The sequence below is a fragment of the Chelmon rostratus genome, chromosome 20, assembly GCF_017976325.1.
Source record: "Chelmon rostratus isolate fCheRos1 chromosome 20, fCheRos1.pri, whole genome shotgun sequence".
Classification (NCBI taxonomy): domain Eukaryota; kingdom Metazoa; phylum Chordata; class Actinopteri; order Chaetodontiformes; family Chaetodontidae; genus Chelmon; species Chelmon rostratus.
The window spans coordinates 4,023,304-4,095,392 of record NC_055677.1 but is presented as its reverse complement, the minus strand read 5'-3'; the positions used below and the strand labels follow the sequence as shown (position 1 = coordinate 4,095,392).

General features: G+C 40.2%; 1 protein-coding gene across 1 annotated transcript; it reads right to left on the bottom strand.

Annotated features, from left to right (window-relative positions):
- Positions 1 to 12,901: 12,901 nt before the first annotated feature.
- LOC121623723 (cadherin-12-like) lies at positions 12,902 to 69,852 on the bottom strand. The gene is made up of 11 exons (XM_041961138.1): positions 69,607 to 69,852; positions 52,645 to 52,939; positions 48,654 to 48,773; positions 46,690 to 46,857; positions 43,786 to 43,973; positions 31,347 to 31,600; positions 26,320 to 26,456; positions 22,756 to 22,877; positions 18,089 to 18,206; positions 16,127 to 16,378; positions 12,902 to 13,413 (listed from the first exon to the last, which is right to left on the bottom strand). Exons 1-11 carry the CDS (start codon positions 69,850 to 69,852, stop codon positions 12,902 to 12,904), a joined length of 2,412 nt encoding a protein of 803 aa, XP_041817072.1.
- Between the last annotated feature and the right edge of the window lie 2,237 nt (positions 69,853 to 72,089).

Below are 72,089 nucleotides of genomic sequence, written 5' to 3'. Positions count from 1 at the left end.
AGCAAACCTTTGAAAGCCACAATGAAGTGAGATTTGGGGTGGAATATCACCTTAAGGATTTTTTGGACTTGACGACAGCTCTGCAATGAAACCAAAATCATTGCATCAACATTTGCTTTTTCAGTCTAGTGTCAGGCCCAGGTAGTTTGTCGAGGACATGCTGTTTGCTGGGTTTGATTACTGTCTTGGTTAGGCATCAAGAATTAGCTTCATCCTTTTTGCTGGAACGATAATGAGAGTTCCATCATGCAGGACAGAACACTGTAAACGTATGCACTTACACCTGAATGAAGTGGCCAATTTCGGGGTTACTATATTCTTGCTTCTATTCCCTCTTCCCCCCCTGGCAGTTTATGATTTAGAGTAGTGCGCCTCTCATCAGTGAACAAAACTGACATGGGTAATGAGTTTCCTCATTTTCTCTTGGTGAGTTTCTATTTCAGCAATGTAGGTGCTTTTGGCAAAGTCATTAGAGTTGAACTTGCGCCACTGTCTGCCAGTATTTTCTGCACCAGCTTGAGAAAAGTCTCTAAGCAATACACCCAGACAAATTTTCTTCCTTCCCAACTAAAACACAATTACAGAATACTTATTTTATTTCATTCCTAGCAGGAACAATCAATGTGAAAGCATTTTCTCATATGCAGCGTCACCCTGCTTCAAAATGTTGCCCCTTTAATTTCTAACTCTATAATCAGCCCTAATCTTTAAAAAAAAAAAACACTCCTGAAACACTCAAGGTTTCTGCAAGAAGCTAATTATTAAGTGTTAGTGGAGCAGTGCTGCCAGTGACACGGAAAGCAGTTATCTCTCCTGGCAGGGGTGGTGAACGGCCTTTTCATTAATAGATGGCGGCAAGGATTTCCACTGGAGGAGTCTCAAATCTCAGGAGTTGCAGGGGTCAGAAGTGTGATGACGCCCAAGTGGGTATTTATGGAAGATAATAAATTGGATACAAGGAGTTGAAAATAAAAACTGAGATTAAACTGAGATCATAAACAGGTAACAAAACAACAAAATTATGCTAAATAGGAAACAAACAAGGATTAAACTAAATGACAACAGAATAAAACATCGTAGAAACTACAACAGATGCTTAAAGAAAGATTAAATGAATTAATACACTTGGCTGCAGTAGCTTCCCTTGAAGATATTCCTCTTTGATGCACGGGATTAAGAGAACTGCAGGGTTGAATCTTATTACACTGAACACAGACTGAGGCAACAAGAATCTCAAAGCACAAATCTTAAGACTCCGTGGCGTCCAACTTTGACCATCAAGGTCAAATGGATCTTGCAACCACGCAGTATTAAGATGGAATCATGCAGATGAAAAGCTGCGGCGTTCTCACCTCGGGACTGGCTCATCCCTGGGATAACAGACAGATGTGGATAAATGTTTATGGTGTTGTGCTTTTCAGATCAATGCATGGTGACTCCAGCATTTCACACGAAGAGTAAAACCTACAATACTGTCCTTTCATCTTTTCCCAGCAGAATATATCCACAGTTTGCCTCATGTGACAACTGGCAACTGGCGTTCACACCTGGCTCCTGGTGACTCCAACGACTGGATGACTGGAGCCAAGGAGTGACCCAGGTGGTGTCAATGACTGTGATAGCGACCTCACAGAGGTTAAATACCTGGGACTCCCCACCAGCCAGCTAGGACTGAAGAAGCCTCTTGGATGAGAGAGGAGACATTTTCAAGTTTCTACAATCGAGAAGATGCTGAAATCAGGCAGCATGCATAAAAATCTGTTGCAATGTCTGTGAAGGTCATTTAATCAGAAAGAACCAAATGAAGGAAAAATACAAGCTAAATAAAAAGTTTTACTTTAAAATAAACATGTATCATTAAATTTTAGATTCAAAATCAGCGTCAGATTCCTACTTTTTTGCTCTTATTTAATGGAGTACATCAAAAATATTTACTGAATGCTAGAGTACTGAACTCTCTAAGTGTGGAAAATCATCTGTTCATCACACATGCAGTACATGCAGTTTGAACGATGAAGACATAATTACTGTTATCAAGCTGTCTGAACAACATGAACATCATATGTCACTTCTCCACCAACGAGTAAAGCAGCTGGTGCATAAAAGGGAACCTGTCATGTCTTTGTGCAGATACTGAAAAAGTCAGCCATTAGTGACATAATGTAGCAGGCTGAACTGGCACCTCGTAGTTTCTTTTCTTTTCATTTTTCTTTTCATTGTATATGTAAGTATTGTAAAAGAAACACAGATGTGTGTTTGGATGATACTAGCCAATATCATATATAGCAGAAGACTCAAAGAGAGACGAAGAGATTTAAACATGGGACTTTTTTTGTATATGCACCAAATGTATCATCTCTCAGTTTAGCACTATGATATGAAATGATGCATTTTTTGAGTAGTGAAATTAATACATACAGTATAGGGCAGTTGCTGTGTGTGTAATTTACTGCGTACTCTGTGTACTGTGTAATCCTTTTACTCCAGTAAACAAAAAAAAACAATTAATCCAAATTAAACTTTAGTACAAAAGTGCAAAAATATTTCAAGCAAGAGAGAGAAGTGAATGAAGTAAAGTGTTTATTATGACAGATGATATGTGATAAAAAAGCCTTTGGCGCTTTAACTCCAGGGGAAGATTTGGTAATCGAGGGGCATCGCCCTGAGCAGCAGCAAGATAAATCCCCCCATGGAGTCCAGACTCTGGTGTGGTGGTGGCTGATGACTCTGTTGGCTGATGAGGATGATGAAACGATGAAGCTGAAGATCTGTGAGGACGGGGCGGTGATGGGGAGGCGGAGGGGTGAGTAGAACGGCAGCATGAAAGAACTGAGGCAGAGAGGACCATATTCAAAAAGACAGCAGCAAGATGATAAGCTAGCGGTGAAGCTGTGTCCCTGTGCTATTGATGAGATGTGATCAGCTGATGAAAACAGCTGATATCTTAATCGACAGCTGCAGACAATCACACAAAGACATTATGAATGAGCATGCATGAGGAGTGAATGTGGGGTGTAAGAGGAATAAGCTACAGGCTTGAGCAAACCTTCCTGAATGAACTTCCTCTAGAGCTTCATTATTAACAATATGTAGTGAAGTATAAGCCTCTTTCACAATCTTTTAACTACACACTGTATGTTATATTATTGGATTCTAATCAATGATGCTGGTATTTGTAAGCAGCATTTAAGTGCAGCTGGCTGAGTTGGAGGAATGGCGTATGTAATAATTAAAGCTCTTAAATCGATGTAGTCGAGTACAGAGGATCATGCTTAGCTCATTGTGGAGTGGAGGTATGAAGTAGCATAAAACGTAATAATTAATAATTAAGTAAATTACGTTTAATTATTTCATTTAAGTTTAATTATTTCATTTAAGTTCAAGGAAAGTAAAAGTACCTCAAAATTGTTGCTAGTAAATGCACATTGTGCTGCCATCACCGGTGAGCAGCCAGACACATTAAATACACTTTTTTCATTTTAAATTTACATTGTGAAAAAAATAGAGTCGAGGTATTGTGCAGCACATGAGAGTTACAACAAAAAATAAATGAAGGTATAGTATTCTAATCTATTCTGAAATATCCTTGCCGTAGGTATAAAAAGGAATTAAAAAATAAGCATGTTGTGTAAAACAGTCGCACCTAAATCAATACAAGCTCTGACCAAATTTTTTAATTGCCCTGTCAATAAAAGTGTGTCAAGTTTCAGCCTACTGTTTAAATTATTCCAGACAAAGTGAGCACAGTCTCTGAATATATGTTAAAATCTTACTTTAAATCCTCCTGTTTTCCATCTGCCAGAGACTCGTCTTGAATATTAACTCGAAATCCGATTCCTGTTTGTTTGTGGCAGGTGATGATGTAAAAACTGCCAGACAGCATGAAAGCTTATCAGCATGGAGAGACCTGCCAGAAGTTTAAGACAGCATGTTTGTTCAATAAAGAACAGTGGAACATTTTAACACATTAGAACATGTTATTATCATTACATGATCAGGACATTACAGATTGAGTGATGGGAGGACTAGTCTTTGTGAAATAGAAGTAATATTAGATAAATGTTACCCCCTTAACGAAGTCATTATAGCTGCTTTTTCTGTAGGTTTTTGCCTTGTACCCTTGTGTTTGTATCCTCTTTGCCATTGTTACACCCTGTCCAGGGGTGATGGAGACACAACATGAATAACACTCATCTTCCCAAGCAGCCAGAGAGACAGATTGCTGTGATTTAGCAATTCAAGTGTTTATTTACGACGTGCTTTAGCATCGAGGGGGGCGTGAATGGACTTCAGGATGAGGAAAGGCCAAAATAACAAGCAAACCAAACTAACTAGGCAGGTATAACAAATAAGATAAACAGGACAAAACAAGGTCAACTGATTCGGCAGCCCTCTCCATTAAACTCCTTGAGGACAACAGCTAGCAGTCTGCCAGAGATGCAAACTCATGCACAGCTTTGCACAGAAACAAGTGTGGCTCATTGGAAGGGGAGGGAGATCAGGTCTAACAATCACCTCCTCGTCCAGGCACATACCCACTTGCTCCTGCCTGACACACATCATGCATACATTTACATAGAAACACACCAAAATACAACGGTAACAGCCATAAACTGCCATCATCAGCAACCACAAAATACATTGGCTGGAGTTGCCCTGCAGAATAGCACAGAGAAGTTTTTTTACTCTGTTGCAAAACAGAACTGAAAAGGATGTCTGCTCCACCGCTGTGGTCAAGGTTTAGTTAGTTTAGGAGGTGGCCTGGTTAGGGAAAGAGAATAACCATGGTTACTGTCAGTAGGAAACAGGAAGTGAACAGTGGTGTCACATGGCAGTAAGTCATGTCATCCATAAACAAATCCCAGTATTCCCCAACAGTTTTATTTAAATAACACATTTTTGTGCAGGCGAGGCATAGCTTTCTATTGTTAATCAGTAATTTGTTCAATTTCACAGATCCGTGGTCAGATCTCTTCAAGGAATCAGGGTCTTCCGCGCTGAATCATTTACTGTACTAGTCGTGCACAGAACAAACCTTCAGGCAGGGATGCTCTGCAAAAGCCAATACACTCGAATCCCTCACTCTCAGCGGACTCAGATCTAAATTGGGTGCCACAGTAACAAGGTGAACTCACACATGAAACCCCGACACAGATAATAAAACAAATTGGTGTTCAGAGCAGTTTACGCTGTGGTTTGCCCTTTTCCAAGCATGAGCAGTGCTGGGTACATTCCTTTTTAAAATGTAGCATATTACACATTACTTGTTACTATAATTTCATAGTAATACGTTAATTTAGAAGAGCTGTGTTAAGGATTACAATCCTTTAGCGTGGCTTTCACCAAAATAATGGTTAATGATGACGCTAGCCAACGCTGCCTCATTCATGTTATGTTGTATTTATATTGTAATAATAGTACCATAGTCTTAGCAACTTGGCAACACATTATATCACTTCATTACAGAGAAAAGGTAACATAATATCAGCCAACTCCCCAGATCAAACAGTTTGATTAAGTGTACAAATAGAATTAAAGTATAGAAAAGTCATTACAAGCACACTTTTTGTGCTTAAAATATGTTTAACACATACTTTTGAAAAGTGTACTTTCAAATCAATGTCATTTAGTTCTACTTAAATGTATTAAAGATGAATATGCTCATTCTGCAGCACTGAAAGTGATATTTCAAAATACTTACAAAAAGTGTAAACTACAAATACTTTAAATGGTAATAAATTGTACTTATTTCAAGTCCTTTGTACTATACTATTGGCATGTTCAGTTAGTTTCATTTAATTTCATTTTAAGTGTATTTAAGTATATTTCCAACACATTGGTGATACAGTACAACTGCAGTGCGAGTGTGTTTTCAATGCTGATGAATCCTTCATTAATTTTTAATGGTGGATTTCAGTACAGTTTGGAAAAAGTTTTGCCAATTAAGCAACTGTTTTACATTTTAGGCATACTCAGGTATTACTCAAGTGCTACTCAAGGACTACTTGAGCACACTTAAGCATACTTGAAGGTGACAAAAATAGGACAGTTTACTGTAGTTTCTTCAAAAAGTATAATTAAGTATGTTGTTGATATGGGTGGATATCAACGTCAGCCCGTTTATAGCCATGAAACCTTTAATTTAGGGTTTGTTTGCTGTATTCTGTTCAAATGATTTGTACTTTAATAAAAAACAGTGCCGTTGGAGGAGACTATAGAACTGCATTCATGCTCGTGTTTTTTGGTTGGTTGGTGTAAAACAGACAAATTGGGATAAACTGCTTCAAGCTTGCACAAATGTGCACATCCTTAGTTTAATCCTATACTTTATCGAGACGTTTCAGGGTATTACAGAGGCAACCAGCTATACACCCTCCCTCTAGCAAAAGAAAAAGTACAAATGTATTCATAAATTCCTAGATACACTGAAAGAAGCCTCAGAAGAGGATGACTGCAGACAGAGCATCCCTGACCAATATTCCTTCAGATAAGACCAATCACTCTGTTACAGCAGGAGAAGCTGGCTTTGTGCTGTAACAGCGTGTATGCTCGTATCTCACCAGGCAGCTCAACCTGTTTTGTGCTGCCTTTAAAGTAACACACACACACACACACACACGCAGTCCCATGGGACAGTCAGGAAAAGTCTGTGTCTGTTGATGTTAGTAAAGCAGCTGATGAGTATGAGTAAGAGGAATGAGTTCAAGCCATGTCTACCCTACATGTTAAGTCTAAACATAGCACAGAGCGTGTGCTCCTTAGCTCATTCAGCAGTGAGCAGAGCGGCTGTTTCTCCTCACTTCATGAAAGACGAAGGTGTCTGAAGGACGGCTGTTTGGGGATTTCATCAATACCTGAGAGAAAGTCGTAATCAAAATTAAGTTTGTGAAAGTATGGTGAAATCCATTCTCTGCATTTAACCCATCCTAAGAATTAGGGGCTGTGGGCAGCCACGGTGCAGCATCCTTGGTCGATGGCACTGACACTGATTGGCCTAACATACATGCTTTTAATGGCAGGGGAAGGTGGAGCTCCTGGAGGAAACCCGTACAAACTCCTCACGGGGAGGCTCTGCCCCAGCTGGGCATGAATCCCAGGACCTTCTTACTGTGGAGCAACAGTGCCTACCAGTGAGCCACTGCAATAAAGTGTCATCAACATTGTTTCTGACCATTTAAATATGCAAATTCACAGATTGGTTGTATTCTTTTATCCCTCCACCACAGACAAAACTGCAACAACAGTATATTTCACCTTTGGAGCAACACCACAGGAACTTAAATGAATAACGAACAAACTGGCATCAATTTCAACCAGTCATTCGTCATCAATTAGTCATTTGTAAGGATGAATGGATCTGTAATCAAATTGTCGAACTGTTAAGGCTGTCAGAGTCTTGACAGCTGTCGGTAAGGTCATTCATTGTTGCTTTTGAACGAGGGCTTAAGTAAACCGCCGCTGCTCTCCGATTCTGAGCAAAGCAGGAGTGAAAAGGTGAGGAGAGATTCAACATTCTTCGACTGGCGCGTGCCGCATTAACCCGCGGTAGAAAAGGTGCAGTCATTTTGTTTTTATTTCACGTCGTGTGTCACTGCCGTACTAAAAGCGTGAGCGAATGAGTGAGGGCTGCAGTGTGGTACAAGTTGCTGAGTTATTGTGCCATTCGGTGTTTAATGCATCTGTTTCCGCTCCTGCCGTTTATCGTCTGCAGCAGTAATATCCAGAGCCTTCTAAGCCACAGCGGAGTCATTGAGGATTGATGTGAAGATAACTAAAGTTAACTTTTTATTTATTGCATTTTGTTTTCATATGGAAGAGTGCTGTTTTTTATTAATTCTGTTTTGTTTTATTCTCCTCTTCACCATGTTTAAATCTCTGTTCTTGTTCCTGATAGAAAGCACTTTGTCTTGCTCCTCTATTTAAAAGGTCCAATACAAATAAACATTGTCCTCAGTGTCAGAGTAAACCTTTTTGTGTTTTTGCATTATTAAAGCCATATGCCATATGTTGTGCTGAGTAAGCAGTAAGTGCTATAAGGGGAGGAACACGATTTTGGGGCTAAAACTAACTAAAACTTTGCAATCTAGCTGGATTATTTGACATTCCAGTCAAGTGTTCGGTTGCTCAGTTTTGAAGTTTGAATGTCAGTGCTGATTTGTTCCATGGCAGCTCTGCAATTCCTGCTGAGGAGAAAAAAAAAATAATGCAATACAGTGATTATTTTAAGGATCACAGCACTACTGGAGGACGGTGACATGTTGGAAAATAAAGACGCTGAGTAGGAGAAGAATTTAGAATTTCTCACACATGCTTTTGAAAATTGTGGAAGGATTTAAAAAGTTACTTTGCAGCTTTATTTTCGTGTAATACCTTCAAAGGAAGAACACAATGCTTTTTATTCACTGGCTGACTTTTTCCACCCTGTTCTTTTCAACCCTGTCTCCAGTGTAATACCGGAGATAGGGTTGTGTCTGGTAGCTGAGGCTTCTGAAGTGATTTTGAATAAATGAGCAGTACATGGATCTGGACTTTACCGTGTCATTGGAGGTGCACAATCGGTTATGAATCACAATGACATTAAGGGTGTAATTTGACTTAAATGGGGTATGACACCAATACAATGCAATACAATTAAACACCAACTCCTGCCTTCAAACTGGCCTCTTCAATAAACACTTCTCAGATGCAGTGTCAACAAAAGGTCAGCATCTTAAGTGTCACAAAGGCATTTCTGTTTTAATTGCATTAGATGTAGACTAGGTCTAACCAATAAACTGGCAACACTGCGTATTAGCCTATGCAAGCGACTGCTGTTCTCCACAAGTTAATATGTTAATCATTACTCAGTAAACATGTTCTTACAATGTGCTTACTTACATTCCGCTGTCACAAGGTTAGTCGCTGCTGCTGCCGCTGCATAATTAAAGAGGTTAACAAAGGTTGGTGGCCACAAATGTGTGCACACTAAAAATCAGCAAGTTCCTGTAAAGCAAACGTGTCAGCTTAGAGAACACTCGGCAGCAGCGGTGACAGGTTTATTTCCATATGCATTAACGCTCTCAGCGAATATCCTAAGATGCAGAATAATACAAAGTGGTATTAATTAAAGCACCCATATGTATCAGCACTATAATCCCTAACAGCAGCAGTGTGCCATACAGGGTTTCATTAGAAACTGAGGCATGTTTCCATGGCAAACTGAAAAGTAATAAGAGAGAGTGGTCTCAGTGATGTTGTGTATTCATTTATTTCAGCCTAAGCAAATTGTTCTGTGCCAACAACAATAGAAGAGTTTATTCAAAAGGCGCTGTGACAACTCGTCTTTGTTGAATCATGACAGCTACGTAGGCTTGCACAGACTCAAGTGCCTCAGAAATTGGAATGCTGTAAACACCTTGGTGCACAACCGAACAATGTTCCCATAATTTCAAAGCCCTGTAAATTGTGATGTTTCCCAACATTGCAAAGTCAAATGTTTACCACATCTTTGCTGTGGCAAATAACGCTTGTTACTGTGACGAAATTATTGATAAATGACTCGCAAGGAAGAGGATTTTTGATTTTACAGAGTTACTCTACTCATGCTGGAGCGCCGGCAGTAAAAGGCTGTAGAGGAGGCTGAACAATGAGCCTGGACAGTGCTGTTCACTAGGGCACAGAGGATTGAACCCGATCCAGCATAAACAGTATCAGTGCCATCACTTCTTTTTGCTTTGGCTTGTGGTAATGGTTGCCGTCCCCTGAGCTATTGCGTAGATTGTGCCAGTTCTCTCATGTTTATGCATAAGACGGCGGCCCCCTCATTCCCACACCCACCACTCCTCCCTCTCAGTGTTGATGTCTGTGTTTGGTCTGTCTACACTGCCTAGTGCCACCAGACGGGGTGAGTCAGAAGTGGCATGGAAATGGTGTGTTTTAGGAAAGGCCGCGCAACAGCATTAGAGATGTAAAGTTAGTGATCAGATCTTCTGCTGTATCAATACAAATATCACATTAACAAAACAGACCACTCACATAATTATTATTATATTTTAAATCAAATGCTTTGTTGATAACAAATAGTACAAAATTAATGCTCACAAGTCCAGAGGCCAGTGAGTTGTCTTACTTGCTTTGTCTGCACAACAGCTTGTACAATATGAAGAATCCACAGCCAAAGAGCACTGTGAGGCTGTACTTAGGCACAGTGGTGCTTTGAGCTAAATGCTAACATCGGTATGCTAATATGCTCCCAGTGAAGCACAAGCACGTCTAGTTCTTTTCCATAGTTTAGCATGTTAGCATGCAAAAACACAAAGCACAGAGCTGATGCTGATGGGAATGTCATTAGTTTTGCAGGTATTTGGTCTGAAACCAAAATTGAAATTTCAACATGATGAGGGCATGAAAAGTCAGGGAAACACTAAAGTGATTACAATTCATCCTGAGGAGAGCATGAGTGTGCGCACCAAATGTCATGGCAATCCATCTGAGAGATGTCGAGCCATTTCACTCGAACCACAAATGTCAACCTCATGGTGGCGCTAGAGGAAAAGTCAGTTGGATTTATCATCTGGAAACCATAAGCATCAAATCTGGACCAAAATGACCACACTAAAGGCCTATATGATAAGACTGAATGTCTGGTTCAAGTAGATTTGGAGGAAAGCAGATCCTCGACTAAATGCCTTTATTATGGAGACACAAAAAGCCAAAGACAAAGCAGAAAATGATTATAAGGGTGTAGAAGTTAACTTGTGTCACTGTTGTCGCAATTCCTGCTGCCTGCAAGGGTCATAGATTGCTTAACATCCCCTCAAACACATCACCGCACATTTACTGAAGCTCGGCCTTGAGGTGTACCTGTTGGATGTGATAGAGAGAGACAGGAAGGGGAATCGCTTCACATCCACTGGTGAAGGCGCCACATTGTGTGTCACTGACTGCTTTGGCTTTCATCCAGACCCTCCATTATGTCGTCACCAGACCATGGCAAGAAAAGGTCTGAGCCACTCCATTCGGTGATTTGGGAAAAAGGGCCATTTCGATACCACACTGAAGCCTCTGTGTGATTTGTAATTCTAACGTCCTGATTGCCTTTCCTCAGCATGGGAATGTTTAGCCGAATCCGGAAACACTCTCTTTAAGGGCATTTATTTGTTGATTTGTCTGAGGAAACCCAATCAAGTGTGAAGTCATTCCTCTCTTCCAGGAAGGTTGTGCTGTCTTGTTGATGGGCTATGGGACGGAAGTCCACATGTGCAATTTAAACATCATGTGATTTGATGGAGAATAAAGGTAGGGCCTGAAGAGAGGGTTTGCTGTTCTTGGTTTCTGCAGGATTTCACTGAACAGGAGCTAGATGCTAACACTAAAAACAGGGTATCCAAAAATTTCATCCAAAACTGCTGTTGAAATTTAGATTATAACCCTTATATTTAGATTTACCCTGGTGACCACCAAAGTTGTACAGGTGCATTTTGTGGGATCCTTGAATGTTTGTACCAAATTTTGTGCCAGTCATGTGGTAGATGTTGACGTATTTAACTGAATAATTAACCACTTTGACCTGCTGATGGTGCTGCATGAGAAGTCAGGGGATCACCAAAGTCATTAGGATTCATCCTCTGGGCACCGTTGACATATATACCTGATGGCAATCTATCCATTTCAAAGAAAACCGGACATAATAACCTGCTGGTGGCACAAGAGGAGAAGTCACCGGATCACCAAAGTCAGTACGTTTCATCCTCCTGGGACCATGAATGACAGAAGATTTCATAGCAATCTATATTTCTTGAGATATTTAATTGACCAATGAACATCGCCATTCCTACCCGACCACTCGCTTGGCCAAGAATAGCAGAACTAGAAAGAATAGATGACTTAAAGTTGTCTTTATTGAGACTATATGTAGCCCTGAACCCAAAGGTTCCTGCGTCAAGAAGACACATCACTGCAACAGCTCTGTCCAGACATATGGGTTCACGTTTCTTTAGCTCTATTTCATGATTACCTCTAGAGTGCTATGGTCTGTTCATACTACTCACAGACAGCCTCGTCAATATTTTCTTTGACAAGTTTTAAATATTAACAGATAAGACACACAATGTATTGATGTCAGCCTAATAAGTAAACACAGAAAGGGATTTTGTCCAAGTGTGGTTTATTTAAGAAAACTGTGTTTATTACATGACTGAACTGCAGTATGTAGCCCTAATTTATTTTTTTACAACTCTAGTACAAGTCTATTCACAGGACCCAGCTAACAGAAACATACATTTTCAAGTGGGCCTTGATTAATTACAAAATTCCTCGAGTGTCTCCAAAAATAAAAAATACGGATTGATGACTGAGAGATAAATAGATAAATACACAAAAATCTAATCAAACTCAATCAGCCAATAAATAAATAGAACAATAAATAACATTCAAAACATCTTTGGCCAAACTCGGGCCACTTCGTTGTCCCCACAGCATTGACATTGTTGTTGGTAGATGCCTCAGCCAGTCAGAGCACAGTATGCTGACTGAATTAGCTTAACCTATGTGGCATGAAATAGCAAGTGAAAGAACAATTATATTGAGGCACTTTTAAGGATGTTCTAGGAAATGACAACATTTCCATGTGTATGCGTATTCCCCAAGAGGAAACAAAATGTAAGACAAGAAACAACATTCAATTGAAAGGTAATTGAATGGCTGCTTTGCTCATCTAATCATGTTACCATATCTTCCCTTGCTTTTTTTTTTTTTTTTTTTTACAATTTTGGGACCGAGCACGGTAAAAAGTACCACGTGAATTAGAAAACGGTGAGCTGGAAAAAGAAGATAACATGGAAAGAAAACAATGGTTAAACATTGTGTGTTGCCAACCAAAAGAACGTTGTTACATAAGTGCTTTATGAGTCTGTGAATAACATCAATGTGTGTTCTCCGTGGTGGTTGAGTCCGACTGAGTTTCTGACTGCTCCCCAAATATCCCTGCCAGTGTCTTAAAGCGGGGCCCCCACTCATTGAGGTAATCATAGTCCTCCTCAAGGTCTATGGCGAGCGAGTCGATGGAGCTGAGCGACTCGGCCACGGAGCCGTTGCCCTCGTAAGCGTACGTCGCCAGGGAGTCGTAGGGCGGCGCTGAGTTGTCCACGTCGTGCTCTTTCAGACGCTGGTTGATGAAATCTCTGATGTCGGCGCTGTCCTGAGAGACAGCCGGCCTGGGACCTCTCTTCATCTCAGGTTTGACGTCCCTGCGGTACAGGTTCTCTTTGACAACCTTGGGATTGCGAAGCGTCCCCATGTCAAATGCGTGCGTGTCCTCCTCCCCGCCTCCTTCATCATCATAGTGGATCACATTATCCCGGATGTCCTCTTTTGATGACATGAGGGTTTCCTTTTTCTTCTGCCGTCTCAAGCCCACATAGAGAACCACTATAACTGGGGGAACAGAACAAGAGAACTGCATGTTAGACACCTGCTGGCACACTCATATCACTGAGGCTTAAACACATTGCCTGTTAGAATATATCACAATACCCTAGCAACCGGGTTTTTATGTCAAAAGATGTTGAGGTATTTAGGGTTAAATCCGGGCTGCATTTGGTTCTCTTTTAGATTTTACATGTCAAGTTAGCTTTAACTGTAATAACTTTGGTGACCCCCCCCCCCCGACCTTTCACTTAACACCTCTAGCAGATCAAAAAACACTTTGGTTTATGGGCCTATATCTGCAAAACTAATGACATTCCCTGCAGCATCTGTACTAATTTAGAGCTAATTAGCAAACATTAGCATGCTTAAACTGATAAGATGGCACTAACTACAACTAAGATAGCAAAAAAAAAAAAAAGAATTGCATGTTAACGTTGTAGTTGTCAGCATGTTTGCATGCTAATGTTGACATTAGCTCAAAGCACCACTGTGGCTAAGTACAGCCTCACAGAGCCACTAGCATGCATCTGATTTATATGTAATGTAAGCTTCAGCAGCATTTAAATGATGCAGTTCAAACCTCCTTTACACTGAGATGCAATAAATAAAATCCCATTGAAACTGTGGTTAGGAGTTAACCTGCTCATTTAAAAGACAGTTTTCATCCAAATATGGCCCACTTTCAACCTAAGTGTCTGGTCATATTATGCAAATAAATGCCTGCTGGGAATTGCTCTTGTGCCTCAAAGCAAATCATATGTGCATAGCATACTTATAAAGCTGTATAGCACTCTAAGGTCAAATTGTCATGCTTAGAATGTACCAAAAGCAGCGGTTTAGTGTTCTGGCAAGCAACCCTTCAGAGGTTGCTTGAGGTTCTGCACCTCATAGACTACTCGTAGTACTGCGGTGTGATTTTCAACACATAATGTTCCAATAAATTTCCCTCTCTTCCTTTCTCCTGTCAGTGCAGTGTGTCCCTCTCTCCGCCTCCCCAGTGAAAAATGCAGTAAAATGTTTTCTTCCTCTGGGTTTTCAAAATACGGTTGCATATATAGGAGGAAGGGCAGCGGCCGGGGTAAAACTGAACTCATTCACATGAAAGAGTCCAGTAAATACATTCTGACTGAAAAAAGTAGGTCTCTTCCTTTCATCCTTGTTATATCTCACTTCCTCTTTGCCTCCCCTCACTCCCAAGCGATTTTTATCTGCCTGTGTGTAGTGTGCCAGCTCCCCCCAGTGGCACCTACGCAGAATTCAACAACAGTCTGCTATTATAGGATGCACCGGTTGAACACAGCCTGTCACCGAGCGCAGCCAATCCACATCGGTTTATAAGAAACAGCAATGCAGATGAAAGTCTCTGTGCCGGCCTGTTTAATTTACTCCATCATTCGTCCTCACGGGACAACTGGGTCATCCTGACAAATCCAGCACAGGAACTAAGTGGCTCTATGGAAATGTTCTCAGTGTGAGTTCTGATTCTCTCTGCAGCTTTCCTTCTCAGGGACAGCAATGATAGTTTGGCGTCAGCCTCAGCCTTGGGGGGGGAAGCCGACTTGGAGCTTTGAAGACATTCTTCTCAGAGGATGTGAACACAGCTCTACAGCACACACCACGACAATCGACTGTGCTTTTATGAAACAATGAAGCCCAAGCTGATATTTCACATGAATACATTCAGGAAGGTAATGAAAAAGGATTTATGATGAGGCATAGCAGGAATTTAACAGCGGATTCCTCGTTGGATCACATATTAAACAGATATAGAGGAATGTAAATACAGCTAATTCAAAAGGTCATGGCTACCTTGACTTACACTGCATGATAGGAACTTCTTTAACAACCGACCATCCCATATTCATAATTCAGAAAATGATGCCATAAACCTACATTTACTTCCTCCCTGATATGTAGATGAGTTTGGACATTAATAGCAGAGAATTAAGGAGGAGTTTTACAGCAATGACCTTGTGTGAAATGTAAAAGCTGTAGCCTGGGAAGCAGCCACAGGGCAGCAAGATTGGATTTAGTTTATAGAGCTAAGCGTCCCTCCCTCCAATCTTAAACGTCTCATTGAATGGCCAAATTCATATGGGCTCTATAATTAACTGCGGATGCTCCTGGAGCGACGCCAGACTAGGTCTGATGGTCAGCCCAGCAAGTTTGGAGTCAGGCGCTGTCTGGCCGTTCAGATGCACATTTGTGTTTTAGGTGTCAAGCTCAGTGTCTTACAATAATCTCTGACATTGACATCAGAAGCCAGTGGTATTTAAAACTGCACCAGGGAAGATTTTAAAGGTAAACTACACCTGAGCTGTCAATCTGAATCTTAATGACTCACTGCAGATTTGCTGGTTTGGACAAAGTAAAGTTGGGATTAAGGTACAGACACCTCAGACGGTCACTGAAGCAAATATTCTCTCAGACGTGAAAGAAAGCACAAATTACTTACAATGGTTTAAACAATTGTATCCTCCACAGATAGCGACAACACACTTGAATCAATTTAGGTCAGCAGAGCACACACCTTACTGAGATAAATAATGATAATAACTATCTTTCTTACACAGTGGGAGCTGCCAAAGTGTGAGCTTTCCTCTGTGCTGAGAGATCGGGGCACTACGGCAATACATACAGCAATCCATTTCCCCCTGATTATCGATGACACCGTGCTGAAATGAAGACTGTTTACAAGCCAGATGACAACGGGTCTCACCTAACAGGATGACGATACAAAGAAGGATGGCGATCAGAGCTCCTGTGCTGAGACCCACAGGGAGAAAGATGGCTTCTGCACTGCAAGTTAGCAGGGAGCCATCTGATTCGCAACCGCATACACGGATGGTCAGGGTGCCGGTGCTGCTCTTGGGTGGGTAGCCATTATCTTCAATCACCACAGGAAGGAAGTAAATCTCCTGCAGACGCCGTCTGAAGCCACTCCGCTTTGTCACAATTCCAGCTGTGTTGTCTAGAAGAAAGGGGGAAGGAGAAATTTTGCAATCAGCCACCAAAAAGAAATCTTCAAAACAGTCGATTTTGTTGAAAGAGTACGTGGGCTTAGATTAAAAGAAGCTTCCAAATATGTATGGAAAGGCCTGAAGTAGTGCAGCAAGTGCCTTTTCCTTGATCTGTACAGGCTCGACAGTGTTCTGACCAAAGCAAAAGAAAATATTCCACCTAGCATAACCTCACATCAATCAGACAGTCCGCCGAGCTCCATTACAAGTCCGGAGGTCCGAGTATGAGAAGAAAGATGAAACTTTTCAGTGTCTGATAACTCTTTATGCTTGATATGAAATCCTTTCTGAATGTGATGAGAAACCGCAATGTATCAAAGAGTTGTCTTATCAAAGCTCTCACCATTTTACACCACTTACTTTAGAAGCTGATACCCAGTACATCGTTCCCTGAAACACTGCGAAGCGTTTTCCATCTACCTGCACTGCCAGAACTATTGGGATCTGTTGTTATTTCGTTATCTCGTTGTGCAGGCGGCGTCACTTCAGAGAAACAGCAGATTAGCAATGAGAGATAATGGATGAAAAACAAATGAAAACACGCAAAGGGAACAACTTGGGAAGACAGCCGGAGGTGTGAGAGTGGCGAGTGGAATAGAGGTCGACAATGTATAGGAGGGAGAGGGAATGTGTCAGGTTGGACCTGCCTGGTTCTGTCTGCTACAGCTGGACTGTCTGACCCCTGTCAAACCGGGTTTGTTCCACTGACGAAGCCTGGCACTTTTTCTTGACAGGAGGTCAGGCATTTTAGCACACCTTGCATGTTGTGCACAACTGTGATTTTGTTTTCGCTCCCCCCCTCTCTCTCTCTTGCTGAACCTGTCCGCGGTGCCCGTGGTGTTTGTATTTTCTGTCCCTGCCTATCAGATCTCACTCTGTATCTGGAGAGTGTGCTCGCGGGGCCTCTGGCAGCCAGGAAACTGCAAGACAGTGTGTCCAAAAGGTAAAACTGGATCAGAGGTTCAGACCTGGGCTTGTCAAGGATGGAGAATGCATTCGTTTCCCTGGACTCATCCTGCCATGTCCCACTTTTCGTTACCCGTCTTTCTGGTTAGACTTCAAAGGGCTCGGCTGCAGTGTCATATATGCCCTTATCATAAGACAACGTCTGACTGCATGTGCTTAAGCTATTTTTAGCATTGAGACGCACCACTCTTATAAGCTTTGAGCAAGAAACTTTTCAACTACTGTAGCTAATAATTGAAATTGAGAGGTGGTAGAGATTGGTATCTATTAAGACTTAATTCATAATGATCCAATTTCTTGAATTATTTGCACCCAATTTCAAGTGTTCTCATTCTTATACTACATCACTATCAAGGCCACCTTCAATACCATGTACAAACATTTTAATGTGTGTGTAATCTCACAAACTAGTTATTTTCTGTCATAAAAAGTGATCAATTAACAAACAGCTTTCTTTCTATGAAACTGGAATTGATTGAAGGCGCCATTTCTTTCTTATATTCTTGTACTGTAGTCAATTGTCAGGTGTAAAGAACCACTTTTCAATGTGGTTTCCGCAGTTTAGAAGATGATGATGCATAAACTGTGACAGCGTGACTAGTGTGCCTCCTCCTCAGGGCACTTTGTCAGAAATAAATCAGCCGTGTCTGACTGTTGTGGTTTCAGAGGTGTTGCTGAAATACAAGAACACTTACTTCCAAAGTCCCGGATGGTGAAATTCTTGTTTTTCACGTCTTCCTTTGGTGATTTGAAGGAGAACTGTTGTCCAGCAGCTGGTAGATCCTGGTCTCTTGCACTGAATGTTTGAATCACCTGTTGAGAGTGAAAATAAAAAAGGAAGGCACTCTTAGTGCACACAGGTTTCAACTGGCATTTACTTGGTTCATGTTAAACTTTATGTTTTCATTCAAGTTTTACTTTTCTAGTGCTGCTGTTCCTGTATGGGGTACATACACTGGTTGCAGACTTTCATCTACATACTGGCCGTGTGGATTTGCACAGATGGAAGGGTTTTTTTGTGTGTGTTTTTTTTCAATGTCAAATCCTTCTCTTTATTGGGAAATGAAACTCCTACAGGTCAAACTGTTCTGGCAGAAAATGTGGAATTATTCAACGCTGAACAGAGTCCTGCGCTGACTGCATGTCAGATCTGTCAGTGCTGCAACAAGGCAGTGAATTGTTCTCTCTGTAGTTTTGGATACAGTCACTGAGCACTTGATTGATAACTTGTTGAAATTTCCAGATCACCTCAACACACAGTGTGATGGATTAAGTTCATTCAAAGCTGCTGGAGCTTGTTCAAGGGTCATGAAGAGAAAACTGTTGTTTCATATTGTACTTATATTACAGTACATCGTCAAGGAACGCGGGGCCAACTCCAATTATATTCCCAAAACAACAAACAGCAAGAAAAAGACACAGTTTGATCAGTCCAACACCCACTGCAGCACTTCAACTTTCTGCAAGACTGTATATGTGAAATGTGTTTACTGAACAACACCTCGCCAGCCGCTAACTTTTCTGTGTTTCCTCCCTGCTTAACACAGACTGCTGATTCAGCCGCCTCTGTACCAGACTGCTGACGGCTTTATACTTTCTTCTTTTCCCCAGACGTCGCAGAGCTTTTTGTCTGAAACCGGCTGTCCTGCCAGCCCAGCTGTACTACCAGTCTGCTCTTCCCCGCCCACTGGGCTTGACCTGCTGCAGACCTGATACCTCAGGCCTGAATCCCCCAGATGCAGGAACCACTAATCAACCCTGCTGCCCTGTTACATCACCCCGACTATGTTGCTCTCACAGAGTGGGGAGCTCATTCCTGTCTCGGTATTTGAATAAAATTCCCTCCAGGGAAGTAAACCTGACACCAGGTGCGATGAGAGCTCTGTTGTGTTCCCCACAGCAGCTGCACACCCCACACTATTGATTTCCAGTGAACAAATTAGCTAAGTGATGAATAAATTTGAAGCTTCAACTTACAATGACTTTTAATTGCGTTTAATCCATCGATCTTTTTCTTTTTTTCAGTAAACCAGCGATAGCAGAAATGATGGCTTCGGTCCGTCAAAGCTTTCCATGTCTTAAAATTTTATGTTTGTCCCAGTGGAAGAGCAGTGAAATCACATACCATAAAGCTGCGGTGTCATGTTTCCTTCCTGCAGCTACAGAAAATCTCTCTATAAAACGTGCACAATATAATAAAGTTTTGTTTGCGTATTTATTGTCAATTTCTAAAAGCATCTTAGTGATGCTTCTATGTAGCATGATCTCTCTAATGATTCTTTAAATGTTGTTTTTAGAGACAGGAAGCAATACCACATCACAGAAATACCGACTGTATACATATTGTTTTATTTTCTAAATACAGAATTGAAATGAAAGGTCCTATAAAAAATAAAATGTTATTATATTATTATGATTATTATTATCATGCATTATAATTTATCATATCAAAAATTGGTATATTTTTGCACTCAAGAGTGCCTCCCACCACTTCTTAGTCATAAGTGGATCTGTGGCAGCTGTAACTGTTTATTACTGGGCACTATAGTATATGTTAAATGGGTTTAAGTGTGTTCTGTTCTTACAATCAGCTGCATTGTGAGATAAGCAGATAAGAGTGGCAGCTAAATGCTGTAAATGTAATTGCTCCAGCATAACACACTGAGACTGTAGGATACCATTATAAAAAGAAAAGGAAATACATTAAAGAGCAAAGAACACATTATAGCACTGGCTGCCCTAAGTATATCTATACAACTCCACAGTAAATATGCTTGTTTTATGATTCCTTTGTGGTTGCTTTTTCTCATTTCACACTTCACCAGTTCACCAGTCAGGACTCTGATTACAGTAAATAATAAAATGAGGAAATATTCTACTATATTACTTTGCCACAGTCCTGACCATTTTTATTTGCAAATCTCAGTTTAAGGTCTTAGGCCGCTCTCCTCCTGCTCTTCCCACACATTTACATGAAAATAGCCAGTTGCTTCTCTTGCTTGGCTACATCCTGGTTACAGATTATTCTCAATGGGATGCTGTGCCACAGCATGAGACACTCCAAAACAAGCAGTGTGCATGTTTTGCAGCAGTGTGAGTGCATAATCATCAGGAGAGAGAAGTGTGATGGATTTTACAAGAGAGGATCTGTGATTCTTTATCATCCACCAGCTGTGTGCAACACCTGGTGGAATCATGCTTGGGAAAAACTGGAGGAAAGTGTATATTCTGCTCTGGAGGGGAGGAGTGAGGAGAAGAAGAGGAGGGGGAGGAGGAGATGAAACAGCCCAGTCTCAGGCCAAAGTGTGTGAATAACATGCCAATCCGCAAGAGGATAGCATGTTAGTGTCACATTTTACCTCACCCTACCAGCAGGGGGCGATAATGATGGGAGCAAAGGGCAAACATAGTATAAGGAGCAACAAAGTCTGCTTATGGGTGGAGGTCGGGGTAGTGTGTCACACAGGACCTTTATCCTGTGTGAAACTGCCAGTCAGTGATGAGTCAATGATCTTTTCCTTAACCTAACCAAACAGCAGCCATCACCAAAAATGTTTCTCACTGAGCGTAAAACTGGAAGTCTTACTAGACATTTCATATTTATTATTGCTAAGTTGACCTCGTAATGAGAATGTGTTCTTTTCACACCTAGGGGAGGCACAGCGTGACACTGACACAGTGAACTGGCAGGTCTATTACACGCTTTGGTGTAGTTGGATTAAAAGCAGGAGATTAAAGTATGGAACTGAGGAAGAGGATAAACTGAGAGATGATAAAAACAAGGCACACATTGCATGATGATTGCAGCTGATCTGAATATGAGGATTTAGTTTACCTTTTTTGACTTTGACTTTTCCTGGTCTACTTTTTTGTACTTTTCTAAGAACTTTATAATATGCATTTATCTGTACCTGGTCCAAAACGTTTGATTTTATCCCAAGAACCAACTGCTGTTTGATTTCTAGGTAGAGCAAGATTTGGACCTCGGTGGTTTCATTTGTCACAGTCTTGTCAAAGTACTGAAAAGCTGAATGGTGATGGTTACTGGGCAGAAGTTGTGCAAGTGAGTGCAAAGATAGTGACAGTGATACGATTGGCAGTTGTAGTTCAGTAGAAAGAAAATAGTTCTTTTGGATGCATCTCTACAGCTGATATCTCCAGAACTCAGCAACTCACACAAAAATGAGAGTAAAACTCAAAAAAAGAGAGAAAAAAATCAGCTACTCTGCTCATCAGTACTGTGTGGATGTGGTTTGAGCAGATTTGATTGACAGTGCCCTTGTGGCATAAGCACAAAACACACAACTTTGATCAAATTTTGGCGAAATCCTGATTGGTAGGATTTACGTACATGACATCAAACAGCCCTTCAGAGCACAGACAGAAAAAAGTGAGATTTCACAAGTGAAACAATTTAGTCTTTGGCAGAAAATTGTGCATTCATGCAGGATCCCACCAAAGTAAGCAGATGATTGAAAGAAAAGGTTGTCAGGGCCACTTTTCTGAGTGTCTCAACTCGATCTTGAAGGCTGAAAACATGGCAAAAATCACAGCCAACTTCATGTTCGGAAGACAGTGATGCCTTGAAATGCAGGGCACAGCCGTTGTTTTGATTGCAACAGGCCTGAGGACCGGCAAACCATCCTCAATGTGATGAGGAGTCTACAGCAATTTGATAGACTGCCAAAGAAGCTGTTCCCTCAGAACGCTAACTGCATATAGATGCTAGTTAATGGGCTAATTTACAGGCACAGGTGGTTTACAATGCGCACAGGCAAATTCTCCACTGCATCTCTAATATATCAGCTGAAATGTACTCTGGGTTGCTGATATGCAAAGCACTGCTGTGCTTTATGATTGCTTCTCCTGCTGAATCGAACTCTATGACACAATCAGTTCAAGATTTAGATTCATATACTGTGCTGAAGGGTTCTCTGCAAACTCTCTTAAAATAAGAGGTTTTATTCAAGCGACCTTGAGTAAGATACTGGAAACGAACCCTCTGTGAGGCATCAATGTGAGAACTAAGTGTGTGAATTTACCACAGCAACATGGAGCTCCAAAAAGCAGAAATATCACTAAATTGTATCTCCACATGGCACAAAATCACTGTTTATTCATGCTGAAGTATAAAGAGTGACTCTTTGCAGGCACTTATAGAAATCCACACCTTTCAGATTCAACTGAACACCTTTTGGTAGTTTTCAATAACAACCTTGATGCCATGTCAGCTTCAATCAACAGCTGTCAACTCTCTGTAAGGTCAACACGTCTTAACACTAGAAAATGTGATGCCTTCATTGCTTTGAGTGAATGACATGTGCACAGAAAAAGGCAGGGCACAGAGCAAATGTGAACGTACCTGTCCCACTTTGGCATTTTCACACACAAAGGTCTCATAAGGACTGGCGAGCTCAGGTGGGAACTCGTTAATGTCCAACACGTGGACAGTGACGGCCACCCGACTGGTCAGAACTGGACTATCTGGAGAAGGAAACACAACACAGAATACGTAAAGCACAAATGTGCACTCAGGACTGGATAGTGTTACATGAATACAGAAAAAACAACATGGGTTTTTTATGTTTTCACAGCACTGACATCATGTGGCTATCCTCAGTATTGCCATCACACGATGAGCTGAAGCATAAAGGTTTATCACTGCTGCTGTAGGACGGCCAAGTGGTTATAGAGGCTGTCCAGTCAGAGCGTCCTTGAGCAGATGCTAAACCGCCTATCTGCTCGCCCACTGTCGGTCACTCTGGTTAAATGAGTCTGCTAGAAAACCATTCATGTGTCTGGAACATGTTGAGGCATGAATTGAATCCGTCCGCTGCTTTTTATGACGATTTTGATTGATGATCAAAAGGAGAATTAAATAAAAACACACAGTAAAAGCTTCCCATGCAAATAAAGCATGTCTCATGCTCTATAGAATATGGCCCTATAGAGAGAATATTTTCTTTGCAGGCTTGTTTTTCCTCGGGTTCTGTTATGGGTTTTAGCCATAAGATGTGCGGCCCATATTAATTATGGTTTGAAAGCCCCCTTGGGACTAACTTGAATACAGGCTTGTTTGTTACAATGTTTCCTCACTGCAGGGCCACAACGGGGAAATGTTCTTTTTGTGTGAAAGCCCAAGTAAGGTAAACTTTATGGATTTGATGTGGGAATAGGCTTTGCTCTGCAGTGGGGGGCTTAGTGTGTGCTTGTTTGTGTGAGTGCCAGTGCAGGGGCGCGTAGGTGCGTAGGTTTGTGTGTAGGTGGGTGGTTCAGAAGAATGCAGGGGGGATCTGTAGAGTCGTCTCAAGGGGATTGGAGACGCAGCCACAGCTCAGTTAGTAACCTGTCTCCGACCTTGACGGAAAAAGCAATCTTCCCACTGAGGTAAAAATGACACCAAGAATGGGATTTGCTGCTTTGCACTGACTGAACTACTAACATTGATGCGCACCCAGCAAAAATACTGATCTTTTCGGTCATCGAGGTCCTCAATTCTTTGGCCTCCAAAAAGTTTGCACAACTTCAAATCTTCCAGATCAATGAAAATTTGTCTTTGAAGTCCCAGGCTTCTGGATGCAAGAGTTTATCATTCACAGTGCGCCTCATCTCATCTCAAAAACTAATCTAAATAACTGTTGACTGACTCTCAGCATGTCATCAGTGATATATCTTATAGCCCACTAGATGGAGCAATGGTATAGTGCTTATTTTCAAATCTGACTAGTGTCAGCATTTCAGCCCAATAACAAATGCTCTATTTATTTTATTGAAACAGAATCCTGTCGTGCTACAGAATGCTTGGTTGGTCAGCCATAAAGCTGCCTGCTTTATACTGCTTTTCTGCTGGATATTACTTTTTTAATTAAGCTCATTTTAATAAAAAAAAAACTCTATCTTTGCAAGCAATCAACCACAAATCTATAAAATGTGCCACAAAACGGATAGAAACACTCCATGTGGCGAGTCATCTGTTAAAAGTGTAACTGCGGAAAGGAAAAGTGAGAAAAACCCACAACTGAAAACTCCATGTTGGTGTGGAACTACACTGAATTGCTGTAAATAGATAGAAAGTGTGCTTCCTCATTGCCTCTTGCCAAGGTTATTATTGCATTTAATACATCTCCCCCTCTCTTTGACTCCCTAAAATTGCCACTGGGCTTAAATGCCAAATAGCAAACTGCTAATCTAGCCCCGGCTCTTATTTAGCACGCCTTCTGCTGTGTGCTGTGTCTCAGGAGAGCAGCAGACACTGCTCTCATTTTGCTGCATGACTGCGGTGTCTAGCAATGACCGGACAAATCTCCAAGGCTTTGTGAAGTGAAAAGTCTCCATCTCAGGTGTTGTGCTAATCATTACAGAGTAAAGGTACCTTTATTCAAGGAAAATGTCATCCAACGACTCATATAGTTGGAGTCTTTGTAATGGGGAATAAAAGGTGTACGTGGAAAGAAGTTTGAAAGCGTCAGCAGCAAGGACACACAGCAATGCAAAAAATGGGTCAAATACAGAACCCTGCAAAAAGATCACTGTTTATTGAAAGCTGCTTGGCAGTGTCAACTGAGACTATAGAAAAGTCAGGACATCTTCCTGTGTGCACGACCTCGACTCATTCAGCGCATCATTTCTACTTGCACTGGAGGTATCGCGCTTCAGTATTTATCGCTGTTCTTCATGGTTTAAAACCCGAATAACAGACAGACAACATCCCAATGAAGATAATAGAATGCATCACGGAGGAGCCATAACAGCCATTCAATACCCAGAACACAAAGTTCTGCCAAATCTCACTCAAGGTCAAAAACACATTTGAACTCACAAGTTGGGACACAAACTCTGGGGTGCTGGGTTTATCCCTATCCCTGCTGCACCAGTGCAACCAGTATTATTTTAACATTGGCTGTGGATGTGGGTTTTTTTTTTTTTGTCTTTTTTCTCGTGGTGAAAATAGACGCCAGAGGAACATCGGTGCTCTGACAGGGGAACCAGAGAGGACAGAGGGCTGGATCAGAAGCTGATAAGAAAGGAGTGGAAGGCAGATGGGCGAGGGCAAGATGTGCAGAAGTACAGCTTGATTCCTGCGTCTCGTAGACCGAACATGTAACGCCCTTGTTAAACTCCCATCTTCCTCCTACTCCCTCCTCCCACCACCCGATATCCTTTCAGCCTACCTCAGCCTCCAGTTCCATGACACTTACGCACAAAAGCCACACAAAGAAACACGCACTCACACATTGAAAAGAGAATTAGCATGTCACTGCCATGACCTTGAGGGGATGTGAGTAATATCAGTTTCCAAGGCGACAATGACTCAAGTTTTAACAGCCCATATTTCACAGTCTGTCCTAATGAATATACAGCGTGGGTAATTTTGATTGAGCACCAGCCTGCCTCTGGGATAATGACTTTGACGGTTCTTAGCAGATTTGATGACTTGATGACGATGGATTTGCTTATTTATCCGGAAATTTGCTCCACTTCCTTCATAAAAACATAATTAGCTTGATGACATTTCTTAAAGCCACAGCTCCACATTACTTTACTTTCTTTAGCTCACAACATGTTGTGATGCGGCTGCATCTGCCTGCTGTTAAACTCTAGAAGGTTCACATTTTACTGTGGCGTAAGTAAAAGTTGACTCTGGCAAGAAAAGCTCCCTTCCAATGCCAATGTCATCAAACGTGTTAAAAAAAGACCGTTAAAAATGAAAACAGAGTTGAAGTGAGTATGCTAGAGGAGACAATGTCCTGAAGATACATCCCGCTGGGAGAGCCATCATGCTTTATAGTCACCTATAAACCTTTCCAGCAAAATGGGATTGAGTATTGACTTGAGTAAAAGCGCGTTAAATCCTTCACACAGATTATGGCGGGGGAAGGACAACGCCACCTGCATGAATCACAATCGATCTTGTTGTCATACTTACTAAGTTTGGTCGCCACGATGGAGATATTGTGCTGCGCGATGCTCTCTCTGTCAAGGAGTTCGTTCGTGGAAATCGTTCCCTCCACCGGATCAATGTCAAAGTAGCTGTCCAAGTCACTCTTCCAGTCAATGGAATACCTGAAAGAAAATGTTTGTTTAATGGCATCCATTTCCAACATAAAGCAGAGAATTAAACCCCAGTGATTTTCCCTCTGGGCTCATGTATATGAGTTAGGTGTAATATAATGTTGGCGTAGCCTTCATTACTCATTCTGAATGGTCATTTCCAGAAAATGTGCTGAGGGTCGCATATACTTTCCAATCTAGTAATGGGGCACATGTACTCTGGCCATGCTGAGCAAACGGTTTTCTTGGGGGCATAAATGAATTTTAGGCACTGTTGAAACCGTATCAATCTCTCACGGCCGATGGACTACAAAGGCATAAAATGTTGGTTTGGTGTCTGAGAACAGAGGGTACGGCGTCCTCTCTGAGAAATACATCTCTGGTCTTGCCCAAGTCGCTCTGAATGCAAACTACGAAATACAAAAGAGATCTGAAACCAAACCACATGCCACTGACAGCGCCATTCATCATGCCATGCTATTTGATCTTAAAAGGCTATTTTTTCATTAATAATTTGGAGATCGTCAGTGGAGTTCCCACAGGAGAAAACATGTTGCTGTCTTCTGTTCCCCTTCACAAGGAGGTCAGAGGTTGTTGGTTCAGTGCCTTGCTCACAGGCACTTACACAGGACAGATGGTGAATTTCTCATGGGCTTGAGCTTGAACCCTCCATATGAATGAGCCTCTCCAGGCCACCATTCTGGCATTTTTTTCTTTCTCGTAGCAAGCTATTTGATCTTAAAAGGGTATTTCTCATTAATATTTATCATGCTTGTTTTTTTTTACACTGTACAGCCTCAAACTGGACTTGACTCACTCATTAAGAGAAAGAGGCCTGGCGTGAATTCAAACCCCCAAAGTCTTTTACTGTAATGAGAATGATAACAAAACCACTTCGGCAGATTTTTTTTTAATACAAGCTTCCATCAGATTTTCTGTTTCAATTTTGATTTGCCCACGTCCTTTCTCTAACTCTATGTTGCGCGAAGCCTTGAAGTGAACATGATCGTGTCAAAATAGTTTAGTGTGAGTCTCTTTGATAAATATTACAGCCAAACTCCCATCAAGAGTTCAAAAGATCAACGCTTTGCAATTTTTCCTCAGGGCAAAAAGTGTTTTTTTTTGGGGGGGGTATCATTTGAGTCAAGCTGCTGCTGCAGCATGTGTTGCACTGTGAGTGTGGCCCAGTGCTTACAGAGACTGCCTCATCCCAAGTATTCCAAACAAAATGCATTGAAATTCCCTGGACCAACACAACAAACCCCGACAAGCACAATCTGACAAGATAAATGCAAAAATGTCTCAGAAATTACAAATTATTTTTGCATTTATTGGAGACAGAAAACATCAAACATGTTTTACTTGTAATTGGTTCAATCTCTGAGCTATCATTCAGGAGAATAGAGCTCATCAACAGATGTGAGAAAGAAATCACACATCTAAAGAGTCTACTCGGTGCTGAGAACTGTGGATCTAAAAATTAATTACAGCGTTATCTCTGACTTTGAACTGCAGTAATGTTAACTCAGTCCAGGGGACATTACACACAATGCGTGAGGAAATTTTAAAAAGCGAAGGCACATTTGTGTTTATTTTCCGCACCCATTGATTTTTACAGTTTATGGTTTTGCTGCAGTAAACACTTTCTAAGTTCTCAGTCAGTATCTTGTGATCTGTCGTATTGTCATTTTCGACAGAGGCCAAAAGTTCATCCTTTTAAACTCATTCTGACTTTCAGAAGCTCTTTAGAATCAAACAACAATGCAGTATTCATGATGCCCTTTTGTTTCTCCAGCTACAGATAACTCAGCACTACACTGCTAAACAGCAGAATCAGTTGAGTTTAAAGTCTAAAAGCATGATTCCCTATGCATGATGGGTCATTGGGTCTATTGTTTTGAAGTGAAGAATGCAGGGCTGCACCATGAAGGTACACAAATGAACAATGTCAGCTGTGGTATTGATGAATATTTAAAGTGCTGGAGACAAAGTGGAGATCCACAGAATAGAGGACATAAGCTTTTTGTTGCACACATCTCAGCATCGTCCGTTTTTTTTTGTTTTTTTTTTTGTTGTTGTCTCTGGAATAAAATATTCATAACAAAACAACTGTGCATGCAACAGGTATTTTTGCCGTTTGTGTTATGCTCCAGCGATACATCTCAGAAGAACCATTACTACAAAGCAACGTGCCTGAGCAAAAGTAGCTACAGCAATAGATTTTAACAAAGTGGTTCTCATACATTTTTAAGAAGGCACTTCTTTTGTCTTTGCCAATGTCAGTCTATTGTTATCTACCACTCAAGTGCTATGATAGAATGAGTGTGTGTGTATTTGTGTGGTAGCAGGTGCATAGTAAGACAGAGAGACTGAGAAAGAGAAGGAATGACTCGCCTTGAGTAGAAACCAGAGTTATGTCAAGCATATGAGAACTGTAAAACGGAGCGCTGATGTCTGAATGTCCCACCTGATAATAACCGAGGAGAGACCTGCAGTCTGCAGTAAGCTACCTTAAAAAATTATTTCAGACTTTAGGATTTTGTCATGCTATGAATGTTTGTTTGATGACGATTGATTCTTGAGTTCAATGCAAGAAACAGACAGAGTGAAGTCAAAGCATTACAGAAATGAGTACAGAAACATTGCATTAATATGCATCCTTTGCTTCTGCAGGGCTACACTGATACACTGTACTACTGTCTGCTTTTTATCAGCTGTCAGGGTCAATTTAGATTGTGCTTATTGTTTCTAACAGTGTTTTCAGTGTTTTATGTGCAAACTCTTGTTGTCTGGTCCGAACAGCAGCTCTTTTTTATAATCTAGCCCCAAAATGTTGCATAGTGCAAAACTAGTTACTCTGAACTTCAACTAATTACTGCAGTACAGCTAATTCCAGACGTGGATAAAAATAAAAGCATGAGGACAGCTTCCTCTGTGTAATGTGATCCATTTTAATTACAGCCATGAAAGCTGTATAAAAGAAGTCTGGCAAAATATCATCCACTTCATTTTCCTCTCAAAGACGTCACTAGTCTGCCAGGCAACACTAACAGGCACTGTGCACATTGTTATGTACATCCATACTTACACACTAAAAAAGGACAGCTATACAATACACAGTACAGTTTTATAGTATGTTTAGTTTAGTTTTTCTTTATTTCTTCAAATTAAAGTTGACGTATTGGTGTTTTTGATCAGGTTAATTATTTAAATGCGCCTGCTGAGAGACTAGTTGTCCTGTTTTGTTTTATTTGTAGTCTAGTTGGTAATGTTTGTTTTTGTTATCCCCTTCGTCTCACAAATGGGCTGATCAGGAAGCATTTATAATCCCCTTTGTGTGCAGCTCGTTAGGTCTTTCCTTGTGTTCGTTAGGTTACTTTGGTCTGTTTTGTTCCATTCAGACCTCTTTTATGGGCCCAGAACTTCATGTGTTGACTTTTTTTCTTGTAAATAAATATTTTTTTGGTGGAAATCCACCTGTGACTCCATAGACCTGCCTGTGTGGTCCCTCACACAGTCAAAAGTGATAACCTTTATATGCATGTTCCTTTAAGATGGTTTAAAGAAGGTGCCACACACACTGAATCCCATAAAAACAGGTGCTCTGAAACTGTGCATCCAAAAGGTGTGATGCAATAAGAAATAATAATTGCATGACCAGTCAAGATTTGACAAAATAATTCCCTCTGGAACTAGCATTAATTAACTTTTAGCCTAAAGAGCTGTAGTTTTAGGGACTTCAGCTGAAATTAGATCTTTTTTTAAAAGCTGATTCCTCTGTCAGCAAAAGAGTGTGCGAGTTGTTCCTCTTAACCATAAATTACAGGGCAAAATATTATTTTTATTCATGACATCGTACTGTAGATTTAATATGATAGAAAAAGAACATAAATTACAAACCAGTAGTCAAATTAATTTCAAATGTAAATAATCTTAATGAATAATTTATCAAACTAAAGTCAGATAATATCAGCACATTAAAATTAGCGCTCAGATATCATTCTCATTTTAACAGTGCAGATATCAAGTTCAGACATGGGTCCACTAATAAAGTTCTAATGTTTTCTCTGTCACGTCACCAGGACTTTACATGACAATGTCAAATGTCCTACATCGATTGATTAGTCCTCAAACTGATGAGTGAGACGGACAATACTCTGAAGATTAAAGCCACAATGACGTTGATGAATGGAGCCTGGAGACATTGATGAATGGATTAGACTTCTAAAACCTTCAATTACTGGCAGCGGTATCACAGTACTTCTCCCTTTAGCTCTTTTATCCTCGTGGGAGTTACGAAGGATATTTGGTTCAACAGTAAAGCCTCTCAAGATGAAGATGTGCGTTCGGATCCAGGGTTACTTCATTCCCCGTAACCACTCATTCTGGAGCAAGATTTAGTCTTTCTGAATAATATAAAAATGATTTAGATAACACTTGTTTCAATGGACAGAACTGAAACTGTGGCTTCTTTCTGTTTCTCTTTATCCTGACCACGATCAAGTATTATTATTTGAGCAGCAAAGTTTCATTTTAAGTTAGACCTTAATGTGTCTTTCCATCAGAATACTTACAAGCACATCTGGAAGTACGGTTCATTCATGGTCAGTAACCTTAAATTTTTATAGAAAATCCGAGAAAGTTCATAGTAAAAGTACTCTGATGCCACTTTAAGTCAGTTTTAGTTCCATTAAGATTGGGAATTTGGACTGTTTGCTGAAGACAAATGAAAATAAACAGATTCACCACGAAACATAATCAACATATGTAATGAGTAACATTGAACACCACCATTTTCAGCCACTTAGATCATTTTGAAAAACTCATTTTGACAAAAAAAAAAAAGTACAACACAACACTCTGAAACTTGTGTAAAGTATATAATGGCGAGTTCAATTTTACCTGACTGGACTGCCGCTGGCATCTAAATCCTGTGCCGTCACCGCTCCAATGATGGTGCCCGCGGGTGTATCCTCATACACATCCATCACATAGGAGGGCTTATTGAACACCGGGGGCTCGTCCACATCCAAAACGTTAATCTTCACTGTTGCTGTGTCTTTGAAGGCCCCAAAGCTTTGAAACCGTGGATCCAGATGAGCATTGGAGGCATCAACCTTAAAGGTGTATGCTTTCTTGGTCTCAAAGTCCAGCGGCTATAAAAAAAACAGAAAAGAGTACAGTTCAACTTACTTTGCAACTACAGTTTATCTTCACATAATTGTGTCATGATCTAAAGTCTGTCATCGCTCCTGCTTTAATTTACTTTCTCTCGAGTGTTCATCTGTATGCGCTAAGAGCACTTGAAGAAGTGCAGTTACTGAACATGAGCATCAGTGTCGACAGCAAGCTTGCCCTCACTTCATTTTTGTTATTGTAACATTTTCAAGGATGAGTAACTGCTATCAGATGTCAACATCAGCCTCTTTTTATCCGGCAAATTTCAGTATTCAGGTGATTTGAATGTTCACGTTGTCATTCAAAACACACTCAAATAGAATTGTTCTCAGCTGCCTCAAAAGGAGAAAAGGCACTTGTGAAAACACCCTCAGATATGATATCACAGGTGATGATCACACATATTTTTCTTGTTTAAATGGCAGTCAACAGCACAATGGTACCTATTCCATCAGAGACACACAGCGGGTCCTGCCCAGGGTAATGTCTTGCCCCCTCAGTGTGAATAAGTCAAGCTACAGGTACTGGGTTCAGCAGGACTACATCCCTTCTACAAGAGTTCTCCAAACAACAGCTCAGGGGTTCATGTTCTACCTCCTCAAGCCTCTGACATATCAGCCCAGAGTCAATTAGTCAAAAGCGAGGAGAGAAATCTGCATCCACGGTGTGTCTGCTGCTGAGGTGTAAACATCCGACAGCGGTGACACCCGTGTTCGTACTTCTGCCTGTCTCCTGCCCTCTCATGTGTGACCAACCACACTTGGCGAGCTTGCAGCTGTTCACGCTCTACTGGCCCGGACTCACATGAGAGACATTCCTTTCTGTGTATTTCAAATTGACTAACATGGAACCACTCTGGCACCAATGCTATCTTCCTGCCCCAGGACTTGGGCTTCCCTGGCATGTTGTTTCAAAAAACACCGAGTGAAAACAGCTGGCTTTAGCACAGCAAAGTGTGCTTATGTAAAGAGACAGTGAAAGTGAGAGGGGAGGCGTGCTGGAGGATGTACAAAAAAGCTTCTTTTTTTTGATGCAAGATAAATATGACCAGTCACTGTCCAAATTAAATGCACATGAATTAGCGAACTAATTAGAGTCCAACCAGTGACTAGAGGCTGTGCAATCATGATTTCACAGTGATAGCAGATGCTTCTCAAGCCCTCTGTCTCCCCTCCATCTCCATGGTTTCACAGTCTTGCTGCTACAGCAGGTGTCCGTAAAAAAAGAAAAAAGAGAGAGAGCTATGTGAAGGCAAGCCAATCTGAAAGCAATCATTGACCATCAACCACCATGATTGGTTTGATTACAGTGCGCCAGATGCAACTGGCTAGGCACAGCTATAAGATCCTTCAACAGGAAATACACTCTGTCCCTTTCAATCTCTTTCAAGAAGTGACAACATGCAGGAAAACCAAGCTCCCTGAAGTAACGCTTCCATAAAAAAACAGAGTTCACTGCAGGTGTCATTCAAATGCTGATCCCTAAAGTCAAGCTAAAAGATTTCCCATCAATTTGCACCTACAAAGTGGCCTAAAATTTACAGCAGTCATTATTTCAGCTTACTGAGCTTCATGCTGGTTCCTGTGAATTGCTGGAAATCTGCATCAAACAGAACTCAAAGTACTTTGCTTCTCAAAGGGGACGGGAATAAATGAGTCAATGATGTAATGAAAATATTCTCATTATTTGGCGTTCATTAGATTCGAAACCAGTATAAAAAAGAAAACTAGACACCGCAACCATAATGACACTAATAAGAGGCCTTCTTGCATTGTATATCATATTGTGCCTGAACAGCCACATGTAGACAGCCATGCATAGCTCAGCTGAAATACGTGCACAGGTGGAGGAGGAGGAGGGAGGCCGATGCTGGGGAGGTGGACAGCAGGAGGTGTACACCAAGCCTCATTAGCCAGAGTCTCACTGGGAATGAGGAGAAGCACTGCTTTCCATCTCAACATGCTGCATCGCCACAATTAGGATAGAATCCCAAACTCTCACCCTTTATAACTGTCTAATTTTCATGTAATCCTCGGCTAGCTGCAGACAGACTTGCGGAGCGTGATGGGAAAATGCTCTTTTCACATGCAGACTTTGCACTTCTGACACAAATCTCCTAGCAAGCGCAGCTGGCATCACGGAGTTCAAGTTGTCAAATTATGTGCGTAAATAATGCCTATATTTAAAACAGTGGAGCAAGAGAAATATTATTTAGGCGCAGGTGGACTGTGAAGGTAAAAGTGACCAGTTCAAGAAGATATTTTAAGATTTTAGCTACTAACCCTTTTTCAGCCTCGTCGCTGTGGCCCAAGAAGCAGTAAAACGTTCAAAAGCACCACATCAGACTCACACAGTTACCTTGCTATAACTCTAAATTGCTGGCAGGCTAATACAGCATCACAAAGCCAAAACACAAGGACATATTTGGTCAAAACTCAGTTAAGATGGTTTGGGACACTCTTAGCTCTAGAAGCTGCTATCACACTTGTATTGACTTACTTAAAAAGGACAAGACAGCTACAACTCTAATTCCTAAAATAAAAACAGAATACAGTCATTTGCAAGCAGAATTTGCGAATATTAATGATCCTAATGTTTACGTGCAACTGCAAGCCACTAATAACATTCATAGTATTTTGTCAGGATTGGAAGGTTTTGCCAGTTAAGGTACTCATTAAGTAGCACATCAGAGAACAAATGCAGCTCATTTCTTCAGCAGATGGAATAGAGAGAAGACTTTCTGAACAATGCATGGACAAGCATATGATTAAGTGTCAAGCAAATCCCACAGATTCATTTACATATTCTGGTTCGGGTGCCAAAGACGTAACGTTGAGAGCTTCACTGCCTGTTTAATGTGTCTCGGACTCACGATGTTCATAGTATGTCTGGGATATCTGTTGTTAAATAGGAATAAAATGGGGCCAGGAGGGGGTAATGAGAAACTCTGAGTTAATGAGAAGACGTGCTAATGTGTCAACGCTTGACTTGGGGAGAATCAAATCAGATCTGGAGGCCATAGGGGAAATTTCCCAGGAAGAAAAAGATGGCCATTCATTCTCTGACTGCATGTATCATTTTGCGTTTTTCCCCCTTCCTCGAAGATGACCTACTTATGAGCTCAGAACCAGTGCTGTATGAGTAACTATTACCCATATCCACACATACATTATGCTTAAACAAGTTGCATACACCTACGCATGTTCAATTACTTGTTTGAAGTGTCTCATTATTGCCTCAGTTGTTATGCACCTTTTATGGGTTACTGCGGACACAACAAGGAAGTGTATCAACGGAGGAATTTGTAAGGAGGACAGACCGAGTTCCTCTCATGTCAGTGCTGCTGCTCTTCAACATCACAACAGAACGCACTTGAAATTCTAGACATGGTGCTGTGCCCTTTGATATGTAAATGTGCACCTTCATTGCACTGGCAGTGATACTGAATGAAGGAACTTTTTTTTTCTTGCCAATTGAACGTCTTAGGTTCCAAGGGAATTTGTTAATTTAGAACAGGGGACTAATCAAGGCATCAAAGTCTCATAGGTACAGTATTATACTTCACACACATTAAAAAGTCATTGCACCGTCAGATTCACATGTGTGAATGCTGAACTGTGCTTGCTGACGATTTTTACTGAGATATGAGAGTAAATCCATAAACCAAAATCTGTTCTTCACTTGATACTCGGGTCTGTTTCTGGTCCCTCCTCCGCAGCCTGCTCCCTGCGCAGTGTAAAGTGTTAGTTGCAGCTGTTTTTTCGACTTGCTGTTATTTTGGGGATGGGAGAAACAGGATGATATGCATATTGAACAAGTTCTCAGGTTTGGTGTTCAGTTCAGTATTACAATAGCAGAGTTCAATACTCTTCTCAAACCTCAGCGACGCTCACTTAATAATATGGGGGATGGTCTTCTGCCAGCACCCATGGGCAAATCCAGCCTTTCCCCTTGAAGAATCATTATCACTGCACAGCAAGTCATTAGCAGGCTGATATCATTTGTTTGTGCTGAACACAGGTACTACCCAAGAGGCTGGGAGAAAAATACTGCAAATGTTGTTTAATCTGTGGTACGCAGAGCAGTCTTAAATCCATTTAACCACAGTATAATATATTTACAATACAACTTATGAATCATTAACACCCCCTCACATGATTTATCCTCTGAGAGTAAATCAAAGCTGAGCCAAACATCCCTTGAATATCGCATTTCTAATTGCAGCGATGTGAGCCAACATATTTCTCCAAACAGTCACATTACACCATGTCTGGATGCATAATTCTAGTGAGGCCAAAACCTCCTGATCCCACATGACAGTTCCCATCATCTAAAAGATTTGCCAGTTGGGTTGCAGCAAGCTCTAATAATCCTAACAATGCCCAATAAGATCAAGACATTATTTCTAGGATGCAATGCTGCTGCATGGTGGAAATTCCACTGAGATTCTGAGATAAGCAATTATGAGTCTGTGGCGTGATATCTCTGTTGTGAATGAGTTCCTTCTTCATAAGGTCACGGCAGTTATTGACTGACAGTTCAGCAAGAATTTGCCATGCAGAAGAATGCTAAAGACCTCTAGCCACCATAAGCAGGCAACTGACCACAAAGCACAATGAGTTTATCATCAGTAGAGGAAAGCTTACATGCCCCAGAGAGCCATTGAATGTTCCTCTGAATACCGGGGGGTCCTAACACTGTGGAGAGGAGATGCTCACTTTATTGTGCTGCCATCAGTCACATCGGTTTGTGTCCTTTCTTGCCTCGAAGCCTCTCCCTCCCCACAGTGCTCACAACAGTGGAGTGCCATCTGAGAGCCTTGCCAGCAGCCCTGTCCACGCTGCACTGGAGTGGAGTGACTGTGAAAGACTCGCACTGCCACTCTTAATAGGACAGGGTTAGCCATGGGATGAGCCCCGAGACACTAGTTTAATCTATTACACCCACGCCTCCCCAGGCCACCAGAGAGAAGGCACTTCATCGACTCCAAGCACCACCTCAGCCGCCTCTTTGTCACTCACTCTCCTCTTTTTCTTTCTTTGTAGTCATTCACTCACGCACAACACATGCATAACCAGACATAGACAAAGACATGCGCACACACATTGCTCCCTGCCTGGTTGCTTGGTGAGCTGGTATTCATCTGTGCTGGGCACCTGGATCTCCTGTTGTTCTGAGGTATTGTTCCTGTCTTTCCTCCTTCTTTTGCCTCCTTTCACACCAGGGCTTAAAATAACTCATTTCACCTCCCACTGGAACATTCAGCACTATAATCAATAGATTAGTTTCAACTCCCATCTGTGAGCAAGGCAATGACAATGGATGAGCTCTTAGATACTTATGCTATCAGATATAATATACTGCAATTACCCAATGGCAATATAGAGATTTTACATATATACAGTATATATGTTGTTTTAAATTGCATTGATGTGTCTTTGAATGAGCTATATTGGACCACAACCCATTAGTTTTTTTAAATTATTAGTATTCAACAACATTCCTCACTGTTTTCTGGCCTTCAGTCAAGTTAGCTGTTGGTTCATTACTTTTGTCATTTGACCGGTACTTTTTTTTACAGCTTGGTAGTATCTCATCAAGACTGAAAGGCAGTAACAGCTTCCATTCTCTGAAATGATTTACTGTTCAAACAGCCCAGTAATGACATTTCTGATAGAGAAATTAGACTGCAGTCACTGTCTGGCTTTAGTGAAATTAAGTCCTTAATTGATGGCAGGAAGGATGAAAAAGGTCTCTTGCCTCAGTACTGCCAATGGCTCTGACTTTAGGGAGGTCTAAATATGGCCATGTTCGAGCTAAGGCAATCCACGCAATTAGTGGCATTTGTTTTGAATGCACACGTTTAGCAGTTTTGCAATGTGTTGGTGACAAGCTCTTTTCTTAAATGTCATGCAAGAGTATAACATTAATCACTTGAATGTGCCGATCTTTAGGAGTGGGGAAAAAAGTCACCTTATGCAAGCTGGATGAATCACTGGCCCCTTTTTTAGAGTGTTACCTGATGAAAACCTTGGAACAAATCAGTTTGTAGGGGTAAATCAATTGCATACTTCAAAACATCAAGCTGGCCAGGAATCAGTGCTGTCCATGGTGCTGAAATCATTCCCATGTTCACTCATTCAGTATTAACGATATGACATAATTTAGACCATAGTGAGCAGTGAACATAGATTCTGTAAACTAATTTTGTGTCGTCACTGACAAGTACAGTGTCATCCTGCTGTTATTTTGGCTATTTATAAGATTTGTAATGGGATTGTTACAAAAAGTAGTGCACATGCCATGAACACTTAACTTTTTGACCGAACTACAAAGTGCAGAAAATTCACTCCCTGAGACCATCATAGAAACCATAAACCCTGGTCATTGCATTTATATTTTCAAATGTATTTAGACAAAGTACTTCACAATCTGCCCGTAATTCCCCAGGACTGGCCACTGGGAGCAACTGGGGTTCAGTAATGCAATTAATGGACCCCATTTAGCTTCAGAGCCACAGCCGCCCTGTCAACAGCAACTGAGTACCACCACAGCAACGAACACCAAACAACATAAAATCAAAAAACAACTACCCATAATTAACCTCTGTTAAATATTTTACCACTAAATACTTGATTACCACTTCAACAGTGATTGATGTGAACATGCAGCAGTTTGGGGTACAGAAGTCACCTGCACGCTTTACTACAATGTTTTTTTGAACCCCTCTGACTCTATGAGGCAATGGATTTGGAGGCAGTGCCAGAGGTCTGCAGCAAATGCTCTTTATTCAATGCACTGTGGCCGCTGGGGGCATTCAGTTTGTACAGTGAGGAGATAGTCCTGTATTAAAATGGATTCCCTGAATGTGAGCCAGCAAATATTATGCCACACATGCTGCCATTAAACAATGCCGTTCCTTTAGGCTTACAACAGCAAATTTCAATTATGCATATCTGCCATCTTTTTTCTCCCAGGAGGAGGTAAATAAACATGCAAATAGACAAACGACATTTAATCCAACTAAAAATGATTTCACAAACACAACCCAAGGTTATCATGCCTATTGCACTCTCCATGTACTGTATGTACAGCAGCCTTTGAATGCACCACATGCTTTTTATGTACAGTATATGCCTCCATGTGCACACATTTGTCTGCATGTTTCCTGGGAATTCTTTGGTGGATTGATCTATTGTCTCCCATAATCCCATGTTTTGCAGATGGGATGTGCTAACCCCCTCCATGCGTCTGTGCCTCTTTTTTCCTGTCCTCCTGTATCGGCAGACTGGCAAACAGATGATCGTCCTTTGAACCCATTACTCAGCCTGATCCTCTTATCATAACCAACCTTCCTGAGTCTCTAATTTGGGGTCTGCCAAAGTCTGCTCTGTGTACAATGTGGCTTTAGTCTCTGTCCTGCTGTGTTTTTTCAATGCTGGTGCGAGGGAGGGAAGTCAAAAGGAGAAAGAAAGAGAGAGAGAGAGGGAGAAGGGTAGAGTGAGGGATTGTCTGCACACATTTGCACACCTGTCTCCGGGGATATTCCACCAATCTGAAATAAGACAAGTCTGTGGGAGGGTCAGTATTCTGGGAACACAGTGAACGACTCATAAAGGCTATATCTCCAGCTACCTACTCCCCACACCTTTCCAAGGCACAGCTCATCCTTTCTCTTCTCTCTTTCTCACTCTGTCTATGTCCTGCTAATATCACAGTCCCACATGAGTAGAAGCATGTTGTTTAGTAAATTACACTGTGGGGGGGTTTGGTCAGTCAAAGGCGATCAGAATGTCCCCCATCAGCAGTGCCTTTGTGCAGTAGCCCACCACTGTAGGGAATACATCACACTGCCTCATTGTTTTATGGCAGCATATCAAACGCTGAAGTAAAACAATAGGAGGAATGATGCATCCTCACCATCCATCGAGGGTATACATGATGTAAACAAATAGCCGTCTTCATTTACATCATAATTGCCTCCTGTCTCATTTTGTTATTCCATTACTGTCAATGAGAAGGTCACTATACGATGATCTATAGCCACGACTGTGAGCACAATTCACACATTCAGTTCATCCAGTGTACGTATATATGCACACATACATGATTTACACACAGAGGATCATACACATGCACAGAGAATACTGAGGGAGCTCTTACACTGAGCAGGGAATCAATTACTCACTGAGCTGCATATTTTGGGGGATCAAAGGATCACACACCTTTGTGGGCTTGTGTGCTGGGGCATGTACTATAAATGTACCAGTTAACGAATACCTCAGTCTGACACATCAGAAAAACAAATGCAGATTTACATTCCCCCAAAGAACATTTTAGACACTTACATCAGAAATACCCTGAAAGGCACAGAAACATGTAGAACTGGCTGCACATTTTTTTCTATTACTTTTGCAATCAGATGAAATATATGCTGTATCCCTGAAATGAAACAAGGGACAAAAACAGATGTTTTACAACTCCTTAAAAGGATTTCATTCAGGTGAATTTGCATGGAAAAGGAAGGATTTATTGAGAAACCCACTTTTTTTAATCTTCCACAAGTAAAATTGCATGTAAAGCTACAAAGTTTTGGAGGAAGTCTGACAGTTTTTATCAAGAAAGTATTTGGTTTGGTGGTAAATAAAATTGATATTGTTCAAGATACAACTGTTTGTGACTAAATTTTGATTTTATTTCAACTTGGGTATTTTATGCATCTTTTAGGACGTGCCATGTCAGAGAGAAACAAAGTGCAAATTAAAATGAGATATTCTTTTTTCCTGTACTGCTTGCTCTTACAAAATTAGTGCTGAAATGATGGTAAAGAGGAATGAGTTGTTCGTAAAGTTGTGACTTATCTATTGCCTCTCCTTACAAAATATTTTAATGTATATTTTCAAATGTTTATGTATGTTGTGTGTTTGAAAATAATGGGACAATTCTCGGGTGCCAATATATGTACCCAAAACTCGAGCAGCATTTTGAGAAAATAAGAAGAGAAATCCATGCATCAGAGCATTTCTTACAAGAGGCATTCTGACATTTACATTTTTCTCCTTTTCTGTGTTGCAGAGACATTTTGTGACCATTGCATTATGCAAACTTTGCATTGCTCTGCGGTTCTTTATTTTTTCTATTGAATCTCAGTGGCATTTAAACTCACCGCAGGGGTCGGCTGCATCCTGCCAAAGGGAAGTGCAAAAACAGAGTATGAGGGAATCAATGTGCAAGGGCTTGTGTGAGAAAGTCCTATTGTGTGTCTAGCAAATAGCAGGTTGAAAGCTTGTGCATGTTTGTCTGTGAGAGGACACAAGAAATTGCATGTGTGCGCGTCTGTGTAGTTTTGTGCGTGGGCGAGCCCTACTAACTTTAACGCATTCACATAATATACTTCTTAACTCTTACATGACACATTCAGAGATACGGAGCCAAACGCTTGCCAGCTGTTCAAGTGATACTGACACAATGTATTTTACCAGCACGCTGGCAGAAGTGTGGAAGTCTGATCAGGTCTGTTATTCAGTCGTTGCTCCAAATGGCAGCGAGAGGAAGCAGTTTGTAAATTTTTGAAAAATGCACATTGCACAGCCCTGTTTACTAACCCGGCTAGCCTGCACTGCTTGATGCCGTAGCATAGCAGACAGATTAGAGAGGCAAACAAACCAACATCTGCGAGCCCAGATTCCTCTGTACAGAGCACTTACGTTCTGATTGATGTGGCAAAAAGCGAGCAACGAGTCAGTCCAATGAAGAATTCATTAATACAAATTATTCTATTAATGCCCTTTTTGTCGCTTTGACGCTTGCCACAATTTAAAACGTAGGCATGCCTTTTAAGAGCGGGTTCCTGAAACACTAATGAGACCATACTGAGACTCTTTCATTCTCTGCTCATGCAGCACCCAGAAATGCATATTACCCACCCACTGTCACTTAGCTGAATGCTTTCAGTGTCCAAAGAGGACGTAATATCATGCTCCTGCTGTCTAAAGTCAAACTGGGGGTGGAGGAATATTATTTCTATTTAGTGTGTATGGAATTGATGGATCTTCAAGTCTTTAACAAGGCATACCCGAAGGACAGTGTCACAATGATGTACACAAATGAAGGAAGATTTTAATGGGGAGATTTTCATTTAATCAAACAAACCAACAAGAACATTATTTGAAAGCTGATGTTAAGATTAAGGAGGAATTCCATGACATGCTTTCCCATAGAGCAGTTGTGACGCTTCATTATTGAATGTCCTATTACTCAATTTAAATTAAAAAAATGTTAAGGTCATTAATGGAATGATTTAGAGATATATTTGAAATGAAATGAAATGGCCATCATTGGCCTAACTCACTCCTAGGGTCCCAAGGACATAAGGTCATGGCATTTTTTTTAAGTTTAAATGAACTGAATATTGGAACAGAGCTTTTTATTTTTTCTAAATATATATAGTCTACAGTTAATAACTGATTGCATAATAAGCCTTATTACAGCCTAGCTTTAGTGGATTAGTACTCATTGCACTGGCTGGATCACTCTATTTCTCCCTCTAATTTTAGTCTGTGGCTGTAACGTCCTTTTTCTTTCACCTCTGGCAGTTGTGGGTCTCCCTTGAAAATGAGATGATAGACCTCAAAGGGTTTATCCTAGGAGTAATAAATTTCTCTAATATCACTGGCGCTTTTGTGTCACTTGCCATTTAGTGGAGTGATATCATGGCCCTGCAAATGCTATATGTGGTAAAACTTTGTATTAAATTAGATACTTTTGCTCTATGGTTCAAAGAAAATGCAACCAAAGACCAAGACCCGTTGCTGTGGGTCACTATGCATTGGATGTATCAATTTATTTAGCAAAAAGAACATACTGTATGGCATTGTAAATGAGCCCTGACATGTTGAGTGAAAGCTTTATATAGCACAGGCACTTAGAGACAGCTATGCCATTGCTCTGAGCTGTGCTTTAGGCACGGACGGCAAGGAGACAAAACAGTAAGCAACATCACACTGAGAGATCACAGGTTCAGTTCGCGCATCTGCCAAGTGTCCTGCTGGTACATCGTGTTTCTACATCATATCTTATTGTATTTATTTCAGTATTTATAACTAAAAGTTTCTCTCTCTGTTCATTTGTCCTGTGATGTTACTGATGCTGTTTCTGTTCCTGATGTAAATGCATGTAAATGTAGTACTACCAAGCTTTTAGGCGTAAGTTAAACATAAAGAATGACATATCCTGCAGGAAGTGGAGGCGGTAGGGGTGTGTAACACCTCCACCCTAAGGGACAGCAAGTGGTTAGGGGAGGCTATATATATGCATGATAAGTAGATGTTTTCTTTCTGCTGTGTTACATTGCATTGCTCCCGTTCCCTGTCACCTGTGATGTCTTTTGATTTTTTTTTTAATTATCGTGAGCAGGGCAAGCTTTCCTGATGGTTCCAACAGTGTTTTTGTCGGTGTTGTTCTGTTGTGGCAGGAAGGATTGGACAGGTTTACAGCCTGTGACAGCCTCTGCAGCTTGAAAGAAATATTTAAGTTTGAATGCAGTATGCAACCAAGAGCAGCACTTTAGAAGTTTAGCATTGTCCTGAGTGACAACTCCATGCAATGCCTTACTAAATATTTTAAAACCATGGTGTTCATATTGTCAAATAGTTTGACTTACATAACATAATAAGGTACTGTCAAGATGTGACATTGTATGGACCCCAAATGGAACTGTTTTGCATAGAAATTTTGCAGTAAGTTCAATAACATATCGATCATGCATTTGACGTTTAAGCTATGAAAAATCAGTCCCATGGCTATGTGCAGTACCAAAGACATGCATACTGTTTGCTTAATAAAAAAAGTTAAGAATAAAAACACAGTAAATTCTCAAATAAAGGACTGGGACATTTCTTTTGCTTTAAATGCATAGACACCCAGGCCTTTATTTGGAACAGGCTTATATCAGAGACATAGTATTGTTTCAAATTTCACCTGCTTCCCAGTTAATGCAAACTTAAGATTTCTCCCATGTTCACCCATTGTCTTGGTAAATTCACTATAATGTACATTTCCACAGCACTAATTCCTAACTGATTTGTCCTGGCCACGACACAAAAAATTCATTTTCGTATGAATTTTCACAGTATATTTTGCCTAAGTTTCTGAGACTCCTTACCCTTTTGAGAATGATGATCCCCTCTTGGTTGTGTTCATTGGTAGTGATGTCAAACATGGTGCCTCCATCTCCGGGCACAATGGTGTACTCTACTTCTGCATTTTTGCCGATGTCCAAGTCATGGGCTTTGATTCTACCAACGGCAGATCCCACGGCAGAAGATTCAGGAACTCTTAGGTGAAAGAAACCTGTCAACAAACAAATATCATACTGGATTCAGACTGGCTCATTTATTATCATCACTTGACATCAGATGGAAAACACTGAGCTCTTCACATCCTCTGTCCTTTATGTAGTCTCTCACCCACCCGAGGATGTCTTATCCACCCACAGGCAAACAGCTGATATGCTGCTGTCTGAAGTCAGCCCTGCAGCTATAGGCATGACATTATTCAATTTTGACGTGTTTGGACATCAAGGCTGCTCAGTCCCTTGTAATTGGCTGGCTCAACCTGTAAGATCAACAAACACAAGAGCTCAGGGCCTTTGATATTCCCAACAGCAGAAATCACTGCTCAGGACTTGGGTAGAAATCTACAAACAAACAGTTTGTGTTGATTGATTGTCACTTACACCTGATAAAAGGTGGAAATTAATCATTTTCTGTGTTTCCCTTCACTCTCTGAGATGGCTAGCTGTTTGAACAATGGTATCTGCTTGAGCCAGAGAAATGAAAACCTTACTGTTGTACTACAAATCTAGTGCAAACACCTGGTGGCATCATGGAGATGCCATGGGCAATTCTGCAACACTTTAATAGTGTCAATATTATTGTGAGGACTTGGAATGCTTTGGAGTAATTACGCCTCACATTCTGTACCCAGAGCTGTTTCAGTTCAAGAAATGTCAGGAAATGTGACATTCATTTTGAAGATTCATTTTAAAACTGCTGCTATGTCAAAAGTTACACAATATTCATTTGGGACAATTCATCCAGACTGTATAATCACTGTAGCACTGGTGCCAGACCTCTTGGCCAGCTTCACTGTTTTGTTTACAGTACGTCATTATTGACACATTCTTCCATTTGATGAAACAAATTCCTCACAGATCTCTCTGCTGCAAAGATCTCTCTCTCAAAAAAAGATTTCGTTTTTTTTTCCGTTTTTTTGCTGTTATATATACAACAAATCCTTGAACTAACTTGAACTTGAGTTTAAGAATGAAAACGATGTGCCAGAGAGAGTAGAATATATGAGTCTCTTAGAAACTCCTTCTGAGGATAGTGCTACTTGGCACAGAATGGCATCAAACTTGGAGATGGATGCACTTGAACATAAATGCCTACAATAAGCCAGGGTGTCAGATACTAGGCACCAGAAGGGTGAAAAGGGATGCTGCTTGGCAGGAGGATATGTCTTTTTCCTGGTGGAGGACCAAAATAAACAAAAGCAAAACTCCAGTTTCTGCCTAGACTATTGGAAAATATTGCATGAAATGTTGCTATACATTGAAATGTTTAATACCCTACTCTACGTTGTGCTACGCAATGAGGCACTAGTACTGCTGTTCTATATGCATTACTGCACTCCCTGTTATTTGTTATCCCTCAATTTTACTGTGGATCTTGGTTTTTTCCTCAGTGTTGATCCTAGGATTGAGAAAAGGGAGCTGGGACATATGGATGAATTAAGGTGCTATAATTTCAATAAATAATCAAGTACTTTCAAGGGCATGCATTCATTTTAAAAGTCTTTGAAGGTTCATGTCCTTTCAAGGATAGGACAAGAACGTTTCTTTATGTTAGCTCGAGTGCCAAGAGAAATTAACAAACAGCTGTTACAGTATATGGCACCCTCAGTGGGTTAACAAGCTTCTAGTATAATTCAGCAAAGCCATGTGCAGGTATATACACTGCTATTAGTCATGACCATTCCAGGCTTTGCAGTTGCAACCACATCTGGTGCCATCACAGAGGTTCATTCAGGGGATTGACGGTTTACAAATACTTAATCTATAATAACTATGGAGGAAAAAAGGGATTTCTGAAAAAGACAGATGTGGGATGGATCCATGCAGCAATATTCATAAGTAAACTGAATCATCTGACACATTTTTTACCTGTAAGCCCTCTTTAGATGGAAAAGAGAAGAAGACAAAGACAGGATTTAGGACAGGGCAGAGGAGCCGCCATACTTGGCCCAAACCTCTGTGCTGTGACAGCATTATGGAAATATCATCTTTTCCTTGCAGCCAAAGGAGCTTGACCGTCTGACTGCCTGTATTTACATTCAGAGGAGACCATTCGGTGTCACTGCAAAGTACCTGAAGAGACTGCACCAATACAGAGCAGGATATTTGCTTTCCTGTCATACACTTGCTGTTTTGGAATCAAATACATTTTGCACACAGTTTAATATTTATGCTTGTATGTATATATAGAGAAGCATTCACAGATCATCAATGTGTTTACAGCACAGTGTTTTTTTTTCAGCTTGGCTTTTTACATGACCTGGTGAACGGCACAATCAAATTAATCTGGTTTAGCAGCTTATACAAAATACCGGATAAAATACAGTGTTTAAATACAGTGACTCAATCCCTGGTGCAGCACCATCGTCAGCTCAGACCTGATCTAAATATAGAAGGATGCCCCCATGAGCAAAATAACACCAATCCTGGTTTATTTGCCAGGAGTAATAGCTGTAGATGCAATCATGCTAAATAAATAGGTCTTTGCTTACGACAGCGTATAATGACAAATAATGAAAACCAATTACAAAGAGCAGGCATAATGAATACCCCCAGCCCTGTTGTAATTGCATGGTGTTTATTTTGTTATAATAAAATGTGTGAACCTGCATATGGTCATCTGCCTTATTATTATTATTATTTTTTAAGGAAAGTTGGTGTTAATAAATAGATATTATATTTAATAGCCTATTATCTGCAAAGGACACTCACTTTTGGAGAACCTGGGTGGATTATCGTTGACATCACTGAGGGTGATGTTGACGGTGGTGGTCCCCGCCAGGCCCCCCAGCTGGCCCCCCATATCCTTGGCCTGGATTAATACCTGGTACTGTTCCTTCACCTCTCTGTCCATATTTGGCAAGGCTGTCTTTATGACCCCTGGTGTACAGCAAGAGTGATGAGAAATACAGATAATACAAGGAGTGAGAAACAGAGGAAGAAGTGAAGATAGTGAGATTTAGAGAACGATAAGCCAAACATATTTGATGCAAGATTCACAATTTACCTCAAAATGCACAAATTTATTTTTGCCTAAAAAGCTCACTTCACATTAAGAAGCTGTACATGTGCTTCTGACCAAGGCCGAAATAGAGGTCATTTCACAAACTGGAGACACTTGACATTCAAAAGGGAACTCTGGTGAAGCCATATAATGATCCACTTGAGGATCAGAGACCCTGAGATCAGAGAGCGTTTGTACTGCAGATTAATAGCTAGGTCAGTGGGAGGTTGGCAGGCTAAAAGGAAGCAGGCAGCATAGGTGGCTCTGCATGTTTTCCTTCCTCTTACTCCATTTAATATGGCAAGGATGTCCCATTTGATCCGCAGACCCCTAACATATGTGAATCCAAAATCCAAGATGTTCATTTTTGACGGTTCTGCCATCTTTTTAGAAGAAGAGGGATGTGCGACTCTGAGCGGGATAATTCTATGGCATGCGTGGAGATTTTCATGTGTTGTTGTTGTCCACCTCCTGTTGCTCACCTTTTTCCTCCCAGTGTTTGTTCCCCTGTTGATGTGCATTTGGAGATAGATGCCGGCCCAGCAGGGCAAACATTTACTTTAACAGTTTGATTTTTTCCAGCATCAGTTTGAAAAACAGTCACAGTATGCGCTCTGTAAAGCTCTCGGATGAGCGGCATAATCAGCAACAGATTCCACCGCATCTGCCTGTGTGATATGTATGAACCTATTTTCATATGCTTTGAACTGTCCCAGATAGTAAGCCAACAGCAGCCCACTACCGGCAAACGCTGTCGGTATGAAGGTATTTCAGATTTAGAGCAGTCATCTGCCATACCCTGCCTGCTGCCACTCTACAACCTTTTTACTGCCATTTTCCTCCTATGACACCATCCGCCTACACCAGCAAAGTGCAGGTATAAATAATGTGGAAATAACTAAATAACAATGTTAAGAATAAAAAAATGACACTTGGGTGTTTTTTGGTGATCTTAATTCAAGCTAAATGCTATAGCTGTTCCGCTGGCTAACTATACATAACAACACTGACTACTATCCTTGCAGCAAAGATTCAGAAAGCCACTGGAGTCACTGATTATGACACTCACAGTTTGTGGGTTCACCTGACATTTTGATATGTTGCAAAAAGGGGTGCCATTCCTCCAACCCAGCAACAGCCATATTTAGAGCTACTGCACTTAAAAAAGAATTGTGCATTTGACATTTTTTTTATCCAGCTCTCTCTGAAGCAAATCTCCTGAATGTTTACCTTATATTTTAATACTTTTTTGATATTATGAAATGCTTGATACTGGTGCTGCTTGTGTTTGCTACAATTGACCCTTTATTTCACACCTGTCAAATAAATAAGTGACTGTCTTTATTTGAGAGCATGTGTCCTTTTGTGGTCCACTGATTTGTGGAGTGGCTCATGGGTCATTTCTTGAACCTGTTTTATTCCCATGATATATGCTTGCACTGGTCCACTATATATCACAAACACTCAATCTTACATATCATTCAAGACTAATGGCCTAGATAACCTTATTTCACTGCCTAGCTGCCATCGCCAGGTGCACGTTCAACAGGGGTACATATTTTCAGACAATTTTTACTCACATATTCAGACTAAAAATGTAAAGATGTTTGTGAATTTTGCATGGACTGAATCCGTATTTTGTCACAAAAATCAGCAAAGATAAGTTATTTACCTGTTTTAGGGTCAACAGAGAAGTATGGCTGGCCATGGAGAATGCTGTATACCACTCTGGCACTGTTTCCATAGGTGGGGTCATCTGCATCTGTGGCTGTCACTTGTGTCACATACGTCCCTGTGGAAAAGAGTGGGAAAACATATTGACTTTGACTTAATTTGTTTTCTCGTGAGACTGAAATCCAAACTCTTTAAAGTTCATCAGTTTATCGAACAATCTCACCTGACACTAATGAATGATGAATCACAACTGAGAACAGCTACAGCTAATACTGAACAGTCAAAGTCCCTGATGGAGTGCAATAAGGAGGGGGGTGGAAGAGAACGGATGTGTTGGGATGTTGTTCACTTTTCCTGTTGTATGTTTTCATTTGCACATTTTTAGCATTGATAAGTAGGAAAGGGTAAAAATGCTCTTGTACAACCATTCATTAAACAATGCTACCATTAAGAAAACAAAGAGCCATGGCAAGAATAGTATTAGGATGGCAGTCTTCCAAACTCCTGCAGTAAGAGGGACAGAATAATTACTTGTTGGAGGTTTGGCTCATCCCCCTTAACTAGCTGGCAATGAAAACACTATTCCATTAACACAGTCCTTATTTACCATCCATTTAAATTCAACAGATTCAATCCAAAGTTTCCAGTTTGAGAAGAACAACCGACAAAAAATATATATTTTGTAACTCCAAGACACAAGCCTGGTGTGTTTGGACAGATGGGCAGAATCTTTAGAAAGAGTGCTTGCAGACAGGTTGACATGGATGTCTTCACAGGCAGACAGCTCTGTGCTCATATGTCCATGTATCAATCATATACCTACATCTGGCTATCTTAAAAACATGCTGTGTAAAATATTTTCAGCTGCAGGATTTGTGAAACAGAAAACACTGACCAAAGGGACAGCATTTTTACATGGTCATTTTACATTCTGGTAAGCTCGTAGCTGCCTGTAAAGAACTTGTTGTATATTAAATAGGCTTTGCAGTCTGAGCAGATGGTAACAATGGCATTAAAACATTAGGTGAGAGAGATTAGTGTCTCAGTCCTTCCTAACAAAGCCACACATCCCTGATTAGACATACCGGAGAAGGACTGCATCATGTTCAACACGGAAATACAATAGATGAGATAATGCATGAACACCTTTTCAGTTCAGCAAAAGAGAGGGAATCTGCAGCTTGAAGAGCTCTGGTGTTGTGAATGTCTGAAAGCCTTTCAATATGGCTTACACCATCGCATTTCCACACAACAGAGGCAACAGCCTTTACCCTGGGTGTGAGACAATAAATATGTTGAATAAATTCTATTCACGGAATTATGGAAATTCAGGAGTGTGATAAAGAACTAGGTGGAAAAAATGGCTTCAAAGGTCACTGCTGGTAAGCATGGCAGGAGACTGCAGACCATCTTTACACAATATAGATTATCTATCTGACTTCATTAAATATTCTTTAAATTACAATACTCGTCACATCATCGCAATGTTGTTGTTGAAAACAAGGCGGAGGAAACCAATTAACATAGCACAATATACAATGCACGCAAAATTTAACATTCAAATGTGAAGAGAAGGAGAGAAGCATTAGTGCAATCAAAAGATTGATCCGATTAGGGAAGGACTTATGTGGTGTCACATGTCTGATATTAACAATTTGAAAGGCACATTTCTTGACAAGAAGTGAAATCAACAAATTAATCCAGACATTTTGTGGTAATTACATTTTTTTCAGGGAACTCTCTGAACTACTTATTTTTCTCCTTTTTTTTAAAAAATCTGACTTTCTTTAAATGATTCAGGGACAAGATAATTGCTAACAACTCCAAGGGAATCCAGATTATTGCCATGAGTGATTTTATGTTTGGCCATAGATTGGTCTCCATTGACAGCCATGATTGCACAGCATATTTATGTTCAGCATTTGTCTCTTTTAGCTTTTGCTCTGTTAACATAAAAGATTGATAAAGACTTGGCGTTGGAAGAGTTGGTTTTGATCTCCCACAGTGTGAACACCCTCTGAATTCTTTTTTCACTTCTACCACACCTTGTGGGGGGGCTGTTAAAAACTTGCTGAATTCTCAGCAAAGGTATTACTGATGGTGGTGCCACTCTGCATATTTCTACAGCAATTATCAGTGTTAGAGTCTCTATGGTTTTGAGTTACAGTGAAGGTTATTTCTGCACCCACAGGTTATTTAGCCTTGTTTTACAATAAGTCAGAATTGTTCATTTGGCTCACTGTAAGTGCACATTTTGTGGTTCCACTGTTTGGGTCTAGCAGGATTCCTCCCTCATCTGTATTGTTTCTGCTGTTTTCCCCTCCTGAGTGTGTCTTGTTTGTCTCTCTCTGTTTGTGTGTATGGTTCTTCACTCTACTCTTCCTCAGATTTTCCCATAGTGGTGCGAAATTCGGTTGACCCTCCTACTTCTCTGCCATTGCCTTTTGCTGTCTTTGAACCTGCCTAAGCCTATTTTACCTGTGCTTCAGGTCCATTACCTCCTGCCTTCCTGCTTTGCCTGCTACGCTGTGATCCCCGTCAGTCTTCCAGTGTTCTTCCTGAATATTCCACTCATTGCCTGACCTGCTACACTGTTTGCCTCTGATTCTCAATACACAATCCGGCCAGCGCTGCTCCATCACTCCAGATTTGACATAGCAGCCAGTAATGTCATCATATACTTTTAAATGCAGAAATTACCTGTGGGGGTAGTCTATTGTAAATGTTTTTTTGTGTGTTGTTTTTTTAACATTGCTATTAATTTAACAAATACAATATACAAAATACCAGATTGCACAGGAAGATCTCATTATGAGAAGCAACACTCGGCCTGTGAACAGTTATACTTAACAGGCCGTTGTCTAATGTCCCAAGTCTGAAAAAATTACCCTGATGATGTCATCGGGGTTATTTCACTGATGATTTTGCTGATGTCATCAGGGCATTTCAGTTAGGGCTTCACATTTACAGCAAAAAGCCTGTGCATGGATTTTCAAAGATGTTGACATTTATCAGGTAATGAGCATCAATGAAAGATGCTCATTATAGTTCATATGGGAAATGTATTCAGAATTTTTGGGTTATGACTCATACTAATGAAGAAATGTCAAGATATCTTTACATGGATGTCCTTAATATAACAAACTTAAACGCATGCAGAAACACAGATAACGGAGTGAAGTGACTGCTGCTTTAATTTGACCATTTTTATTGAATCTGTCTCTGACAAGCATGTACGAGCAGGTATCCATCCATAGTAACTGAACATCCAAGTGATCATTTTAAATTACTTTCGTACACTGACCGGCATCAAATTAAATTATAATCAGAAATAAATAAAGTATGTATCTTATAATAACAGGAAGGTAGCATATTGAATCAATTGGTAAATTCACTTGAGAAATGATAACATTCATTCTGTGGGTGTTTTTTTTAAAACTAATTTAAAGCTAATCTCTGTACTCAGCTTCCATGGTCACACTAGATGGGTTTTTGATAAACTTGAAAGCTTCTATGATTCCACAGTATACAGTTGCAGAGCAGATTATGATTTAGTGTGTTCACTGGGGCTAGGTTATGTTGTTCCTGCTTTCTACCCATCCCCTAGAGACTGCTGATTTTGGAGTTTTGAGGGCTTCATTGCCATTCACATCAAGAGGAACCATTCTGCCAGTGAATTACCTTGATCTGTTCTCCCTAGGGGTTGGGGGTGGGGAGGGAGGTTGGTGTATAAAGACAAAACTGTGAAATATTCTCAGGGCACACCAAGAATAACTGGTTCTCTGAAATGTCAAAATCTGTTGAGAGGAACAGCTTTGCCCCTCTGGTTGTACCTGTGATGCTCCTGAAACTTAACTTTTGTGTTCTGTAGTTCAAGAGTAGAAAACAAAGCCCTCAGTGCTAAGAATTCTAATTAATTAAGGAAAGTTCTGGCTTCCTTATCTTTAGAGGATTAGAACAAGAACAAGTCACTGCAGATGGTCACTTACCTACTGGCGACATCTCAGGGACACTGGCCCTATATGGTCCCTCCAGGAACTTTGGCTCATTGTCGTTGATGTCTTGAACCTTGATTACAAATTCAGATTCAGGCTCTAAGGGCCTATTGGTGTTGATGTCAACAGCCTGGGCGCGCAGGGTGTAGTAAGGCTTCTCCTCCCTGTCAAGACTCCTTAAGGCATGAATGTCCCCCGTTGTTTGGTCAATTGTGAAAATGGAGCCAGCACCGTCCCCCGAGAGAGTGTACTTCACCGCACTGTCCCCTTTATCGAGGTCAGTGTGCAGCTGAAAGACAAAAGAGGAAAAAGACAGGTTGAGTGCAAACATTGGCACAGATAATGATTCATTGAAAGCACTGGGGAAGAGCTGTCAAAGAACACTATTTCACAAAGACAGTCAAGGAAACTGACTGCGCATCAAAGAGCAAATTCATGTCTCTGCAAAAAACTGCAAAACACTAAGTCATGAGAAAAATAAAATGATGGTACTTTCAGAACGTTTCACAGATTAATGAGGCTAAATCTCTCATAAATAATGTATTCTCTCAGTGCAATTACGCTGCAGTGATAGCTCTTCAACATCGTGGAGCCATTTCCATTCAAGCATGACTCAAAAATCTTCTCTTATGTGAAATAGGAGAAAGAAGTTTTTCAAAAAATGGCAAAAGATCAGACTGTGAAAATGAGAGGTAAATACTGCACAATTGTAGATGCCTTCATCTGACAGTGGAGGTCTGGACCAGGTGACTCTCAGTACAGTTGCAAAACATCACCACTCGAGCCACAGAACATCTTTGTTAATATAGATCCAGGGCCACTGCAGCTCTCTTTGTACAAGACAAACACATTCTGGGCTGGTGGCAGAAAGCTTATTGACATAGTTATGTTTACCTCCCTGGGGAGATCAGTCATACAATTCAAAGCCTTTTAAATATTTAAGGCTCTAATGCAACATGATCACCACCACACATGGATATGGATTTTTACCATCTTTTCAATGGCATGAAATTCCACAGCAGTCTTATTCCAGGAGACAAGAACAGATATTTTAAGCACTGAAGCAGAGGCATACAGTGTAGCCAGCTAACTTGAGGACCTGCTGGCTCTGGGCAACATGGATTAATTTTTCACTGTCAGAAAAGCTTCCATAACTTGCACTGAGGTACCTCTAATTCTATACTTAATAGCTGACTTTGGGCTCTTTTCAAGCACTACTAAAGCAGAATAGACATGGTTAATTTTGGTTGCTTTTGGGTTGGAAATTGTGTCATCAAACTGTAATTATGTAATGCAAAAATACAAGTTCAGCAGCCACTGCTGTCCTGCAATCACATTCTGATTTATCTGCCCAGTATCCCCAGTAATTATGCACATATTGCCCAATATTCATGATTCACGATTCATGTCCAATGCCAACATTCTGTGCCAGTGCATGAAATTGTGGGGCCTATATGAGGATGTGGAGGTGGATGGGCTTGCATGTCCATCTTTCATGCAGTTTGTATCCTGTTACAGACCTGGAACTAATGTTCATGTTCATGTTTTTATTTATACCACAATCTTCCCCTGCCCTTATCCGAATGTTTAGATTCTGAACTCAAAAATCTCCTCTAACCATATCTTAACCACATTTTTATGTACCTTTAACCAGCACAGTTGTCCAATAATGAAATGAATCCTCACACTGACAGGTTTTTTTTTTAATTTTAGAAATTTTGTCTTTACTTTTTATCCTGTTGGTGAATATTAAGTTATCATTTGCAAATATAGCCAATTTTCCGGTGAATGTCTATGGTAGCAGCAGCCATGGAGAGGAGAGGAAATTTTAGATGCAGCTATAAATTCTCTATAGGTTACGCTTCAAAACGATTCAAAACATGCAGACACAGGCACAAACACACCGGGTATAATTGGTGATACAGTGTAAATTGCCCAGTTCACACAAGCATAGCACTGCAATATAATGGTCTCACCCATAGTGCATTATTCATTGATATTCAAATGAATGAGAATTATTTTTAGTACATAACCCTTGTTGGGTGACAACTAGGTCCCAAAACATTTTATGCAATGAGCACAAAATCTGAAATGTAGATTATGTATTGTCCATATAAATAATGTGAACATTATGCGTCTCCTCCACAAACTAGACAATATGACAGTGAGACAAAGTAGAAGGCAAACTTTTTTGGGGGGAGCATTAAACATTTGGTGAAGAAGATGAATTCATTTCTCACAGCTGAAGTCCAATATATGCAGTAACAGCCACCCCTAATTTGAATTTGTATCCTCTACAATTTGTTTTTGGCAGACAGTAGCATAATAAGGGTTACCATAATTATCATTTTAAGTGTCATGGCACACGAGTTTAATGATATGTCATACACTTCAGCCCATGATTGACCATTGGCAAGTCACACCTGCTGAAATATGAGTAAATATCTCCATATAACAATGAGCACCTTATCATTAACATGTCCAGACTTTTACAAGAAAAACGTGTAGAATTTAGCCCAGGTTGTTTATCTCAGCTCATGGTTCTTGCTAGCATTTTATTATGTTGTGACAAGGAGACCAGACAAGGGAACGAGGGAACACGTGACATGAAATAAATTGGAACCGAACTTTCGGCCAAGTTTAGTTTGGGCCTCCCGGTCTCATTTCCAGGGGAAGGTGGACATTCAGGAGGAAACTATCAAGAAACTCCACCAAGAGAAGCGCAAAGAAACGGCAAATGAAGAAACGTCTCCACGTGTTTTGACGCTATAAAGTTCGCTGTTTCGCTCGGTTAAATTTGAACTGCGTAGGAGGAGGACAGCTAGCTAAAATAAGGCGCAAGCCCCGGTGAGCCCGAAGCTAGCAAGAGAAGAGGCCGATGAAACGTTCATTAATGCAACCTGGACGCAAAAAAAGAGCGTTTGGCGTCTCGAAGACACCTGAAAGCCACATTACTGAAATGCTGGCTTTCACAACTCTCTTTGAACGGTGAAATAAAGTCCACCTCAAGAAGATCAGCAAAAAGCCACGCAGTTGCTAGCGGACCCTGCATCACCGTGGAAACGGAGCTAGCTTAACGTCAAAGTGTCCAGCTGCCCACCGGACAGGTTAATCGCGTTTTGGGTTAATTATGGATGAACAACGCAATAAACCGATGTGTGGCTTGAACCAAAATATAAAGAACAAACCCCCCCCCCCCCCACACACACCTGGATTGTTGAAGGACTTAGGAGTTGAACTTCTCCAGGTATTCCTGTTGTCAGTTTGGAAAACGGACTGCGGCGGTTCGCTATGGACCGGGTGGCCAGTGACTTCAAAAGGTAGGATGTGACTTTATTTTATTCTTTTTGTGGTGCTTGAAGGCAGCCTTGCCTCTTTCTGTCTTACTTTGTGCTTCTTAGACACGCCGCTTTGTTATTCATTATTGTGCTGTTGGCTGCTGTGTTTGGCTATTAGTTTTCTGTGTGTCTGTTTTTGTGAGTGCATTTAGGGCTGGATGATAATTCATTGCAATGCATTGACTTCCAGTGGAATTGTTTATTGGTAACTTGATCCAACTCAATAATTTCGCTAAATTGTCTTGTCAAAGTGGTAATTAATTAAGAAACTAGCAAAATGTGTTATTGGAGGTTGGATCCTTCTTGTTTTTCGTGTTTCTTTTCTGATGTAGTGCAGTGGAACAAAGATTATTGCATTAAACATCACATTTGTCCTTTATTTATGCTATTTTGAATGCTTTTGACATGATGTAAATAGGGAAAATATTGTCACTAATACTGGAATATTAGTTTTATGTGCGCATGTGCACAGGCGAGTATTTGGTAAAGAAGTGATATGTTATTCTGCTGTCTGTTTTATTCTAGACTGTTAATATTATGCTGTTTGGTTGCTGGCTGCTGTGCCATTATGCTTTTGTTGGCTAATTTTTGCCTGTGTGTGCTTTTGTGCGCTGTATCATGTTTTTTGATCACAAAGCTTATTGCAGTGTATGATTGTTTGATATGATTTCTTTTTACTACACAAAGCATCTTTTAAAACATGTTGAGAATCTTAGAAGCAAACAAAAACATTTGATATGTATTAAACATACACAACAACAACAACACACAGATGAAATTGTGGACTGCAAGGGAGATTCGACACACTTTGGAGACATTGTCTGACTCCAGAAGGTAGGACATTATTCTTTTCTTTTTTTGTGATGCTTTGCTGCTGTGCTGCTTTGCTGCTCTGCCATTATATGAGTGTTGGTCGCTGTACCACCCAGTCGCCTATGTGCGTGTGTGCATGCATGTGTGTGTGTCATGGTTTTGTCCCACCTGCTGTGGAGGTGACGGCGATGGCTGATTATGGTTGATTACTCATAGCACAAAGTAAGCAGGGCTTCAATTTCAGCTTCATGGGATGAAACAGTTAACTATTGAAGTGATTTATTTTAGACTGTAATCATTGACTGGTAGAATGTAGTTACACTTGTGCAAGGATTTTGACTCCAGTGAAAAATCTTTGAATGCAAGTTGGGACCATCACAACATACATTACAGTGATAGTTTTGGTCAGGGGTGGATTATACAGCAGCACAGATCCAACATCCCTCGAACATGTCTATTGTCTATGTTCATACTGTATAGAAGTCTATTATTTTGTATACTGCTTTATTCTATTCTGTTCTTTTGCTGCTTCTTGGGTTTGGTCCATCATGTCATTATCCTATCACTGTACCACTTGCTTGCCTGTGTGTGTGTGTGTGCGCATGTGGCATGCATATATGCTTGAAGTACTATTGTCCACTTGCCATATTGTTGTTGGCAGTGGTTGCATTCTTGTTTTTTGTATCTGGCTTTGTTGGAAAATGGTTATGAACGCTCCTGTAAAATCAACTGGACAGAACTCCCTCTTTAAGTGCCCCCATCAGAAAAATTGGGAAGTACTTATTTGAGCAGTAATGAGCATAGTTTTCTATCATTCTGTGATTGTGTGAAATGGCATGTCTGCACATGAGGCTGCAATAATTAGAAGCACAAATCCAGTAGGACTTCAGCTGTGCGTGTTTAAACCCTTAAAAACGAAAGTGAGCTAGAGTGTAAAGAGTTTTCCCATGTGTTTTTACAAGAAACATTTCTAAACTTTAACTTGTAAAATGTTGATACACTAGGGTATGGATTGGTTTTCCTTGCCATAGACAGTGCAAACAAAATACAGCCATCCAACGGTTGCATCTTCAGTTGAGCCATTTTTTTTTTGCTGTCAGCAGTATTGTTTAAGAGTTGTTGCCCTCAGGTGCTCTTCAGAAACTTCTTCCAGGTTTGCCAGTCTTTAATAAAACACTGTGCATTCCTGTGCCCTATGTTTTAGTCAGATTGTAACAGGGGATCCTGCAACAAGAGTAGCTGTTATGAGTAGCTGTTCATTTATTATTCCATCTTGTTTCCTATTGTTTTGTAATCCTGTAATCTTTTGCAATCCATTCACACAGCATCATTTGTACCAGATTATCTCAAGATATTAGAGTGATAGACTTTTTTTTGTCCATGAAATGACAATACCAGTGAACCGCTATTTCATTCTTCGGCATGGTTAAAGTTTTTACTGCTTTTCCTTGTGGTGTACCAGGAAGGTCAGAGTAGCAGAGACTGTTGCAACCATGTAGTCAAAGGACCATCCTCCACTAGTCAGACCAAGCCAAGAAAAGCATATTCCTGACCGAAAACATACTGGGTTGCACACAACAGCATTAACAGTTGTGTCCGGTCTTGTGCAATCCAATACAGATCTCCTGCAACACTGCTGTGAAAAATAATATTCCATATTTGATGACATAGAGTTTGTGATTGGGATTGCATTACTTCACAAGATGTTCATCTTCACTTGTCATTCACTCCAGTGGACAAAAAAAACAAACACTTTCCAATGTCCATACCTTTGTAGAGCTGAATCGATATCTAAATAACGCACACATAAAAAATTATGCATTGTTAGCTTCACAACGATACTTTCTGGAATTATTTCGGGTAGCATAATAGTGCTGGGGGAGGTTAGGTTCTTGATAGCTTCCATCATGCATATGTACTTCTGGACTGCACAAAGTTATTTAAAGGCAGTCAGACAGATTGTGGCATTAATTAATTACTATATTGATAACTCATCAGGCTCTTCACTTTAACAGTCTGTTCAGTCCTAATAATCATCAACACAAAATACTTTCAACAGCAGCTGGGTTAGGCATTAATATACTCTGTCGTGTGGGCAGACTCACATTTCTGTGCCCTTCTGAATAAATTATCACTTTCTATTTTTGATTAATGTGGATTTTAGATTTTGTTGTCCCTTAACTGACGAGAAAAGAAAAAAAAACAAATTTTTCACATTTGCAGTTCATTCAATACAAGCACCCAGGAGAGGCACCTGCAAATCAATTCATAACTGCACAATTAAAGATGAAAAAGAAATGCAAATCTAAAAAGAATAGGCACATTGCCACATTAATTATAAATGAAAGTTGACTGATATTAATTAAAAATTCCATTACTCTAACAATGGTAATCAATTATATGAAAAGAATCGTTAATAGGAAGGCAGACAAGGCCTTCTTTTAAACTACAAAACACCAGTTGAGCTCAATAGACAAGAGGCAGAATCACAGCCAAAACCTTCTCAACAGATTGTCAAAAGAAAATAAGTGATTTTACCAAAGAGAGGGGAAAAATGTCCGTTCCTTTCTTGTAACAGTTGTTTCCAATTTCTAACACACAAGCCAACAAAACAGAGTCTATGCATGCAGAATTCAAATGATGGCATTCTTGATAACTTTATGTAAATCCAAAAAAGCAAACATACATTTGGTTAACAAAGCATGTGCTGAATGACTGAATAAGAGCTGGCTCGTAGAGACAGCGTGACGGTATGGACCCTTTTTATCGTGAGAAATTCTTTACTCTCCATTTTTCTTGATAAACGTGATTAGCAAGATGCTTTGCTCAGGGTACCAGTTGACATGGCAGCTATAAAAAGAAACAGGTAGTGTGAGGAAGTGAAGTAAGATTCCTGTTACCATCCAAACCCACCATCTGTTTGAGTCATTATGTTTGCAGTCATGATGTTTTTTCTCTCGGATGATTGGTCAGTGTTCACAACCTTGCAAGATGCGGAACATGTCAAACAGTTTACATTTACATTATAATATATATATGTATATATATATATATATATATATATATATATATATATATATATATATATATATATATATATATATATATATATATATATATATATATATATACATATATAGTAATAGGAATGTGGCATAATATTTTCACCAGAGAGGGCAGAGAACTTAAGTTTTATTAAAGTACTTTATGTATATTTTTAACATTTTGTCAGCACAGAAAGGCTGGTAGTATGCAGTAAATGGTTGCCCTCTGTGTGCATGTATGTGCAACTACTTTCCTAAACATGATGTGCTTGATGGTGTTATTAATGACTACTGATTAAACTTGAAAGCTCATCATTTTCACCTTTATAGCTTCCCTCTTATAAGTAACAGTAACATTTATTGACCTAGAAATGGCTAATATTTCTGTGTACAATATGACCGCCACTTGCTGTGTCTACAGTGTATTTTGTGACGAGACTAGCAGTCTGGCCTTGAAGTTTCTCATCAGTGTGTTTAATGTTAAGCTTGTAAAAAAAAAAAGGGGTTTTAGTAATTTTTGTGACTGCTCTTACTATCTCAGGCTCCAATGTTAAAGGTTACATGGGTTGATCACCCTTAGCCCATTTGTAGACTTTATTTTATCATTAAAATGTAAAAATAGCAATAAATATTAATTATTGACAGGAAAAAAAATGTGGAAAATTCAGACATTCAGGTTACAGTTTACAGTTTAGCCCTAAAAATGACTTAATTCCATCCTGGTCCTATTTGCTATCTCGAAGCATTAGGGAATGTTGCCCGGTCTGGAACGGCTGAAGCAATGCAGATGACCAGCCAGTGCATCACCGGTGTTGTCAAAACAAATATTGGCAGGTCCATTACTCATGTGCTCTCAGTACAAAAAACTCTACTGATACAAATTTGAGAAAATCATAGCCGATCTGTCCACTTCTTTACAGAAAATTCTTGGCTCTGAGAGAGGGTGGTGTTCCCTGTTACTTTCAGGATTTGCAGCACATGGTCCCTCATTGGCTATGCAGTAAACCTGCATATTGATTAATTTGAGCGATTTCAGAGGAGAATGTAACCAACCTCTGTAGAAAATGCTGTAATTGGATTTCTGCAACCAGGATTATGTGGTGCTCCTCTTAGGAATGCATATGGAAGCCACAACTCTTTGCTGATAGTGAGCCAACATTGTTCCTTGAATGGCCCAGCAACCACACACCAGCATCTACATTAACAAATCAGTAAACATTCTGAAAACGGTTTGTGCGTACTTGTACTTCTCATCATTAAATGCAATTAAGTATCTGTGTGGATTATGTCATTTAAAGTCCAAGTGAGATTAAATTGCATTCTTTTTGTCTGATCGAGCATACATATCTGCTAAAATCACCTGTCTCGTCTGAGAGAAAAATCAGAAGCTAAAATAGGGGATTTATATTTGTTGATTTTGTATCAATTCAACAAGAATATTGTTTGGCTATCCATCATCTTAGATGGACACCTTATGTCAATAAAACCAATTGAATGTTGTTGTATATTTATTATACTGTGAACAACTTAATTCTGATCAATATTTAACAGTGGTTTGTGCTTTAAGCAAGACATAAACTATATATATGATACATATATATATCCCATGAGAATTTATACTATATGCTGTTAATCGGTAAGTCATTCTGCATCCATTGGTGCTTCGTATGCATCCCAGGGCTACCGCTGTCTTGAATTTATTTTCATGCTGTTATTCATTATGGAGTCTGCAGTCCCTTCAATCCAATAACCATTCAAACACTGTCCTTCCAACCAGCTAGTGAGATGACATACTGACATTGTGTTGGCATGGTGCTGTAGGTGGCTGCAAGTTTGTGCATTGTCAGTGCAATGCCATGTCATACCACATCGTGACTGCTGGTTGTGTGGTAAGTTTTCACAGGTAGTCGGTGTACTGGTGAGCTGCTGATGGAAAGAAAACACTATGTCAAATGCTGCAAGCTTATTATAGCTGATCGATATTGGCTTGCGAGCCATTTCTTTGCTGCTGACAGCTCTGAGCTTGCTATCTGGGTTGTGTCATGCCTCAGTCAGGTAATAAGGATGGAGGGTGAAAATGCACACATACACACAGGAGACTATATGGGTGGATATGCAGTGACAGAAAACATGTAAAGGGATGTGTGTGTCTGTGAGAGAGGGAGGGAGAGAGAGAGAGCAAGAGAAGGAGATGGAGAGAGGACAAGATGGGATAGATTGACAGATATAGCCTTGGGTGTTTGAAAAAAAAAAAAAGAGAGACCGTGTTGAGTTGCATTCACCTCTGAAGCTGTGTTAGCGCAATTCAATGCTCCATACACCTCATCTTAAGTTGTAAACTGGCATTCATCAAAACCATGACAACCACATTCACTGTTTGAAGATGAAGGTGATGATGTTTGCAACAATGGCTGTTCATATAACATTTACCTAGGTCAACGATCTGAGGAATTAAAGGATGCAACAAGTTGGGGCTTTATCATACATGACTTAAAAGTTTGAAAAAAATGTGTTTTCATGTCAGGTTATCTTTTGGTTTGCAAATAACATGGTGTAAGAATGATTTTTGACACATCACATGAATGTACATAATTGTTATTGATCATAGATACTGGGGTTAGGGCTTGATTCCCTTTTCTCATATCACACTTGATTAAACAATATAGTGATATTGATACAACATACAGACTGCAATTTTCTACCCGGAATTGCAACAATATTGCCCATCAATGTCAAGGAACAAATGGAAAATGTTGACCATGGTAGTAAGTGATACTGATTGGGGCATTAGCACACCGTTTGGAAATACGATCCAGGCAATTCAGGGAAAAAAGTCCATTACCCATGAGGATAAAATATATGAAATATATTACTTTGGCAGGACAGATGAATGGCATCATTAGCTTTTATTTCAGCTGTTCTTTTCAGAATTTCTCGCAACATTCATCATCAACCTACATTACAATTGTAAATGCCCTCAACCTCTTAACATGTTCTAACGAGCAGCTGAATCACTGGTACACCTCATGCATAATCTTCAAGAGAGCAATCCTTTCCCATTACTTTGCATTTGACAGTGAATTACTTGGGCAACAAATTCTGAGATTAATTTAAAGATAAGATCATATGAGCATTTTATAGAGGAGTGTTTTATACACATTTGACATTATCTGCACATTTTTTGCATTTTCTTCACCGGCACTCATTAAAGAATTGTATTAACACTACAGTGTGGGGTCATATATGTGCTGATGTGCTATGTTCCACGTTTCAGTGATTGCAGGATTGTTGTGTCAGACAATCGGTTAATGCATTAGGCATGCTTTATGGATGCCATGGATAGATCAACAAGATTATCGTGTGGCACTTTGCTCGGGCTCTGTGTGTAATAGCCTTGCTTAGCAGTAGGTCACTGAATAGACCTCTGCATAGAACAGTGCAAAGCAATCAAGTTATGATGCCTGTGATTTGAGTCGATGTTAATTAACTGCTGGCTTGCAGTAAGTCCCACTGAAGTATTTTACAACAGTGGCTATCATCCTCATAGTGTGTAAACAGGTTTGCTGCCTTTATATGGGCCTCCTCAGGTTTTCAAGCATTTTATAACTAAATTCCCAGGCATTGCAACTGCACCATATTTAACCGTGTGGAACACACTATCACGAGTAAGGATGGTAAATTTCATATGGTCAGATGATGGAATCTCTCTTTGTTGTGCCTGGCGCATAAGTCTTGTTGAAAAGATTTTTATGTCCTTCTTATAGGTCCTCATTGAAAGATTAAATTGCGGGCTCCACGTCAGTAATAAATCTCAGCCAGGTGTGGGGTGGAACTGGGAGGAAGAGCCATCAATAAAAAGAAGGATGGTCATTCCTTGTCAGGTAGGAAGCAAGGGAATAAACAAGTTATAGGACACCGGACTGCCCTTTCGAGCAAAAGTGGTTTGTTGACTTGTATTTAAATGAGCGACCTTTTGTCTGCAAGTGTGAGAAATGAGGCATTGGAGCATGCCACTGCATGCCATCACATGCTCTGTATTGCAGTAAAGGGTACTGAGAGTTTTTCCCGCTTTCCTTTTATAGGTCCTAAGTGTGACTATCTAAATTGGTTTGATTTCTTTTTAACCTTCAATGCGTTAGGACGTATGATGTTTGCTTTCTCAACTAAATGGCTGCAAGGTTTGGTGAATTTTTGTGAAACAGATTTCCTTACTGTATTTTCTTGCCAAGTATATCATTTGTTACGTCCCCTTTTGTGAGAGTCATAATTACATTGCCTTACTCTCATGTTCCCGTGACTTACTATTTCTCAAAAGAGAACAAGGTTTTGTCTTGTGTTTCTTTTGTGGGAGGTAGCACAGCAGAGGCTGGCTGATGTGCAAAGATTTTTTATTTTTTTAGATACATTGAGAATCTACAGACCAGGTTGTTCTTACGTGGGTCCAATCACTTCACAATGAGATTGCAATGGATAGGACTCTGCAAATGCTCTGTGTAGGCTCTCCTAGCTCCCTTACCCTCTTTCCAATTTCTTTGTACCCTCCTATCTCTCTCTCTTTCTCATACACAAAACTTGCTCTTTTCTTACACATATCCAAGCCTTCATGTGCATTGTGCTATCACAAGATGAAGTCAATATAAATTATTAGACAACGGCTGAAATGTGAAATACCAGTGTACAAATTCTCTTTTTTTTGTCATGCTCCAAAGTCCATCCACTTGTATCACCGTGTGCTATGTTGTCAGACACACTGTATGCTATACTGTCAATATAAAATTGTAGCATCTGGTCAGACAATCTCAGCATTGTTTGTGATGTCAAGCCTGAGACATTTTGCATTTGAATACACCTCCATTGGCAGTAAGCAGTCGTTATATTTGTGCTTCGAAATGACAAGCCCAGTTCCTTTGAGTGGATTCTGAATTGCCATATTGCTATAATTCTAGGTAAAGTATGTCAAACAGAAATTAGTGACCAATATGTTCAGATAGAGAGTGCACTGATGCTAGAAAGAAATGCTTGAAAATAGCTGCTGAACTCAGCAGAGAGTTTAAGAGAGTGGAGGAAGCAGCATGGCGTGATATACAGCCACACCACTAATGGCAGATTTTTCTTGCAGATAATCACTGCTCAGCATAGGGAAGGCCTCAACATTATCTAATTGTGAGTGCACAGGGTTGTTCCATCAACCCTCTTAAGCCCTCTGGGCTGTAATTGCTAATCTGTAAGAAATGTGGTTGTTGTCAAAAGAAGATTGTCAGACGTTTCTCAGCATAAAAGCTTGCATGAAATGTGAAATGTTAGTGCTCTAAGTCATTTCTAATCAATATGTTCTTGTGGGTCTTTTGTTTCTCAAGTGACAGAGTAATTATTCATGTCTTGTTAAAACTGTGGAAGGAGACAGTTATAAAACTATAATGGTTTGTTGTTATTTGTCTTTGTTAATTATTTTCTTAATGGCATTGGAAGTTGGGAGTTAAACAACACTAGTTTTCACTCAGAATAGCAGCCTTCTAATGTACTTGAGCAGGTATAACGGTGCAAAACCTTTTTTTAAATATAGTTTGCACTCTTTGCACTGCTTTTTTTCGTTATTTATTCTACAGGTCCATTGTGGTGTTTACACCTCCATTGTACTATTTCGAAATGAAATTTAATTCACTCTAAATAGCAGTTTTATTTTCCACAGAGGAATCATTGTGGCCCAGAGACTCTTGAGACATTGTGCCTCTCCTGTTTGTGAAAAATTAAACACTTTTCTTAACAACTGCAGTTCAGTGTTGGCTTCAATATTAATGTTAGCAGTAGGAGACTAGCGGTAGTTCTAAAGACCACGCTGAATCTTGTCATGACCTTATTTGTACCTCAGGGAGTAAGGAGGATAATTAAGCAGAAAGTGTAAGTTGTAGCTCCTGGTTGTGACTGTAGGTTTTCCAACATGCCTTCATTTTTAGCATCTGCCACCTCAACCAGCCTAAAAAGAAACTGTTAAGGCAAGAATATATCAATTTTGACATAAATATTGAGATCTAGTATTGCATGTGTCAAATCAATATGGATTTGTTATCATACATTTATTTTGTCTCAGACAGACAATTTTTTGTCTTCAAATTAGGCCACACACATTCAATATTTTAAGAGCTTGAGTCTATGTTCATTGTCTTTCTTTATTATATAATCATACCATACCACCAAAACAAGTGGAAAAGCAGACATGGCATATTTTTCTACTGGTGTTGCAGAAGAAAAGAAACGTTGCTTTGCTTGCACTCATTAATCTGAAATACACCACACAGCAAGTAAAGATGGATGTTTGTTTGTTTTTTTTTTTAAGTATGTCCTTCCCTCTGCAATTCCCTGCTCAACACTAATAATTACCTCCACCTCCTATGATTTCCATATGAGAAGAGAGCTATACCTCTGGTAAGATTACCACAGTAACTTTTGTTGTGACTATTGTTGTCAGAGCATTTCAATCTGGAAGATGTAGTATGAGGTGTGTTTTGTGCATATTCAGTGTACTAAACTATGTTTTAAAATTGCGTTCATTGTGTGCAGTATGTTAGAAGAAGTGGGATAGCGCTGAGATGCCCAAAACTATGTGTTGCGAGCACAAAGAGAGTGCTCCGATGCTTATCTGGCTATATTGTTTATACCAGACAGGCGCTTCAAGACTTTGATATGCGCAGCAGTTTTATGGTGAAATGGATTAGTATCAAGTAGCATAAGATAATTATTTTGTGGTACATGGACGGTTCTTATAAATAAACCTGCTTACTTCCTGTGGTTGCAGTGGGTTCAATGAAGTCTAAGACGCAGATGAACGTTTTAAAATTTTGAAAAAGTGAACAATAAGGCATTCACAAGGACTGAACTAAACTAAATGTTATCATGTTGTTTCCAAACATCTGCTGTCACTACAAGCGACCACTGGTGCATTCAGCTGAACGTCACCAGTTAATAGGCAAACTAGTTGATCCGTAACACTGGTACTCTACTTCCCACTACACCATCAGTCGCTGTCCCTCTTTTCCCTTCCGCCTCCACTGGTCGTCTTCCATTCTGCATGCTGTCAGAACTGACACAATTACAGCATCTTGTTACTCATGTGAATTATTCTAATTTTAATGTACAGTGCTAATTAGTAGAGATTTGGTTGCTGCAATTACAGTTGACAGTGATGCATTTAATACAACACTCTTGAAATCGATTTTATTATTGCTCACCTGGTCAGGTTTTGGTAAAAAACAGAAGATAATATCAGTGAGGTTTCCACATCATTGGACGAATGATAAATTTCGGAATTATACTGTCTTCTCTTGTTCATTTAATTGTGCGGTTAGGCAAAATAGAAACCAACCTAAAAGCTTGATGAAACACTTCATATTGATCCTGAGACCTCAGAGTTAAATAGCAGCTTACAAAGCCTTGAAGTCACAGATAAATAAGGACTGAATTTGTCACCTGGTTTGTTAGTTTTCATTCTTATATTTACACCTGTTCAACTGCCATCTACTCAGTTTTTATTTTCTTGTGCTTTTTAATATCAAAAGTAAAACTGCCTCATAAAAAGATAAATACAAAAAAAAATGATTACCTCATTGTGTGCCAGTGTGTATGTGTAAATAAGAATTTCCAACACATGGGACTATCACATACAGTCACCCTTCCACCTCACATGCTTTACAAAAATCATGTAGCGTAAGTAGAGCTGTACAGAATTTTCTCCCCTCTCTATTTTCTTTACACTTAGTTTTGTAGGTGTGTCAGGTGCTGGTGCATTAAACAGAAATGAAATGCTAATTGATTGTAAGCATAAATTTACAGCTGTCATAAAAAGATGCTTTAAGTATAAGCAGAGATCTATCTAAATATCTAAGTATCTAAAGAGGCTTGGAGGGAAGAAAACCAAGGTTAAAAGAAACAAACCACAAACAAAACATCAGGTGGACCACCATCACCTGACATGCTCGCACTCATAAGTTATATTGTGGCAGAAAGTTCCTACATACATTCAAGTGTTAAAGGATAAATGGACATGACAAACTGACCACAGGAGCAAGCACAGCAATTGCTTTGTGGTGTGGTTTTTGCTAATCAACGGATACAGGAGAAACAAAGAATAAAGAATAAGTAAAAATTGTAAAAAAGTTATGTCTATTAATGTTCAAAGAAAAAGTTATCGAGTTCCTCCTGAGCCGAGTTACTAAAATAAAGGAATGCTGACACCCATGAAATAATGCTAGTAATAATTTTGATTATTATGTTTTCATTTGGTCCTGAAGGGTACTTGTGCCACTGATGGGGAATTTAGCAGTTACTTGCGCCACTATAGCCCCAATACTCTGCAGGTCACTGAATGGAAATCATGTTTACACTCTAGAGAGAATACATTACCACAATTAGGCATTGATGTATTATAGGACAAGCATTCATTGCACTAAGCTGCATGGTTCATTAAAGTTCATTTATGTGTTGTGAAAACAAAACAGTTACCTTAGTGGCCTCTGTGATGGTACTTGATAATTCCTTGGAAGACTTGTCACTGACACCCTGCCCTTCCAGTCTCCAGGCTTTATTTGTTAAACTTGTATCCTCTTCTAGCTATGTACAATTGTTTTGAAGCAAAAGCTTTTCCCTTAAGATTGTCCTGACAAAGGTCTGAGGATCTCATCTCCAAATGCTTTTCATATGGCAAAGAATCAGTCAATTATTTTGAAGCAGTGCAGCAGTCCCAGGATTAAGTGACTTAGGAGTGCAGCAGACAGCAGCCTCCCTCCCTCTGCTTTTAGCCTCAGAGGCTTCCACAAACAGCATGGCTTGTCAGGGCTGATTGCAGCGGTACTGGGGCAGATAAGTCAGTCTTACTATTATCCTATGTAAGCTAGGAGTGCCAAATTACAGCTTTGGCCTTAAAACCCCACAGAGTTTACTTACGAATGTCTTAAGCCACAGCAGAGAATAAAAAATCCTACACTAAAAACAGAGATGGCCAAGGTTTGAGGGGGGACAGAAAGAAGTGTGTCTCAGTGGATGTGTGTATACTATCTCAGCCTGGATTCAGTTAAGGCTAATGGGTCTCTCTGCTGTCTTTTTATTGCTGCCAGTGTCTTCCCTGGCTCATAACTATGATGTTCTGACAGCTTTTACAGGGAGTGTAATTTAAATTTATTTCTACCATGCCATCGATTCTTTTATCACTTCAATGTCATGTGTGTCTAGCTAGTCTAACATAGAAATGTTGGCACAGTTCCATTAGCATGTATGGATTTTCTTCCCATGGCTGAGAGCATTTATATCTTAAAACACTAACAAACAAGGACAGTTTTACAACAAGAGCATTATTAGATTAAAACGGGTGAGGCTTAGTTCCAGGGGCAAAATGAAAATGATGCAATTGCAACCGCCATCAGAGTTAGTATATGTATTTGTATGCATAGTAAATGTTAATTATTTTGTTGAATTATTTAGTTAAAAAGAACAATAGATTGTCCTATTGTTTATGTACATGCACCAACAACAAATAAACACATTGTGATATTGTATTTTGATGATATTGCCCAGCTTAAACCAGAGTGGTTTAAAACTTACTCAACATTAGTGTTCTTTTCCATCCTTCTGTTCCTTTTCTCCAGTTTTATCTCCCCCACGTTCTATTGCTCCCTCCATTTACCACCAATTCAATTTCTCTCAAGCTCCTTACTATGTGATTTATGACTTCTCCCGTGCAATAAAAAAGTGAAAAAAATAAGGCTTTTTACCTTGCCCACGTACTGCGGGTCTGACCCCATGTACTCCTCCAGTACAAAGAACTGGTTCCACACCCAGCCCCGTTTGACCCGTTGAAATCCAGCTGCCCCATTCCTCATCGGGCCCACCAAGGTCCTGCCGTGCTCCCTCCCCGTCCTGCTCCGTCCCAGTGGTGGTAAAGGTGGACGCAAAGAAAAGACTGAGCCTTCGTCAACAAGAATCCAAAGGAACAGCAGCAGGCAGTTCCTTGTTAGCATTGGCGATCTGTGAGGTTCAGGTCCCCAAGTTAAAGTCCAGTGATGAGAGTTGAGCCACACTGAAATAACTTGTGGAGGTGGTTATGGGGAATGGGTGAGGCAGGGGGCTGTGTGGCAAACCCAAAGAACAGTTTTCCTGGGCCTGTCAGGATCCCACTCAGAGATTTATGGAGCTCATCACCTAAAGGGTAGAAAACAAATACATAGTTTAAAAGGTTTGCTTGCCTACATTACCTCTATTAATGATGCAATGTTATTATTCTTAATAGAGACAGTCCCGGACCGGCTCAAAGTGCACATGGCTTGTTGTTAATGAATACCAGTGACTTGGTGGCCCATAATCTTTGCCTCCACCTCCCATGCTTTCGTTTTTACTGCTCAGTGGTGAATGATAATACTGGTATTCTCAATCATAAAAAATAAGTGTTATAATTATTTGGCTGGTGATGGATTTCCTCTGTACTAGACAGTTCTCTTGGATGTATCCTATAATTAGCTAGATTACTTGTCTCTGTGGTGAAAACTGTGACTCTGTTTTTGCTGTCAATTAAAGGCCACCGACCTGTCAGTGTTACTACAGTTCCTTGATTGGCCATGGAAGTTGAAAGTCATGTATAATTTAATGACACTTTAATGAGAGCGTGCTGATGAGCTTTTATATTTTGCCTCACCAACCTTGTCTTAGTAATTTTTATCGAACCAATCAGAAAGCTGTAAAAAGTGCAGTTGTTACATCAGATGCAGGCAACCGTCTGAACCTATAGCACGATGCATTGGCAATTCATGGATCAAATTGACACATGCACTGTATGAGATGTCAGTGCGAATAGCATGCTCTCAGTGATTCCTTTAAGATACTTTGCTTTCTCTCAGACATCACTCCTGTGAGGAGCACAACAGATTTGACAGCCAGTGGCCACAGGATATCGTTCTGCTTGCCACTGCATGTCATTTTACATGCATCCTATGAAAAAGGCAACTCGTACAGAAAACTACTAACATATAATCCTGCTCATAGACATGCAATTGAGTATTTAATTGATTCTACCAATACATTTTTTATGTCTTCACATAGATCAGTGAAAGTACCAATGAGCTTTACCCATGGTCAGGATGTAGCATGTAACAGCATTTTCATGTCATCCCATTGAATCTGATTTTTTTTGTGTAAAAATGAATGTATTCTGAAGACATGCATGTATTTACGTAGCCTCTCAATCACTTCTTTATGCTATAGTGTTCCTTTTTATAACAGTACAAGTAGATTTGATCTCTTGGTCTTAAAACAGACCATTTGCAGAGCATTTTAGTGGAGTGACCTAATGCAATTTATCCGTTAATACTGAATACAAATGAAATGGAATTCAGGTAGTGAATAACTCTGTATGTATGTTGAAGTGCTTTCATAGAAACAACAGAAACTACAGATGATCAAATGAAACAGGATTACAAAAGTCCATCTAGCTTAATTAGGTGACTCTACACCTTGTGACCTTTTAAAGCTCTGAGTGTAGATAGACAATCAGTAAAATATGCTTTTGAAACTGCAGAAGGTGAAAAGTCCCTTACCTGTATTTGTTGATGTCAGATGTGTAATGTTTGCAGAGGTAGCACATTTTTTTTTATAATTAAGAGGATTAAAACTTGATTTTGTAATTTCACAATCTTTCATTGCGCAGCCTAAAGCATAGAAGAAAAAGAAACATTACAGAACGAACCTAATTTGTTAAGCCTCATTCATTATTGAGCAAAGAACTGTTGCGCTGTTGCTGTTCACACCTTGTTTGCAATCCTGACTACCCTATCAACACTCAAGCGTTCAGCTCGGGCCTTGTTACGAGACACTTAATTGCGCTGAAAACAAGACACGGGAACCACAAATGGTTGGAATGAAGAATGGAGCTAATGGTTTTCACACCTGGCTTATTGTTCCTCTCTTCTTCCTAATGCATTTATAAGCTGTACAGTAATGGAAGACAGCGTGCCTCTAATTTCATAACCGGAGCCCTCATTGACATCATTGTCTTTGATTAATTATACAGACTTGGAACATCGGCTTCAGAGGGAGATTGCTTCAACAAGGTTATGCGGTGCACCCAGATCCATTTATTCTTTCTGTCACCACAGTATCTTAAAAGTCAAAACTGATCTGCAAAGTTCTTCGTGCAAAATTGGCAGGAACTATCTTGACACGGGTCAGACATGCCTCTCCCGCAGGTCACTCCTCATTTAGCATT

What these genes read in the sequence shown, in the direction of transcription:
- LOC121623723 (XM_041961138.1), bottom strand. Translation starts at nt 69,852, where the DNA reads ATGCTAACAAGGAACTGCCTGCTGCTGTTCCTTTGGATTCTTGTTGAC. An exon ending in CTCTGTTGACCCTAAAACAG is followed by an intron (nt 46,858 to 48,653) that starts GTAAATAACTTA and finishes GCTGTACACCAG; the next exon opens with GGGTCATAAAGACAGCCTTG. An exon ending in GCCAGCGGCAGTCCAGTCAG is followed by an intron (nt 26,457 to 31,346) that starts GTAAAATTGAAC and finishes ATTTTCTTTCAG; the next exon opens with GTATTCCATTGACTGGAAGA.